The sequence below is a fragment of the Bidens hawaiensis genome, unplaced genomic scaffold, assembly GCF_021521415.1.
Source record: "Bidens hawaiensis isolate Kalapana, Puna unplaced genomic scaffold, B.hawaiensis_p1.1 tig00060844_1, whole genome shotgun sequence".
NCBI lineage: Eukaryota > Viridiplantae > Streptophyta > Magnoliopsida > Asterales > Asteraceae > Bidens > Bidens hawaiensis.
In genome coordinates this window covers 27,941-98,046 of record NW_027500944.1, presented here as the reverse complement: position 1 = coordinate 98,046, position 70,106 = coordinate 27,941, and the positions used below count along the sequence as shown (strand labels likewise).

Genomic DNA, 70,106 nt, shown 5'->3' with positions numbered 1-70,106 from the left:
ATGCAATTAACTCCATGATTAAGTCTATTTATTCCAATTAATAACCACCTTGTCAAATGCATGTCTTTCTTTTTAAGTTTCTGTTTCATTTAAATCTATTTATTCAAATTAATGCAACTAACTCCATGATTAAGTCTATTTATTCCAGTTAATAACCACCTTACCAGTGATTTAATGTACTCTTGAGGAAAGAAGAAGAGCCGGTGAATGGTGATCAAACCGAATGTTCTTTAAGTTTTATTTATTTATTTATTAAGAAATGACATGAAAAATTATATAAAAATATAGATATCTCTGAAAATTATTTATAAAAAACACTCTAAAAGAAAAAAAATGTTCTTTAGAACAATTAATAACATTTAAAAAAAAAATTAAATAAAGCTGTTTACAAAGAGATTTTCAGAAACTTAACGTTATACAGTTTAAAGCTGATATGTATTTGTAAACTTAGTTTTCAATTAATATTACAAAATCTTTTACTAATACGTGTTTTTTATTTTTTTTCATGTCTAATGGTTCATTTATGTTATATTATTTCTTATTCATTGCATTGTTTATTTATAAAATATTTTTTTTATGTTATAGACATAGTTTAACATCTGAGGGTAAAAAACTTATGTCAAATATTTATGTTAACTGAATGCGTAGTTTATATTTTATATAGTGTTTGTTGAAATGTTTTCCACCCGTGTGTAACACGGGTTATTATCCTAGTTAAATAATAATATAGTATGTATACTTATAAGAAATAAAAAAAAAAGCATATTCTGCAGTTTTCATATTTCCAATTCTCTCTCTTGTTTTCACACTATTTCAACAGTGTCGCCGGACCATTGCCGCAGGTCGATACCTCCTTGTAAATCCGTGACGATGTTAACCTACGATGGGCACGGACCAGCAGCGAACAGTGGGCATGGACTGTTTGTTGACGCATAATATACTAAAAGCGAACTCCCAAACGCGGCACTCTGGCAGCCGGACGGTGGGCACCGGCCCACCGTAGTGATTGCCTGGATCCGTGGGGTGGAGACGGGGAACCATCCTTTGAAATAAAGGGTAAGACTTCCTTTCATTAAACGAGCCATATTAAGGCCAATTGTCCAGACCTTATCAAGCCAAGGCGCAATGTAAATTCCAATTAAGACAAACACCTATAAATTATCACAACTCATACACCTTTTTACTCAAATCTTATGCAAGACCAAAGAAATAAAATTGTCATTCAAAAGTTATATATAAACCCTTTTGATGAAGATATTGGATTGTATTGAAATTAAGTGACAATTTAAGGGCGGAAATTGTACTTTCCATCAATACGTGTTGAAAGTGTGTGCGTGTGTGAAGCACGCGCCAAGGAGGTGAAAGTGGTATTGATATATGATTCTAGAATGAATAATGTCAAACAGAAAACCGAATTGTTTTGTTTAATTAGGCTGAGGGGTGTGGGGGGCGCGAGAGGGGGCGTGAGTGGGGGCGCCATCCAATAATATTGTGACGGTGTGGCAGAGAGAGAAACTTGATAAGATGGGTATTGGTAGTGGTGATAGCGCCCCGGGGCATGGTGTGGAGGGGCGCGAGAGGGGGCTGCGAGCGGTTTATTTTTTTATTTTTTTATAAATGTATTAAAAAAACGTATTATTAAAAAAACAAGTAATTATTTAAACAAACACACATTAATTAAAAAAACACATTAATATATAAAAAAAATTAAAGTACTAAAAAATTAAAAAAACACATTAATTAAAAAAAATTAAAAAAACACATTAACATTATTCTTATTCTTCGGCTTCGTCTTCTTCGATCAACCTCTTCCGGATACGTTCCTTTTGTTTTTCCATCAGCATTTGGTCGACCGGATTTAGGTGGCTGAAGTCTCTTGCAAGGAAGTCCAAATCTCTCATTCTTTTTTTTTTCCTTTTTGTCAACAGAGACCACCTCCAGGGTTTTGTTGAATTTATTGAGGGATTCAACAAGATCGTTGATGTTTACGGCTTCCCCCTCAGCCGGTTTTTTCCCCCTGGCGTCCCTTCCCAATGGCCGCCTCCTCGGCGGTGAAGACGTTTCCTCCCCCGCAACGTTTAGGTCGAATCCAACCCGGCAATCCGACCCGTCCGTTGTGCTGTACGCTCCAGACGAACTAGTTTTAGTCCGTTTCGGCCCTACTTCCGCATCAAGGTCCGGCGCCACCAGCTCAACCCACTTGGCACACCTTCTCAACCTCTCCCACAACTTTACACCGTCCCACGTCTTCACCGCCCCATACCTCCGCAGGCACTCCTGCTTCCACTCTTCGACAGTGAAATTATAGACCGCCAAATCGTCACTGCCACTTGGTCTCATACGACCGGCGTTCCTGTTGAACAGATTAGTAAACAAGCCGACAAATTTTCTAATTTCGGTCCACCGACCCGAAATCATATCGGGATTCCGCTCTGTACTCCCAACGAGCGAATAGAACGTCTCCCTAACCTTTGTCCAAAAGACCTTGCTCTTTTGGTAGTCGGCTGCAAAATTATGTAAATAAATTTGTAAGCCATTTAACTTTTTTATTTAACTTTTTATTTACAATCATTTTTAAAAACGTTAAAACAATTACCGCAACGCCGATCCTCAGAAATGGCTATCCAAGCCCGACACAGGGCTTCCTTCTCATCCGATGACCACGGAGTGATTTTCCGTTTCGCCCTTCCGGTCGAAGCCGAACCCGACCCGTCCGTTGCAAGTTGTTTTTTCCGGTGGACGCGTCTTCTTTGTCCCGCAGCTTCACCTTCTGGTTCCGGTTCTTGTGTCTCCGGAACTACAAAGTTAGGAGACGGTTGCATGTTGGATGGTTGAAAGCCGGATGATTGTTGCGACCCCGAATAAAACATCGGTTGTTTCCGGTGCCGACCATAAATCGTCGTAAGGGTAATCTGAATCTAGGTTTGGGTACCAATTTCCAGACATGTTTTTAAAAAAAGGTTTCGAATGATAGGGTGATTTTGGGTTTTGGGTTGTGGTGTGTGATATTCGTTTTGGTTGTAGTATGTGAGAATGGTTGTGTTGATATGTATTGTGATATATGTATTGTGATATATATAGATGATTTTGTTAAAAAAAAAAAAATATTTTTATTCATTATTAAAGGCCTTCCAACGGCTCTTTCCCATTTCCCACAGCCACTCTACGCTGCGCGAGCCTCCTGGCGCCTGCCTCGTTTTCCGCTCTCGCGCCCCTCTCGCGCCCCTCTCGCGCCCCGGTGGTGTGGCTCTCGGCGCCCCGGGGCGCTATCGAAGTCCCTCACGCGCCCTGACTAGCGCTCCGCACCCCCTCAGCCTTAGTGTACAAAGGCATGCCATGGTGATCGTTGGATCATTAGATAAAGCCCAAGAGTAATGACTTTTTATAAAATTTGGTCAACTTTACATGTATGACTTTTGATTGCCACTTAATCTCATCACAAATCAGGTCAAAATATTGAATACAATTTTATAAACATACATTATTAAGTTTTTGACTATTTATTTGTTTTTAGATTGATCTATGGTTACTCTTTGAATATGTTTAGGTTTCAAACTATGGTAGTGCTTGGTAAGTTGTATTTTTTATGCAATCTAAGTACTAGGTTTTTTAAGCAAACAATGACTTTGTTTTAAACGAACAAACAAGAGACAAAAATAAAAGGAGATTAATGGTGTTAGGCTTGGCTGCTGAGTGTATTTAGTTGTTTCTTAACCAGGTAATAGGAGTTCAGGTCCCGTGTAAAGAAATGCATATAGTGGGTAGGCGTATATGAGATTTAACCACCGTTACTGTCTATGTTGTAACACACGACAATTTCTACTAGTTCTTAAAAAAACCTTATTTCATACTATCTTAGCCTTTTAGGTGGAGCGTGCAGTGCGGGAACAAGGAGAGGAGAGTGAGGTGGAGGGTATTTTAGGTGTCGAGGCGTTTAGGCAGTTGCTGAAGGCAATTGTGTGACAAGCGGTGAGCCGGTGAAGGCGGGATGACTGTGACATCTGCCCTGATCCGACCCGACCCAGGTACCCGTTTCTCTTATCCGATCTCTTTCTTTTATGATTTAATATTTATTTATACTTATATTTTACTTTTAATAATAATATATATATATATTTTCCTTCCCGCCTCTCTCTCTCTTTCTTTCCGCCGTCCCATCCCTCTTCTCTCTTTCCGCCTTCTGTTCCCTCTTGTCGCTGTCCCGCCCTTAAGCCTTGTTTCCTCTTTTTCTTCTAACTCTTTGCTTGTCCTTTGGTTCTTCCCGCCTAAGGATGTCTGCAGCTCCACGCGCCAGACTCCTTACATAGGAAGCCTGCGTGAAGACATCTTGTTCCTGCGATGCGTGAAGAGAACTCTTCTCGCAGCGCGCTAAGAATGCATGTTCTTCCCGCAATGCGCTAAGAATGTATGTTCTTCCCGCGATGCGCTTAGAATTCTAGTTCACGCAGCACGCTAAGGATGTGATTCTTCCCGCAGTGCGCTAAGAATTGTTGTGCCAGCCTTCGCGCTCGCGCACTCAGCCTTCCCGCGCTTAACCTTTGTATCTTCTGTTTAAATCTAGCCGTTTGCTTTTGTGTTGTCTTATCTTTTGAGCCGTTGACCTGACCCATCTAATGTCTGAATAGTTACTTTCGGCGCAGCATGCGCACCAACCCCATTGGTTGACAGATAAAGTGACTGACATTATCTTTTGAGATCTGCTTTTGCCATGCTTGACCAGTACCTTTATCTGACCTGCCCATGCCTTTTTACTGTTCGCTGTCAGCTTTATCTTGCCCCTGCAGCTGCCATATCTTTTGATATCTTTTGCTTTTGGAATCTTTTGCTTTTTGAGATCTTTTCCCCTTTTCCTAGGGATTGTGTTCCCTAGGGTTTCTCTATAAATAATAACATTATTTTTCCTAACACTACACACACAAAACACTTAATCTCTCCTGTTCTCTTGCTCCTTGCTCTCTCTGCCGTCTTCCTCTCTGCCTCCGTCTTCCTCCCTGTTCTGCCCTGCTTTTCCGGTAATATATATATATTATATAATAATTTACTTATTAATTATGCTAACTTATTATCAAGACTTAAAACAGATCATTAAAACAATAATCTTATTTATAGGTTAACTTGTGCTTGTTTAAAGTTGGTTCTTGCTTTATCTTACACCGCATCGTTTATCAAGTGAGTTATCTCGTATCTAATCCCTTTTTATTTTAAATGCTTTGGGATGTTCATGTGTTCATACAAAACTTGAGTCTTAAACTGTTTATGAACTTTAGTCGCGCAGTATCCCATGTGTTGAGGACGTAGACTTGGCTGTTTATTTGTATGTGTGGATCATTAACCGTATTGACGGTCTATTCCGCAGTTTTCATGGTACCATTAGATGAACACGGGAGAACTATCGTTTATGATTTTCTCTTTTGTTTACACATGCACAGTTAGTCTTGTTTGTGAGCTCAATTGTGAGCACTGGCAGTCTTGTCTCTTAGAGTTGGTCCCGATCAGATTACACCCTTGTTGAAAACCAGACATACACATGTTGCGCGCAGATTTATTGTTATCTATGTATTGTACTAAACTTGATTTCTCACCAACACGCAAGTGTTTGACGTTTATTTTAACACATGTTCAGGTTTGCAGTAGCTGTTTTGGAGCTTGTGGACACATAGGACGTTTTTACTTTTGGACCTAGATTAAAATGTATCAAGACAAGTTAATGTTGTTTGAATGTTATAATTTAAAATATATTGATTTATGTTTGATTTATGTTCTATATTTTCCCCGCTGCGCGTGCGCGATAAAATGTGTATTAATAAATATTGACACCAATAGTGTCGCGAGTAATGAAGCAATATGTGGCGCCCCGATGTATAATCCGCCTTTGGTCGGGGTGTTACAGATTGGTATCAGAGCTCGTTGACTTTAGGATAGGTGGTTAGACGTAACGGCCTAGAATACCTAAGAGTCCCTTCTCGCGCATGAGAGAAATCTCATGTTTGCGCGCTTATTGTTAATTACTCGTTATTTATGAATATGCTCGCACTTGCGCAGTATATGATTTTATGTTTTATTCCGCGATATTTCGATTTTTGTGAATTTCGATTTTTATTGATTTTACTTACATATTCGTTTGTTGGGATTGAAAATCCGAAAAGTCATGGTGATACATGAATAGTTGATTTTCAATTTCCATTTACGATTATGTTCTGAGGTTGGAGACTTGAAAAGTCATGGTGATACATGAATTGTCAACCTCCAATACTCATTTTCTTGTATATTTTATATTGAAGATTGGAAAGTCATGGTGATACATGAATCGTCAATCTCCAATACTCGTTTACTCGTATATTTTAAATTGGGAATTCGGAAAGTCATGGTGATACATGAATTGTCGATTTTTGATTCGAATTTGTTACCTTTATTAAGTCTGCATTTTGGGTCATTTATTTTACTTTAACTTTTGATAGCATCTAACTCCGTGAAACCAAGCTTTATAAAGTTATACTTTGCGATAAAACCAAGATATTAACTAAAATTAAAACTTTTATAGAATGCCTCCGCTATCTCGCCGATTTCAGAGAAGAGAAGCCTCGCGCATGCGTAGACAGCAACGTTCCCAGGAAATGGCCGCCGCAATAGCCCAAGCTTTGAGCCAAAACAATACCAATACCTCGAGTTATAACATTAAGTCCTTTAACGCGGGTAACCCTCCAAAGTTCACAGGTCTTGAAGGAGCCACCGTGATGCTCCAGTGGCTCGAGAAGATAGAAAACACTTTCCTTCACACCCAATGCCCCTCAGAAAGACGAACCCTATATGCTTCCAGTGTCCTGGAATCCAGAGCGCTTACATGGTGGAATGGAGTAGCCCATGCGCGTGGCGCAGAAGCTGCTTCTAGCATGACATGGGAGGAATTCAAGGAAATTCTTACGCGAGAATTCTGCCCTCCCAACGAAATTAAGCGCCTGGAGGAAGAATTCTGGAACTTGAAGCAATACAGCGGTGAAGCGCGCGAGTACGCGACGCGCTTCCACGAGCTAAGCTTACTGGTCCCTCACCTTGTTACCCCTTCACGCCGAGCAATCGAGAAATTCCTTGGGGGTCTCCCCATGGAAATTCAAGATTCTGTATGGGCCAGAAACCCAGTTACCCTCTCTGACGCCATTGAGTTGGCCGCTGTGCTCAGCGACAACCATGTCAGAGCAGGAACCCTGTTCCTGCGGGGATCTGAGAAGACCAAACCCACCAAAACTGCCCCTGAACCCGCAGAAACCAAACCTGAACCCTCAAACCGAAACAACCTCAAGCGCAGGCGCAAGGCCTATGCGCTTACCAACCCGCCCATTGTCCAGCAATCCGCATACCAACCCCCAGTTTACGCGCCTAACCCTCTGTCAGCTTACCCAACTCCCCCTGTAGTTCACAACTATGCCCTAACCAATCCAGCACTCCCTGCCCCGCCTCCTAAGAAACCTTACACAGGAAACCATCCCTTTTGCCCAACCTGTAGATTTCACCACCCAACCCAAACCCCGTGTCGACTTTGTAACCGATGTGGCCGTACTGGTCACACTGCTGAAAACTGTAGAGTCCTTCCCGCAAATCCAATTTCGCCAACACCACCAGTCTACCCGCAGAACCCACAATCAATCTACCAAAACCCACGACCCAGATCGTGCTTTAACTGCGGTGATCCCAGTCATTTCCGGAACGCGTGCCCGAGACTGCAAGTGCAAATCACACAAGCGAATCCGGTGAACCAGATTTCGAACCAAGTGACGCGTGGACGAGCTTTTAACATAACCGCGCACCAAGCGCAAGCGAATAATGACGTAGTTAATGGTACATTTTGCTTAACGGATTTTATGCTTCTGTACTTTTTGATACTGGCGCCGATCGAAGCTTTATCTCTCGCGCCTTCGAGCAGAAGCTTGCGCGACCGCGCAACGATTTAAAAGAAGATTTTTCAGTTGAATTGGCTAACGGTGAAACTGTTTTAATTAACTCGGTGATTAAAGATTGTACGCTTAATCTTAACGAAAACGATTTTCTGATCGACCTCATCCCTATGCCTCTTGGAAGCTTTGATGTTATTATTGGTATGGACTGGCTCTCGCATAATCGCGCCGAAGTTATTTGCGCCAAGAAGTTGATTCGCATTCCTCGAGAAAATGGTGACCTTCACATCTACGGCGAAAAACCCTCCAGTGGTCTTAAACTTATGTCTTGCGCCGAAGCCCAAAGACTCTTGCGGAAGAAGTGTATTGCATTTCTAGCCCATGTGGTTAAACCCGATGAAGGAAAGAAGCTTCGCGATATCCCTGTTGTGCGTGATTTCCCTGAAGTTTTTCCTGATGATCTTCCTGGTATCCCTCCCGCTCGTGAAGTCGAGTTTCGTATTGATCTTGTCCCTGGCGCTTCCCCCGTGGCTAAATCTCCTTATCGTCTTGCACCCGCTGAGATGCAAGAATTGGCAAGCCAACTTCAAGAGTTGACTGCTAAAGGATTCATTCGCCCTAGCTCTTCGCCCTGGGGTGCTCCGGTGTTGTTCGTTAAAAAGAAAGATGGATCGTTTCGCATGTGTATTGATTACCGCGAGTTGAACAAACTCACCATTAAAAACCGGTATCCCTTACCGCGTATTGACGACCTCTTTGATCAACTCCAAGGTGCCTCTTGTTTCTCGAAGATTGATCTCCGCTCTGGCTATCACCAGTTGCGCATCCGCGATGAAGATGTTCCGAAGACTGCTTTTCGAACTCGTTATGGCCATTTTGAATTCTTGGTCATGTCCTTCGGTCTAACCAACGCACCCGCCGTTTTCATGGATCTAATGAATCGGGTGTGTAGGCCTTTCTTGGATAAATTCGTGATCGTGTTTATCGATGATGTTCTGGTGTATTCTAAGACCAAGGCCGAGCATGAGCAACATCTTCGGTTAGTGTTGCAGAAGCTTCGAACCGAGCAGCTCTATGCTAAGCTTTCCAAGTGTGAATTCTGGTCTGATGAAGTACAGTTTCTTGGTCATGTTGTAAACAAGATGGGTATTCATGTCGACCCATCCAAGATTGAAGCAATCAAGAACTGGATTACGCCATCCTCTCCTTCTGAGATCCGTTCCTTTCTAGGCTTAGCTGGTTATTACCGGCGCTTTATTTCGAACTTTTCAAAGATCGCTTTGCCTTTAACAGCTCTTACGCACAAAGGTAAACCGTATATTTGGGGCTCGAAGCAAGAAGAAGCCTTTCTAACGCTCAAGCGTGTGTTGTGTGAAGCTCCTGTTCTTGCGCTACCCGAGGGTAATGATGATTTTGTCGTGTATTGCGATGCATCCAACCAAGGTCTCGGTTGTGTTCTTATGCAACGAGGCAAGGTTATCGCTTACGCATCGAGGCAACTCAAGGTTCACGAGAAGAATTATACAACTCACGACCTCGAACTTGGTGCAGTTGTTTTTGCCTTGAAGATCTGGAGACACTACCTTTATGGTACTAAGTGTATCCTCTACACTGACCATAAAAGCCTTCAGCATATCTTTGATCAAAAGGAACTTAACATGAGACAACGCCGATGGAGCGAACTCATCAGCGATTACGATTGTGAGATCCGGTATCATCCTGGTAAGGCTAATGTGGTAGCCGATGCGCTCAGCCGAAAACCCTGCCAGCTTAACTGTATTTTGCCGCGCACGCATCTTCACTTCGCGCCGATTCAAAGCAACCTTGAATCGCGTATTCGTGACGCGCAGCGCGCATCCATCAGTAATGGTAGCCTTCGCGCCGAGTTAGCGTGTGGCGCGGAAGCACTCTTTGTCCCTAATCTGAGTGGAATTCTCTGCTATCTCAATCGCATCTGGATTCCCTTTGATGAGAATCTTCGCGCTGATATCCTGAGTGAAGCGCACAAATCTCGGTATTCTATTCATCCTGGCGCTGATAAGATGTACAAGGATTTGCGCATTACTTATTGGTGGCCCGGTATGAAAAAGGATATTGCTGTGTTCGTAGCTAAATGTCTGACTTGTTCTAAAGTGAAAGCTGAACACCAACGCCCATCTGGTTTGCTCGAACAACCTGAAATTCCTACGTGGAAATGGGAATGTGTAGCGATGGACTTTATTACCAAGTTACCTTTGACAGCAAGCAAACATGATAGCATTTGGGTAATAGTGGATCGTTTGACTAAGTCTGCTCACTTTCTGCCCATTCGTGAAAACTACCGTGTTGAGCAACTCGCGCAGCTTTATGTCAAGGAAATTGTCTGCCGCCATGGTACTCCTTTGAGCATCATATCCGATCGCGATGGCCGTTTTATATCTCGCTTTTGGAAATCTCTCCAATCTGCGCTAGGAACTCGCTTGGACATGAGTACGGCATATCATCCTCAGACTGACGGTCAGTCTGAGCGAACTATTCAAACCCTTGAGGATATGCTCCGATCTTGTGTTCTTGATTTTGGAGGTAATTGGGGTTCGCACCTGCCTTTGATCGAGTTCTCTTATAATAACAGCTATCATTCCAGTATTGGTATGGCCCCATTTGAAGCACTTTACGGTCGTAAGTGCCGCTCCCCGATCTGTTGGAGCGAAGTGGGTGAAACTCAAATCACAGGACCCGAACTTGTTCAAGAGACAACCGATAAAATCGCCAAGATCCGTGATCATCTGCTGACTGCCCGAAGCCGACAGAAGAGTTACGCAGATCGTAGGCGAAAGCCTCTCGAATTTCAAGTTGGTGATCTTGTTCTCCTCAAGGTGTCGCCTTGGAAAGGTGTTGTCCGCTTTGGGAAGAAGGGTAAGCTTGCTCCTCGTTATGTTGGTCCATTCAAGATTCTCGCGCGTGTGGGAAAAGTTGCCTACAGACTTGACCTGCCGCCCGGCGCTCAGTAATGTGCATCCAACGTTCCATGTATCCCATCTCAAGAAGTGTTTAGCTGACGAGAACCTTCACATTCCACTTGATGAAGTTCAAATTGATGAATCTATGCATTTCGTTGAGAAGCCTGTTGAGATTATGGATCGCGAGGTTAAGCAAACCAAGCGCAGTCGTATCCCTATCGTGAAAGTTCGCTGGGAGTCCAAGCGCGGAGCCGAGTTTACATGGGAAAGGGAAGATCAAATGAAGATCAAGTACCCGCACCTGTTCTCTGCGCAACCTACTTCGAGATAAATTTCGGGACGAAATTTCTTAAAGTAGGGGAGACTGTGACATCTGCCCTGATCCGACCCGACCCAGGTACCCGTTTCTCTTATCCGATCTCTTTCTTTTATGATTTAATATTTATTTATACTTATATTTTACTTTTAATAATAATATATATATATTTTCCTTCCCGCCTCTCTCTCTCTTTCTTTCCGCCGTCCCATCCCTCTTCTCTCTTTCCGCCTTCTGTTCCCTCTTGTCGCTGTCCCGCCCTTAAGCCTTGTTTCCTCTTTTTCTTCTAACTCTTTGCTTGTCCTTTGGTTCTTCCCGCCTAAGGATGTCTGCAGCTCCACGCGCCAGACTCCTTACATAGGAAGCCTGCGTGAAGACATCTTGTTCCTGCGATGCGTGAAGAGAACTCTTCTCGCAGCGCGCTAAGAATGCATGTTCTTCCCGCAATGCGCTAAGAATGTATGTTCTTCCCGCGATGCGCTTAGAATTCTAGTTCACGCAGCACGCTAAGGATGTGATTCTTCCCGCAGTGCGCTAAGAATTGTTGTGCCAGCCTTCGCGCTCGCGCACTCAGCCTTCCCGCGCTTAACCTTTGTATCTTCTGTTTAAATCTAGCCGTTTGCTTTTGTGTTGTCTTATCTTTTGAGCCGTTGACCTGACCCATCTAATGTCTGAATAGTTACTTTCGGCGCAGCATGCGCACCAACCCCATTGGTTGACAGATAAAGTGACTGACATTATCTTTTGAGATCTGCTTTTGCCATGCTTGACCAGTACCTTTATCTGACCTGCCCATGCCTTTTTACTGTTCGCTGTCAGCTTTATCTTGCCCCTGCAGCTGCCATATCTTTTGATATCTTTTGCTTTTGGAATCTTTTGCTTTTTGAGATCTTTTCCCCTTTTCCTAGGGATTGTGTTCCCTAGGGTTTCTCTATAAATAATAACATTATTTTTCCTAACACTACACACACAAAACACTTAATCTCTCCTGTTCTCTTGCTCCTTGCTCTCTCTGCCGTCTTCCTCTCTGCCTCCGTCTTCCTCCCTGTTCTGCCCTGCTTTTCCGGTAATATATATATATTATATAATAATTTACTTATTAATTATGCTAACTTATTATCAAGACTTAAAACAGATCATTAAAACAATAATCTTATTTATAGGTTAACTTGTGCTTGTTTAAAGTTGGTTCTTGCTTTATCTTACACCGCATCGTTTATCAAGTGAGTTATCTCGTATCTAATCCCTTTTTATTTTAAATGCTTTGGGATGTTCATGTGTTCATACAAAACTTGAGTCTTAAACTGTTTATGAACTTTAGTCGCGCAGTATCCCATGTGTTGAGGACGTAGACTTGGCTGTTTATTTGTATGTGTGGATCATTAACCGTATTGACGGTCTATTCCGCAGTTTTCATGGTACCATTAGATGAACACGGGAGAACTATCGTTTATGATTTTCTCTTTTGTTTACACATGCACAGTTAGTCTTGTTTGTGAGCTCAATTGTGAGCACTGGCAGTCTTGTCTCTTAGAGTTGGTCCCGATCAGATTACACCCTTGTTGAAAACCAGACATACACATGTTGCGCGCAGATTTATTGTTATCTATGTATTGTACTAAACTTGATTTCTCACCAACACGCAAGTGTTTGACGTTTATTTTAACACATGTTCAGGTTTGCAGTAGCTGTTTTGGAGCTTATGGACACATAGGACGTTTTTACTTTTGGACCTAGATTAAAATGTATCAAGACAAGTTAATGTTGTTTGAATGTTATAATTTAAAATATATTGATTTATGTTTGATTTATGTTCTATATTTTCCCCGCTGCGCGTGCGCGATAAAATGTGTATTAATAAATATTGACACCAATAGTGTCGCGAGTAATGAAGCAATATGTGGCGCCCCGATGTATAATCCGCCTTTGGTCGGGGTGTTACAATGACGCCTCAGACCCTTATAATCTAAGCATGTAAGACTTAGGATCATCTTCAAACTAAGATAGAGAATGGTAAAATTTCTAATATATACAAATTCAAAAACTAAAATATACAAAACAATCTACCTATTCTAATAAAGTAAAATAAATGTGGACACTTGTCATGTTTTGATTAATTCTCATAATTTTTTCCCTCCAAAACTAATATGTAATAAATCAATAATTATTCACTTTCCTTTTACACTGTATTTATATAATATCTATATATTTTTTAATATAAATATTAACATATTATTTTACTACATATTTCAAAATACTTGGTGAATTTCAAAAATCAACAACAAATCATGTTTCTCAAATAAAAATTGTTTCGGGTTTTTTATGAAACTTAAATAGGGTCAAAAGTTGGTAAATAGATTATTTGGTACAAATTAACTACATTTAGGTCAAAATTTGTTATAGGTCAAAAATAAAAATTTTGAGTATTTTTAAAAGTTTGAGATTTCAAAATAGATTTATCGTCAAATTTGTTATAAGTTCAAAGTGTGACTTTGAAATGTCAAAAGTATGAAAGTTAGAATTTTAAATATGATTCGGGTTTAAAATTTATTTTTAAGGGCATTTTTTAAAATAATCAAAAGGTTCAGGATTTGGTAAACTGACTATTTTTCCCTCAACTATTAAAATGTAATAAAAGACTGCGAACACTTTCGACATACCACCCCCACGCCTATTAATGCTTCTAACTTTTATCAATTTTGAAATATTTATGTTAACATTAATTTTTCCTTCAATGGTGATCAGAACGTTGTATGGGAAGCATGTCATGGAAAACTATGCTCAAATGAAACAAAATATTCACAAAATTGGATGGGTTAACATGTTATTTTTTATGTTGTCATTATGACAAAGTCGAGAAGCCCTCTGAAACTTATCAAAATCTTTTTTATGGTGTAGCTCAGAAAAACATAGCTCTTGAAGAACATCCATTAACATCCATTGTTACAATTTAATGTTCTACTTTCCTTTAATGAGTGGTAAATTGATAAATATATCAATAAATGTGACGCTCCTTTTGTATTTAGACTGAGTAGTTAGAACTACTATCGTATGAGAAGCTTTATTTCCGGAATTGTTTCATAACCAAAAGTCTTTCAATTATACATATATGGCACCAAGAATGAATTTTTCAATAGAAAGAAATATTCTCGGGTACGTTTTTGCACGAGCATTTTTTTATTAAGTTCATTTAAAAAAATAATTTTGTGATATAAATAAAATCAATTTATGTACATATTGTATAGATACAAGCATAGATGTAATACATTTTTTTTCATATACGCTATGTAATTATTTGTTTTACTTATAATTTTATAATTTGAATTATCCCGTGTGTGACACGGGCTGTAAAACTAGTATAGATATATTTAATAAAAACATATGTACATGTAAATTTTTTTTATCATTTAAAACGTCCATATAAAATATATACGACATTTTTATAAAATCACCATAATAACAAACGTTTTTTAATCATTAATGCAATATGATATTGCTATAATACAAAATAAAAATAAGGAATTAACGATTTCCTACACATTGTATTATAGGTCATAGTTATTATATTTTTCAATTGAGTTTTCTATATATTGCGTTATTGGTTATGGACATTGTGTGTTTTCAACTGGGTTTCTATACATTATACTATAGATTCCTGTCCATTTTTGTTTTTAAGCTGCAATGTTGTGTTAAGGTATGAAACATGCAGTTATAGGTTCAAACCTTATAGAGTAGAGATAGTACAAAAAAACTGGTTTGGGATCGGATCTATGCAAACGAACCGAACTGGTTTGAAAATAAAATTGGTTTCATCCAAACCGGTTCCCGAACCGACCCAAATCGCCGGTTTTGGGACCGGTTCCCCTTATGATCTACCAAACAGGTTTTAAAACTGGATCGGTTTGGGTCTAAACCGGTTAAAACGGGTTTTATACTGGTTCTAAACCGAACCTAGCTGGAACAGGCCGGCCTCTCTTGTTCCTAAACCGGTTTGGTTTGGAAAAGCCCGGTTTTATACACCGCTATGGCGCTACTATAGAGTGAAAAATTTTAGTTAAAAAAAAAAACAGTTTATGGATAGTAAAATTACTTGGGCCATAAGAATTGGACCTAGGTTGTTCAATACAGTATGGGGCTGTTACAAGCCCAAAGGCCGAAACTATACCACGGTCCACGTTTACTATCACAATTCACAAGTGCCAATTGATTAGACCGATAACAAACTTGGGGTATAAATTAGTCGAAGCTCGTCTAAGCGTAAATTCAACTCGTTTAACTTGTAGACGTAGAGCTCAGGCTTTGCTAGTTTCAAACTCTACTTTTATAACCAAAGCTCTGCTCCAAAGTAATTTTTCAAACTTGAGATCACGCCAGACAACTCACCTAGTATCTAGAAATCTTTTAGTTTAGAACATTAGAAGATTACAAATTTTAATATAAGGCTGTACACCTAAATATAATAATAATAAATGAATATTTTTTTTAAGTATTGTCAGTTTCATCTCTTATACTGTAGACAATCTATGTTTTTAACTCATTTAAATTCTCACTACTTTTATTTTGCTAATAACTTGTGCTCGTTAACTAAAAAAACTACGTACGTGGTTTTGACTATCTTTTTTCTCAAAATTTTGAAAATAATATTATTGAAAACAGGGTTTTATTTGAAATAATGTAACTTTTTTAGTATTACAAACTGTACGGAGTGTTGTTACTGTGCCTGACGGTAGCGTGACAACCCGAATCCATATAGCCCGAACAACATAGGTAACACTTTCTGTATTTGTCGGGACCGACATCCATATTCGTTTTTATGGTTTTCGAGTGTTATACTATAAACAATATACGCGTTTATTTTTATCGTTTTCGATTAATGTAAAAGTTTAAAAAATAATCCAAACCCGTCTCATACCCTAATAGAACAAACATTACCCGCCTGGAATGTATCGGGTTCGAGTTTCATTACTATCGCTACATAGCTTACATGCTTGCTTTTGTTTTTGTTTTTTTTTTTATTAAATTCCAATAGCGCTTTAACTTATGGGCCCTGCCTCTTAATTCTTACATCACCAAATCCAGTTGAGTTATAAGTCTAGCCCAATTTAAAATGATGAATTCGGGGTCCTTTTCATTCAGTCCAATTAACTTTTTTTCTTAAGTCCAAACCAAAGAACACCTTTTTTTATACGTAAATTCTTTAGTTATATTTTTTCAAGTCCCTATGGGTAATTGCTTAACAGAAACCCAAGGGTTTTGTGCCGGGTTTGGGACATGCTTTATAATCGGAGATGGGGTTGGGATTGCCTAAATCCAACTCATTGTCATCCTTAAAAGTTGGAGAACTTAAAAAAAGAAAAGTAAAAAAAATAGTTTACGAATTACGATCCACAATGTCACCTGAAAAACCTTGTATATCTTTTGTCATGATTGTTTAAGATAACTAAATCATAATAGTCTTAACAATAATGAGAAAACTAATAATGCTTATTTTATTTTCCTAGAAGAATAACTTTAAAGGTTGAAATTGGTGATAAAAAGAAAGAAACTTTAGGAAAAAAGCAATGGCCTTTGAACAAGCATGGGGAAATAGGGAATCCATTGACCTTGATTTGATTTGATTGGATGGGGATGCTAAATATTCTCATGCATGGAAAGTTGTACATTATATATGTCTAGTTGCAATGAAATCACCAAAAGATAAAGAATATATAAATAAAAGGAAAATTCTTAAAATAACCTTTTAATGGTAAGAGATTATAAATATGTCCCTTTACAATCGTTTTTTAAGATTTGTCACTTTTCTAACGCAGTAACAACGTGTTGGTAGTTCCGCCAACAAGTTACTTAAAACATAGTCAACGATTTAATGTATCAGGCCTCAAAAAACATGATCAAAGATGTGTTAAGTGTTAATTTATGGTCGTCGTGTGTTAAGTATTAATACTTAACACATCGTCCACCATAAATTAACACTTAACGCATCGTCAACCATAAATTAACACCTAACATATCATCAACCATGCGTATTCCACCCACGTGCGTCGTTATCTATTTGGTTTACTACTCATCGACGTTATTCCCTAACACATCGCCCGACGATGAGATACGTAAGGGATAAAAACTGAAAACTTTAATTAGAAGGGACAAACTTAAAATTTCTTTCAATAAAGGAGTTATTTTAGGAATTTTCTCATAAATAAATGAATAAATAAATAAACACGCACCAAACATGAATCAAATGCTATTTTCAATTCGTATTTGGCTATGGAAATATATAGTCAGGTTATTCTACAAATGTGAGAAGGATAATAAGGATTTATAGCCACAGAAAAAAACCTATAAAAAATAATTAAAAAAACATAACTCAAAATTCAATAAAAAAATGAAAAATGTAAAATGTAAAAATACGAAAATGTTTCCGCCGTCTCCTCATTTCTAAAAAAAAATTCGAAGACACATTTTTTAGGAAAAAAATATCACTGTATCTTTTTATTTATCATTATATTTTTTAATTTATTTTCGTCATTGATTGTGTCTTTTTTCCTTGACATTGTGTATTTTTTTTCTTAATATTGTGTTATATTACTCAATATAGTTATATTTTGTTTGACGTTGTATTATATTTTGCGACTGTTATGTCTTTTTTATTTATCATTATGCTGTTTGTTGATTTTCAGCATTGTGTCTTTTCATCGTTTTTTTTTTGTTTCTTGGAATGACAGTGACTGGAGAACCACTTTTTGGATTTTAAAATTTTTTATTTTTTTCTATATTTTGAGTTATGATTTATTATTGACAGAATTACAAATTTTGTCCTTTAAAAAAAGCCAAAAACCGGTTCGTGTCCTTTTCTAAGTTTCCTTGCAGGCGGTGTACTTTAAACTTTTTTTTTCTACACGTTATGTCCTTTACGCTAACTGGGTTAGAAAAACTCAGTTAAATGCCCTCACGTGAGACGCATGTGAGGGCATTTTTGTCTTTTCACCACCTGCAACTCCTTCCTTCTCTTCCTCTTCCTCCCTCGACGCTTAACCCCCTCAGGCTCCATTTCCCCCAACCGATTCAGATCCAAATTCAATCAAAACCTAATCCAATCAACAATGACATCACTTATACATTTTCACAGATCCCAAACATAAATCAATGGTTCATAAACAACAAGAAACACTCAAAATCCAACCTTTAACAAAAATCAAAAACACCCAGATTGCAAACGACCCAGAACAAACGACCCAGAAACAATAAAGATCCAAGCTTTAACAAAAATCAAGAACACCCGTAAAGATCCAAGCTTTAACAAACAAAAATCAATAACACCCAGATGAAATTGACCCACAAAGATTAAATCGAATGGTAACCTAAAACGATGCATAAATCGATCGATGTAGAAATTGAATCGTACCTTGTGAAGAACAGTTAGCCGCCGGTAATAGATCTACGGCGGTTGTATGGCGGTGGTGATGATGGAATGGGAGGTACAGGCGGAGCGTTTTTCCGGTGGGCTCTCCGGCTGCCGGAAAACGGCGCCGACTCGGAAGCTGAGATCGAGGCGGCGGACGTTGAAGCGGCGTTGAGGGAGGTTGGTGTGGTACTGGCGGTGGAGGCGGCTGTTGGAGGTTGGTGGTGGGAGGAGGCGGCGGGAGAGGAAGAGGAGAGAGCCGAAGGCTAGGGTTCCGGCGGCAATGAGGAGGAGGGAGGAGGAAGATGAGATGGCCGGAGATAGGTATGCAACATATTATTATTATTATTTACTGTTTTGTACGGCCGACGGTGGTGGCTGTTATGGTGGCCGGAATTTATGGCTTAGAGAGAAAGAAGAGAGAAAGAAAAGAAAATATATATAATATATTCCCCTGTTAAAATTACAATTATGCCCATCACATGTCTGGCACATGTCATACTTAACTGACTTTTTCTAACCCAGTTAGCGTAAAGGACAAAACTTGTAGGAAAAAAAAGTTTAAAGGACACCGCCTGCAAGGAAAGGACACGAACCGTAATTTGGCTTTTTTTAAAGGACAAAATTTGTAATTGGGTCTTTATTATTATTATTATTATTTGAATTTTTAGGATTTTTTTAGATGACTATGAATCATTCTCACACTTCTCATTTCTGTTTCCCTTCGCATTTTAACTTTACTCTGGAGACATATTACTTGTCAAATAGGGATCCTCTAAATCCGTCAGTAGAAAAATATTAACTACAACAAAACTCATTCCATCTTCAGACCCATGGTGGATTGATGGGTGAGATTAATTATTACAATACACATGAGTTGGTTAACAGGTCATATTTAGTTCAGATAAAAACGAGTGATATTAAAAAGAGTTACTAGTTTAATAAGGGTAAAAGCATGTTCCGTGCAAAATGGAGTTCACTATAAAACGAGCCGTTTTAGAGTTGAAAATTGCATTAAAGTAAGTCCACCTGTTATATTTTGCTTTAATTGTACCTGATTATCAAACTTGACCCAATCAATTATACAAGATCAGAACTAACTGAACCTGATAAAACATTAGACCCGAACCTGATTGAATATAATCAATTCAGGTATATGGTTGGAAAGTACCCTGATCGGGTTCACCCGAAAACCCCACAACCTATATTTTTCTAGGCTGGCTCGACTTTAATGTCACACCCCGACCATGACGGAAACGTCGGGGCGCAACCGATTGTTCATCGCACACGACACTATTAAGTGACAATATTTAATCAACTCATTTAAATTCATAAAAACACAAAGAGTCACATAACTTGTTCATACAATAACCAAATTTAAATCATAGTAAATAATATAATGTTCGTTTTGCTAATATCCTAATAGCCTCGATAACGTTTTTTCTTCAAGTCCTCGAGTCAACCTAAAGTCAAACATGTAACATTGCAAAAATAGATTTTATCAACACAAAGGTTGGTGAGCCATTTCATAGTTTTTGAACAATAGATATATAATATGAAATTCCACAACTTGTATACAAAACAATAAATAATAGCAACAATTTAGATAAATGAAATCGTTAATAAGAATACATTAACGACACCTTTCTATAAGGGGATGCCAAATATACTCGGATTTTGTAAGAAATCGTTAATAAGAATACATTAACGACACCTTTCTATAAGGGGATGCCAGATATACTCGGATTTAAGAATCAACCATCCAAAAACGGTAAACACATTAGCACTCAAGCATATAATCACCAAATCGAGCATTTATTTAAATAAAGTATACAATAAAGTTTGTGGTTTAAGACTCAAGTATAAACCATTTGGATTTGAATAAGTTTGCAATGTCACCCCCAAAATATAAAAGAGTGAAAATGGGGGATGAAAGTACTCACATTCAAGTAATAAACTTGAAAGATTTGATGATTTGGAGATTAACCGGAACGATGAGTTTAACGAACGAAGCCTAAAGGAGAAGAAGTCTTGTATTTGAAAAGTTGTCTTGGAAGTCTTTAAACGAAAATAAATAATAAGAAATGTAAACAATTTAAAGTTTAAGGTTTAAAATGTAAATATTTAAGAAATTATAATAATAGTCCTTTAAAAATGTAAGTTTGCTCAAAACAGGGTTAAAGTATTTAGCCCTTAATTTTACTCAACCTATGTTAAGTAATAAGGTGGGTAAAAATGCAAGAAAGCAAGTCCCTTTATAATATAGATACTAAAACGGGTTTTAACGAGTGTTCGGGTGGTCGGTTCAGGTCTTGGTGACTTGACCAAACCCAAAGTCAACTTTCCCAAAATAATAAATGTACGAGATAACTCAATAAATCTTAAAGAGACTTAACCAGGTATGTAGTTCTATTGTTTTAGAACTAACAACGTCCGTTAAGCGAGTGTTTGATTTAATCGGTCCAAACTTTGTTATAAGATCAAGTTGGATTCAACATTCCGAGTACTTTGTGAAAATAATTAAAGTCAGTTTATAAAGTATTTTTAAAGAAATATATAAGCTTTAATGGTTAAAAACATACTTGTGTGTCTTAAGCGAGTAAACTTGGTTTAGTTCGGTTTGGTTCGGTTTTTATCTTGGAATAAGGCCAAGAATGGTTACCACATGTCCAAACATCATAGAACTTGTAAAATAATTTATAAATAATAATACAAAAGTTTTACATACAAAAAGTCAACAACAAAGTCTTTAAACGAAAGTTCGGTTTCCGGTTCGGATCTTGTTTCGGGATAAGACCGAGGTTAGATTCTACAAACCCATAACCATGGAACTAATTAAAATGATTTTAGAAACTCAAATCTTACATAAAACATGTTTATACAACTATTTAAACAAACTAGTAAACAAGAGTTCGGCTTCCGGTTTGGAGCTATTTACGGAATAACCGAGGCTAGTCTCTACAAACTCATAACCATGGAACTCAAAACGTAAAATAGAACTAAGATGAGCAGAAGTTACACAAGTATAACAAGTTTGATAGTTAGATGCGGAAAATATATATAATCAAGGACTACTACGAGTCCTCCATGTAGCTTTGTCTTATGGGCTGGACACTTAACCGACCGAGACCGGAGAAATGCCCACCGAAGGTACAAAGGGTGCTATTATATATATGTTGTATAACAATCTTCAAGTATAAATAAGTGTTAACAAGTTGATTATAATGTAAGACTATGGTCAGTTTGACTTTGCCAAAAAAATATGAAGAACACCTTTTAATGCTTGAGAATTGGAAGTGAAAGAGATGAATGAGCAAGGATTAATGAAGGAAATAGGGGTGTATATATAGGGTGGGTTGAAAGGGTCAAACATGGGGTGTGATATCAAGGTTTGCATGCAAGAGGGGTCAAGACAAGTTACAAAACAACAAAAAACAAAACAAAACAAAAATGGGGCTGCTGCTGATCTGCTGCTGGTTAGCACGTCGGTTCGCGTCCGGAAGTTCGTTTTTGATGTATCTTGAGCGTTTTAAGTCCGTTTTCGAATCCGTAAAAGGGGTTTTTCAAATTAGACAAGCGGGAATGTTTTAGTAACATAAAATCCAATATTTTATATATTTGAAATGTTCGGGATATAAATCGGGTCGGTTTACAACATAAAAACAAATACAAAATAAATACCATTTGACCCGAAATCGAGGGATGTCACATTTAACATATCGGCTTAGTTTACTTCCTTCAACCAATTTGGACTGCTATTTTTTAAACATCGATCAAGATTTCAAACATTCTACAAATCAATTAACATAAATTTCGGTTACTACTCCAATTCAACAAAACTGCTCCAATATTGTCAATGTCATTGCGTGAATGGAAACACGATTTAAGCTAACCAACTCTAATATGAATACCCCGAAACCTGATTCACTGATCATGTATTGGATCAGTATTCATATTTATTTTCACCAAGCCAAAACCTAAAGAACGGGTATGACAGGTAACATGCTAAATTGTTCTACATTAGGATTGGACTTCGCGTCGGCTGCTTATCAGCTTATGAACATAATATCATATTCTTAAAGAGAATCCTAAATTTGAAATATGGGATTTGATTGTTTTCAAGGGCCGTTTGACATTTAATTATACTAATACCTCGTAGACATTTTTAGATATAAGGATAATATTGAATACTTCTTTATGAATGCCAAGTGTGAATTTATTTATTCTTAATTAATAGATCAAGTTTGGTTAAATATAATATCAGTATTCGTTCCATCGTACATTATAGCGAGACAACTTGGACACACTATTGTAATATTAGAAACGTTGTTGTATATCAGTTAGACGCGTCAATATATCATGGTTGGTCAGTTTGTTTGTCACATAGTGCATCCATTTTTTTAAAATCGTAATTTCTTTAAATCATATAAAAACATAAAAAATTCAATCCTAAGATATATAACATTTTTTCAAATAATAACTTGTACAAATGTTAATTCTTTCACGACGACAACACAAACGTATATAGGGAGGTGTATTATAAAAACCTGCTTGGTTTAAGAAATCTATATGAAAATCCATAAAATGTTCGAATTTTTTATTTTTTTTTAAAATTTATCACCAAGGCCAATTCCAATTATTATATTATCTTATCTTATCTTACAATACTAATAAAAGAAAATGTTGAAGCTTAGGTGTCAAGCCCACATTTCATCTAATTCCTAACATCTCGTCTCATTTATTCTAGCTATTCATGGGTCATGGGTTAAAACCATTTTGTCAAATGAGTTATAACATAGTGTGGATTATATTCATTATTGAATCAAGTGTCATTTCCATACCCAAGATTTGACTTACTACACAACTTTAGTACCTTTTTTTAAATTTCTTGCAAATCAACACCTAGTGTTTCCAAAATACTGCTATTTTAGTACTTTTCGTCAACTCTGTTTGTTTTTTCCATTAAGTCTACATTAAATTAATTCACAAGTATTTTGAGAATCACAACTGAAATAACAGACCTTATTTATCTTTATCATTTGACAAAACCCGTATAATACACGGGTTCAAAAACTAGTATATAATAATTACAAACTTTGGTGCCGCTAAGTGCCGATTGGGCCACTTGGCGGCACCGTATTGGTCCTTGATTTTTTTTTTAAATTCTGGTACCGTGACAGATATAATGAAAACCGAACGAATTCGCGTAGATTCACTTAATTTTGTTTTAATTTCGGTACCATGACCCGTGTGACGGAAAATAGCCAAATTTGCGTAGATTCACCACCTCAACTTCCGGGATCAGCAACGCTCGAATATTCCCAACGCCCGAGTGTTACCAACTGGCGCCACCCAATTGATCCAGCTCAAATTTTATACGTTTTTGTTTTATTTTTGGTTTTTAGTTCCGGTATTATAACACACTTAATCAAAACCGACCAAATATGCGTCGACTTACCGCCTCAACGCCCAGAATCGACAAAGTTTGGGTTAATCATCGCCCGATTTTACCAACCTGCCCGGCGCAGCGCGCCGGGTATAACACTAGTTTAACGTAAGCAAGATGTTAGAGTTATCTCGCTAAAAGGAGACCCTATCGGCACCGTATAGGTCCTTGATTTTTTTTAAAATTTATGGTACCGTGACAGACATAATGGAAACCGAACGAATTCGCGTAGATTCACTTAATTTTGTTTTAATTTCGGTACCATGACCTGTGTGACGGAAAATAGCCAAATTTGCGTAGATTCACCACCTCAACTTCCGGGATCGGCAACGCTCGAATATTCCCAACGCCCGAGTGTTACCAACTGGCGCCACTCAGTTGATCCACCTCAAATTTTATACGTTTTTGTTTTATTTTTGGTTTTTAGTTCCAGTATTATAACACACTTAATCAAAACCGACCGAATATGCGTCGACTTACCGCCTCAACGCCCAGAATCGACAAAGTTTGGGTTAATCATCGTCCGATTTTACCAACTGCCCGACGCAGCGCGCCAGGTATAACACTAGTTTAACGTAAGCAAGATGTTAGAATTATCCCGTTAAAAGGAGACCCTATCCAAAATTAAACAATATTTTGTGCAAGTCTAAACAACATTTATGAAAGTTTATCAGAAGAAATGAATGGAATAGATAACAAAAAGGTATAGCATTTGCATTTATTTAGTTTATCGTCCTTTTAGACGTTGTTAACTATTATTAAATTTTACTCTGAGCTCGTCTGGGTTTTCGTCTCACCATGTATTACGACAGAGAGTTCTGTTTTGTGGTGGCACAACGACTGCCAAATGGCAGTCGGTGGTTTGGTTTCCCGGGAGAACGTTCAAGTCAAACTCTGAAGACAGTGTGGGCCCGGTTAAAACAACATAGTCTGGTCGAAGTGAGATGTCGGGACTCTGCTAATTTGAAGAGAGTACGATAGGCTAAATATAAGAAAATCGCCTAATAACACTCCAAATTTCTTCATGCGATTTTGACGAAGATTACAACTTTTATAGTTGATTTTCTAGCTTTAAAATATTCATTTAAATCCTTAAACTACTGAAATTGGTTTTATCACATTTCAAACAAACAAAATCCCACCAATAAGTCCTTACATTGATATAGACACAATAATTCTTTATTTATTAACATCATCTGAAACTACCATCAATATTCGAGCAAGATTTTCTGAAACAGAATGTCAAAATTTTGACGTTTAACCCTGACTTACACAAAAACACCATTAAAAGAAAAAACTCACCACTATTGAAAAAAAAAAAAAAACCCTTAAATCAGGTGAATATAAGACCTCTAGAATTCTTAAATTTAATATAAATATATAATATTAATATAAAGATTGATTAACACACACGCTTAGTAATTTACATCCATATCACCAATCCTTTAACCTTTCGAAAGTAACATAAAATGAAACAATGAAAGTGATGTATGGAATAAAAAACATGAAGTGAAAAGACCCCTACACGCAAATGCCATCACACCCATACACGTGTACGGTGATCTTCCTCTTATTGTTCTATAAATAGCACCCATTGATCACACATGATAATCACTTGCTTTCATTAATTCAACCAAACCACCTTTGTATTTACGAAACTAAAACCAAACCTTTGAAACATGTCGAGCAAGTGCAACTGTGGCTCAAACTGCTCGTGCGGCAGTGGCTGTAACTGCAACACGTAATTTATTTTCTTTTTTATATTTAAAAAAACTTTTTATTCGGTTTTTATTTCTTGTAAACAATTTAATTTATATTTTCTGATCGAACCGGGTTTTTTTGACAGAGGTGACATCGAGAAGCCGACCACCACCACGATCATCGTTGATGGAGTTGCACCTGAGATGACGTATGTGTTTTCGTTATTTTATATGTGAATATATATAAAAGTTATTTGTGTTTGAAAAGTTGATACCACTATTATTTCATTAAGATATAATGGTATATTGGTTTTTATTAACGTTAACTATATTCTTTTTGTTGTTGTTGTTGTTGGTCTTAACTAACGAATTTGCTGCTGACGGTCTCAAATTTTAACGTGTTTGTTCCTTAACGGTCCACAGCTAACGAAATCTTAACACTGTTAGCTGTAGGTCGCTGGAAAATCGTTTTTGTGGGAAAAGTCACACTTTTTCCCAGAAAACACTACCCGAACACCGTCACCACCACCAATTGACTCACCACCAACCAACCACCACCACTTGAGCACCACCAACCGATTCCGACGTTGGATCTAGGGTTCTGGCGACCTCAATAATTGGGGCTTTTACTAGAAAAAAATTCATGAAGGTTCGATACTAAGTTACAAAAATGCTTGGAACAAAATGTTGAGTTTTCTGGAAAAAAAATGTGAGTTTTCGGCCAAAACTTTTTTTCGGTGACCTACAACTAACGGTGTTGGGAACAAATTCGTTAAAAGTTGGGGCCGTCAGCAGCCAATTCGTTAGTTGGAACCGACAGCGACCAAAAGACGATAGTTGGGATTAATAAAAACTAATATACCTAATTTAATTAAAAAGGTTAAATAAGTAACGCGTTTTTGTCTTTTACTTTTACATTCCTTACTAAGTTTCAATTAATTATGAAATTGTTATTGTGATAATTTAAGTTTTGTAAAAAAATATATAGCTAGTATTTAATTAAACGAATTTTCGTCGTTTACTTTTATATTCCTTATAAGTTTAAGTTGACTATAAAACTGTCATCAACTCCTCATCGTGCTAATTTAATATTTAAATTAGTTTGATCAAAGAACAAATTGATTCCTATACATTTGTTGTGATTCAACCGTTTTTATATATAATTTATATGCAGATTTGCTGAGGGGACGGAGACCGGAGTCGCTGCCGAGGGCGGACACGGGTGCAGCTGTGGATCAAGCTGCAAGTGCAATCCTTGCAACTGTTAAGCTGAGACGGAACCATGACCCAAACAAGAAGTTGTGTTTTGTTTTCATGTATGTGATAAATAAAAGAAGCCTATCTATATTTGTTATGTGCTATTTGGATTTGTAATGGTTTCAATGGCTTCTTAATGTGTCTGTAAAAGTCAACGCTATTTGAATTGACTTGTTTGGGTATTTATAAAATGTTTGGATGTATATTTGTGAGAAATGGTTAATGAAGTTGTATGATGTATCCAAAAACTTAGTTTATTGTTATGGTATGTTGCCGTGTTGGTTTGTTTTAAAGTTTTTGTTCTAATTGCATAAATCTTGAAGTCGTGGTACGTAAGAAACTAAGCTGTTTATAAGAGTAATTAGGCACAAGTCTAACTAGAAGTGACGAAGTGTCATGTTGAAATAATAAAATAATTAAATCTGAAGGAATGCCGTGTCTGGTAGAAATAATAAAGTAAATAAAGTTGAAAGTGATCAATATATTTACTTGTATCAAATAAATCAACACCAACTCATACGCATTATAAACTAGTGGATAAACAGCTGAATTAAAGATTAATAAAGAAACCAATATTCATAAACATGACTTGATGTGTCCACACCAACGGATCATCTATACTAGCTACAAATGACCTTTGTAACTATTAAGGAGTATCGTTCATAAAGATCACACATTATGTTGCGAGGTCAACACTCACATGTGAGATGTGTAGATCATAAAATATACACTCGGATAGTCAGCAATGCAACAACTTCGTTTCATTATTAAAATTCGACACCGTGTTATCAATTTAATATATGTGATAAAACTACAAAATAGAAATGCCAAACATATATATTTATCTGTGACAAAGACATCGGAATCTTATCAAAGCGACCCGAATCTAGAATTTGCCGTCCAAAAATACGTTTTGGAACTATACAAATCATGTGGATATAAAGGTCATTTACATATCTATGTTGGTAATTTCGGAGTTCAGGTGATAATTAGTCAGTGAACTTAAGTGACAATTCGGTGAGTGAACTTAAGGTAATTTCAGAGTTCAAATAGTCGAGCAAAATAGCAGAATTCCTCCTTTACGTTTACTTGAGTGTTTGTTTGTTTGTTCTTTAGCATTATAAATAAATGCCAGAAAATAATTGTCATCAGCAAAATCTCATATCGATTTAGTTAGGCCTTGAGCCGACCTTGCCAACAAACACGAACTTGATCCATTTGATTTTGTTACCGCTAACTTGCTGCTAGCCTTTTTGTGTCTCAAAACAAACTTGTTCCCGAACAAATTCAAACGAACTTGGTGGCCTTGAACGCTATTTGTTGCAAAAACTATGGGTTCAGCGGTTAGTTATTGTGTTTGCTATAGGTGATTAATTATGTCAGCACCTTATGAAATGTAATTGTATTTTGTTCTCTTATGTTAATGGGAGTTGGCTTTACTGGTAAAAAAAATGGGTGTGAAAAAAACCGGTTTTGATCCTGACCCTTCAGTTCCCACCCGAAACCGGACCCAACCCTAACCGACCCATATGTATGGACCGGGCTTTGGGTTTTTCCTTTGATCCGTACCCGGACCGGAACAAACCCGGACCTGTCAGAACCGGTTTCACCGATACTTGGTCAAAACCCGACCCTCCCTGAAACCTGATAAAAACCCAGAAAACCGGTCAAATACCCGACCATACCCGCAACCAGTTACTACTAGGGGTGTCCACGGTCCGGTTTTCGCGGTTTTTAGGTCGAACCATGAACCAAACCGTTAATAACGGTTTGCGATTTTGTAAACCGAAACCAAACCGTAGAACTTTTAAACCGAACCAAACCGAACCGTTAGTAACGGTTTGGTTCCGGTTTGGTTTCACGGTTTAGGATTGTTAGGTTTTTATACAAGATATCAAAGATAAAGATTGATATAGTTATAGTAAAGTTGTAAATAATTTGCAGATTTTGATAAGTTTATACACAACTTGTCCACATTCAAGTTCAAAGACAAGCTGTTAGTATAATTTTGGAGCTTAGCCCATTAATTCTTAACTGTTAGTTTAATTTTATAACACTTAACAACTATGATTTAATTATGAATAGCAATATACCTGTGTACATACATATATAATATAAAATATTTACATAAGTAAATCACACGGTCTGGTCTGGTTTTATACGGTTGATTTTCGACATAAACCGTAAACCAAACCGTTCATTACGGTTTGAAAATTGTAAAATCGACCGACCAAAAGTTAGGATTAAAAACCAACCATGAAACCAAACCGCTAACCGGTTTGGGTGGTTTCACGATTTCAAACTGAACCGTGAACACCCTTAGTTACTACCCAACCCGGTTTTGACTTTTGTTGACCATACCCAGAACCGGTTCCTATCTGGTTTCAGTTCTTGAAAATGCTCGGTTTGCGCACCTCAAATACGAATTCTAGATCAAATCAAATGTTGTCACCGCAGCATCGCGCGGGTTCCAACTAGTGTGTGTGTATGTATATACTAGTCAGGTGTTCGCACGATGTTGCGGGGAACAATACTTAAAAGGTTGTTAGCACATCAAGCCAAGGCTAGCTCAACTCGGACTTCATACCGAGCCTGGATCACATTCGTTTAATTATTTTAAATATTTATATACTTGTATACTTTTAATCACATTTTTATAAAACACATAAGAAGAAAAAAATTAAAGTTAAGTAATGTTTGGATAAACCTGAGGGGTTAAAGTTGCAAATATTACTTAAATGTTGAATTGTAACAAGTTAAAAAGATAAAATGTTAGATATGTAATCATATGAAAACATGTGATTGTAAACATTTGCCTTTTAAGAAATTTATACATTAATGCAGCAATGACTTGTATATTTTAAACTGTCTACCTGTTTTGAAAAAAAATTATATTGAAACGCCGACAAAAATATGCTTGTTTAAATAGGTATGCTTGGATGTTTGTTAACCGTATTTTTGTAAAACATATATGAAGAAAACCAAAAAGAATAAAGATAAGAGTAAAAAATGAGTAATCATGAGGGCTTAAAATTATAACTAATTCTTAAATTTACAAAATTTAAGTAAAGTTGAAGTACTATACATGTAATTATTTTTATACAAATTAAATGAACATGGGTGAAATGTGTGTAAAAGACAAACACATTCCTACTTAAACATGCACATTATGCATTATAAGTTGTAAACTCTTAACTTCTACCGTCTTAATTTAGCCCTCACTTATATATTTTATAATTAATTGTGAACAAAGATATGCATAACTTTTTCCTGTTTCACATCCCATAAAACTCTTGGTAGGTAATTCTTCTTAGTAATTTAGGAAACCATTGTCTGTATAATTTTAAAATTTATTAATATTTTATTGTATTTGGTTTTAAATTAGGAGAGCATATATTCTTCTATATATATACTTACGCCCATCATTCATTCTGCCATATTCGTGTGTTTAGCTTTGTTTGTTGGTGTTGTGTTTGTGAAATCATAATAATGTCTGGTTACAATGTCTGTGATGACTCAATCGCTCAAATCTTTGTAAGACTACCACCCAAATCCATCATCCGGTTTCTATCACTCTCCAAATACTGGCATGCTCGTCTTCTTAGCCCCAAATTCCTCCACGATCACCGCCTTCAATTTTCTAAAAACCCTCCAAAAGTACTCATCAGACATCGTCGATATCAAGACTATAGAGCCATCTATACATTGCACTCGCGAGACCAGTTGCCGTTCGACCCAGATTCTAAATTCGTTGGCATACCCGGAGTTGAGTTCTCAGATCAAGGATACGCGGTGATGGCTTCGTGTATTGGCTCTTGTAACGGAATTATAAGTCTATGGAACCTTTCAATCACGCGCAAACTAGTCGTTCCATGTCGTCCTCCTTCAAAAACAAACTTTTCCAAGGTAGCATTAGGATTTGGTTTTGACCCGATCACTTATGATTACAACATTTTGGCTATATGTCACAACAAATACTCATTAGAAGAAAATCGTACACTTATTTACTCCTTGAAAACGGACTTGTGGGGTACGATCCCTTCCCCGCCTAATCAGCTTTCTCGTACTGATGTAGAGCCGAAGGCATGCTTTTTCAATGGAATATTGCATTGGGAGGGTCATGGTTATTCAACATCAACGCACGAAGGCTGTACTCGTTTTATACTGACATTCAATTTGAGCAGTCGTGTTTTCGGCTACATTTGGTTGCCTGAATCTTGGATGATCGAACAGGTAACCACCGTAAATGGGTGTCTAGCGGTGGTTCATCCGGAAAATAACAACATTATCAAAGATGATTATAGTTTGATTCGGGTGATGAAAGACTATGGTAACATTGAATCTTGGGTCTCCACTTTTTAAACTGAAAAGATTTGCAATTATTGGGACGACGGTTTTCCAACCCGTTATTAATGGTGATATTCTGGCATACAATGTTCATGAAGGGTCAAAAGTTTATAATGCTCGAACAAATTTTACAAAATCTTTGCAGTTTGGACCTGGTTTTAGCATACTTGACATGAATCCATGTGTTGAAAGCCTCGAACTTGCTGACAAAGAACGCGCAACAACTTGTGGGAAAACCGTATTCTCTTGGAAGGAAAAAGAAATAACTTCATCACGAAGCATATTCTGCTTTAAGATATAGGTTTTACTTATTTTCTAGTCTTTTGAAAGTCATATTTTAATGTAAGATGATGATTTGAACTTTATTAATTGCATGTTAATTTAATCCAATGTGCGTATTATGGTTGCTAAGTGAAATAAACAAGAATTATATTATTGCTACAAACAAAGATTCATTTAGAGACCAGAGTTATACATGACCTTGAAATCTGTTAAATTTTTGAGATAATAAATAAAAAATTACAGGTAATGGTACCTAAATAGCATGAAAAGTTGACTTGGCAAAACCGCATTCTGACACGGGTCATCATCAGGATACATAATAGCCTAATGAGGGATGATTCGGCTATGCTTGTGGCCGGCATCTGCTAGGCAAAATTGACGCCCGATTCTAAGCGCTTAGGTAGGTTGGTTGTTGGGTTGCCAGAACAACCAAAACGGTTTGGATTGGTGATTGGAACGTCTTTGTTTTTAATAACTCATAACCGCTTTCTTTAAAATATTTATGCATATTCCAAAGATACACAACGGCTCGGTTTACATGGTTGATTCCAAACCAAGAACTGAACCGTCAAACCCAATATTTCAATCTGTGAACCAAACAATATAAAACTCGGGTGTTGACCCGAACATTGCCCTTTTATACCGAAAGTTTTTAACTTTCAACTGTTGACTTATTAATACTTTAAATTTACATTTTTACAATAGATTATAAAACTTTAAGTATGCCAAATACATTTTAAATATAACATATATTTATCAATTTCACAACCAATTTAGTTTATTACATAAACACAACTTAAAAACAAAATAAAAAAGTATATGTGTTAAACCAGTGCACCCATCGATTCGACCTGAACACAACGCGGTTTAGCCAAATGGGGCCACGGGTTCGATACGAAATTGACTCGAAGCCGTGTATACCAAGCCCGTAAATTTTGTTCTAGGTTCGTTGTGGTGTCAAAAGTTCACGCTCCTACTCTTCGGTACCTAAAAGTATAACCGAGAGGCAGTAACCTTGCTCTTTCAACAAGCTGTCCCCCATCAGCAGCTAATCCAGCTACATCCTGCATCAGAAAGTAACTAACAATTTCAATTATGGTCAAATATTTTAGTCAAACTTGGTTAATTGTGGTCAAAATTGAATACAAAGTCAAGTATTTTAGTCAAACTTAGGTAATTATGGCCAAACTTCGTTATGATCTAAGGATACTCCATTGAGGCACTGAGCCATATGGATTCATATGGCATATGAAAAATGGTCATACGGAGCCGTATAACGTGTAATACTGACACGACAAACGGCCAAAATGTTTATACGAGTTGTAAGAGTTAATGTCCGTTCAAGTTATACTGAACAAAAAAGACGATGTGAATGTTTATCATTTGTCATACAGTCCGTATGATGATGTCATATTGTGGGCCATAGTCCATTTATATTTATGCACCGGTTTACATTTAAATATAAGTTATTATATTGATTTAAAATAATAAAATATTCAGTGGTAGATAATTCTTCTTTCTAGTAATTTAGTAAACAATCATCTATTTAATTTTAAACTTTATTAATATATTAAGTTACTTAGTTTTAAATTAGGAGATGAAAACTTTACTAGTTGTAATCCTACGCCGTTAAATATTTGTGTGTTCTTTATCTATGTATGCTTGTTTGCGTTCTGTGAATTAGTTTTAGGTTCTTTTTGTTTTTTATTAAAAGGTCTGCAAGGTGTTTATGTTTGTGGACGCGCAGACATAAGAAAGACTGTTTGTTTTTATATAAAAAAAAAATCTGAAATGTGTATTAATAGTCTTAAAAAATAAGCTATTGTTTAATTTCTTTACACTTCTTAACATCCTACCAATACCCAATGTCCAACACCACCACCACCACCACCGTCCACCACCACCACCCATCGTTCGCCATCACCACCACCCACCGTCTACCACCACCGTCCGCCGCCGCCACCCGTCGTCTGTCACCACCACCCACCGCCGCCACCACCACCACCACCAACACCGTCCATCACCACCACCAACCACTGTTGGCCGCAACCACCATCCACTACCAGACAACTCTCAAGCGATTCCATTCCTAACTATCAGAAAGTTCGAAAAGAGGCATTCCCACCACCCACCACCGTCCGCCACCACCACCAACCGTCCGCCGTCGCCGCCACCGTCCACCACCCACCACCACCCTCCATCACCACCACCTCCACCCTCCATCGACCATAACCATCGTCCAGCTTATAAAACAAATTTCCAGCTTATGCAGACGATATCCGGTTTATAATACAAACAGTATTATATTTTCAGACTATAGACCTTCAGACCGCATCTTCAGTTGCAGACATGAAATCAGACTGCAGACAGTTTTTGTCCTAAAAAACAAACAACACCTTAGTTTCAGCACATAATGTCTATAATATCTGTGATGATTGTTGGTTGAAATATTTGAAAGGCTCCCACCCAAATTCATCATCCGGTTCCGATCACTCTCCCAATATTGACATTCTCGTCTTCGTAGCCCCGAATTCCTCAACAATCACCGCCTTCGATGCTCTAAAAACCCTCCAAAAGTCATCATCAGACACGTCACTGGTCGTGAATATTACAAGCGTAGAGAAATCTATACGTTGCACTCACCAGACCAGTTGCCATTTTTCGACCCAGGTTCTGGGCTCGCCTGCATACCCGGAGTATGTTGAGTTCTCCTATGTGCGCATGGCTTATGTTATTGGTTCTTATAATGGAATTTTGTGTCTGTCTGTATGATAATGATAAGAAAATGATAAGTCTAGGGAACTTTTCAATCAGGAGCAAACTAATCGTTTCACGTCGTCCTCCTTCAAAAACAAACTTTTCCAAGGTAGCATTAGGATTTGGTTTTGACCCGATCACTCTAGATTACAACATTGTGGCTATATGCTACAACAAATGCCCATCAGATGAAAATCGTACACTTACTCCTTGAAAACGGCCTCGTGGGATGCGATCCCTTCCCCGCCTAATCGGCTTTCTCATACTTATGTAATACCGAAGGCATGCTTTTTCAATGGAATATTGCGTTGGGTGGGTCATGATTATTCAACACTAAGACACGAAGGCTGTACTCGTTATATTATGACATTCAATTTGAGCAGTCGTGTTTTTGGCTACATTTTGTTGCCTATTTCTTGGAGAGTCGAGCAGGTAACCACCATATAAATAGTTGTCTAGCAGTGGTTCATCTGGAAAATAACAGCGTTGGGAAGAAGGTTATACTTGGATTCGGGTAAGAGTATGGTAACATTGATCTTGGTCTTCACTTTTTAAACTGAAAAATGATGTATTTATTGGGATGACAGTTTTCTAACCCATCATTAATGGTGATATATTGACATACATCGAAGTGGAATGTTCAAAAGTTTATAATTAAAATACACAAGCAAAAGTTACAAGACATTTGGAATTTGGAACTGATTGTTGCAAACTTGAGATGAATACGTATGTTGAAAGCCTCGAATTGGTTGACAAAGAACGCGCGACAACATGTGGGAAAACCGTATTCTTTTGGACCAAAGAGGATGATCACAAATGAACAGGTTTATCGGGAATGTATTCTTGATGTCGGGTCGATGAACACGGTTTCATGATTGAGTCCAGACGCAAGCTATGGATAATGGTGTTTCAATTTGAATTTCAAAAGTCTTGCACAATCCTTTTTTATTACTTAAGTTTGCATATTTTGTGGTGTTTATCTTTTGTTTTGAATTTCGCATTATCCTTTTTTGAAACATTATATATACTTTGTTATTTGCGTTAGCGAGATCAATTTTTGGTTGAATATTAAATCGAAGAACATTGTTTTTTGAAACTATGGTACAGTTTATCAATCTTTGATTAACTAAAGTGTCATGAGCCATTTGAATGCTTTCATTCCTGCATCAATTATGCTTTCCGCGTTGTTTTTTTTCCTTATAGTATGTTTTTTCGTCTTATAAAAGTGCTACTTGAATATTATAAAAGTGCGCATTATGGTTGCTAAGACCATCCACTGTGGGCGTCTTAGGGGGCGGAAGAAGGGCGACGTGGGGAATGGAGGTGGGGCCTGCATCTTCTCTCTCTCTCATACACACACATGCATATATATATATATATATATATATATATATATATATATATATAACAGGGTGACAAACCACAGTAGGGCGTTATGAAGAGGGATTTTGAAGCCCCATTGATGTGGATGGGCTATATTTCCAGTTTGCCACTCCATAGAGAACAACCTAAGTGAAGAAGCTGAAATATACAAGAACTATACTTATATTACTATAGGTGTCCATCAGATACATGGATTGTTTTATCTTTAGTGCTTTTTGTGTAACAACTTTGTTAGGAACCATCAACTGATAACTACAAAAGAACAATAAACAGTCGGACAAAATAGACAGTCGTGCAGGTTGGGACGTTGGGCAGTATGTCATAATCCTATAGTTAATGTATTGAAAAAAGTTATGAAAAAAATTATTATGCTGAATCTTAGCTCTTATCTTTCTGATTTATTCTGACTACTATCACTTTATAAACGGGGCCTGGAGAATTAAACCTTAACGTGTCAGGGTAGTACACCTGGAGCAAGAAGGTTTGTCGTACAATTTCGGTGATTACGAAAAGGAGTATATCCCTCTCCCTTAGTGTCTTTCCACTTCCATCGTTTAGGAACAAACACTTTGCCTAATTCTTTTGAATCCCGGCCCACTAGTTAGGGCCTGGTAACCGGTTTCTAACCCAACCCAGCGATAACACAAATAAACCAGTTTCTCCTACCCAGCAGTTTGGATATCGGCATCCCCTCCCGGGGCCCGATCCGGTTCGTAACCTGACCTGATAACAATAAAACCAGTTTTGAAATGACCAAACCGACGTCTTGTATATCCAAACCCAGTCTGACCCGACCTAGACCGATTTGTACGGGTTCAAATATTTTGAGCAAAAACCTATTTATTGTTAAATATAACACAATGGAGCCGACGACAACCAAGAAGAACTGATCTATGTGCAGAAAACAAAACAAAACAAATTATTCTTTCTTTTGACTTGTTGATGCTGTACGCACTGCAAGGAACGGAGGACAAAAGTCCAATTTGGTTAAGCTGCACTATTTCAAATTGCACACACAATGATTTTTCTTTTGTTTTTGACAAACAAAAACCTTCGACACTTTTTATTAACAAAAGACCAACTCAAAAACTTAAATAATATATCAAATACCAAAGGCTTAACAGAATCTCTCACAAGTTCATAACGTAAAGAACAGTTTTAGAAAACTCTTAGCAATTGGGGAAACTTTAAACCGAAAATGCAATCAACTGTCAAAATTAAGGTACCGGGAATATCTGAAAGCAAATGGTAATGAGTCAAAACCAACTAGCAACCTTGATCAATCGAACTCAATACAAAACTTCAGAAACGGGATTGGTCTAGTCTGTAAGGTTTCTTGACAACCATTATGCTACTTTCAACACCTCCCGGTTTTCTTTGATATCATGGTTCCATACCCCAAAAACGATAAACACAAATACATTTATAAAACTTCGCAAGTGCGTATACATCACTTGGCAATTATACTGTTTACTTAAAAACTTAAAACCCTAAAGCAAAATCACCTGAAAGAAAACTTCCATAGCCAAAACAGAAACTAAAAGCTCGGTTTATCATCTATTCGTCTTGAGTAGCAGCCCCTTGGTTAAGTTCAGCAAATCTCATCCCGACCCGCATCGAATGCTTCAAAAACTTCTCAGCACATCTCCTCACACATGATTCCTCCTGTTTATCCAAAGTTTTACGCCTGAATGTATCCACACAGTCTGTGAAGCATCTTTCAACAAGCGTGTTGTACATCCTTAGACTGCAACCGAGAATTAAACATTAATTTTCAGCAAGTCAAAGTTATCACAAACTTTCACAACATAATCAAAAGTAACGGTGTTCATAACTTCATATCATTCATCAACATCTGAAACTACACCTAAGTCAAAGCGTAGAAGCATTACAATAAGATTAAAAGATTGAAACGCTTTACGTATAAAATTGCAAATATAAAAAAAAAATTCTCAAATCTGCATAAAAGTGAAAACAAGTCCGACGATTACAATTCTTTATCGACTCGGTTTTAATATGTGCAAGAAACCAGAAAAACCTGTCCGAAACCTAAAAACGAAAAAAACAAACCGAATCAAAAACCGAAGTATTGATTTATGCTTTCTATTAAACTGAACTTACGGTTCGGTTATGATTTTACATGTAATAAAAACCAAAAAAAATGAAACAAATGTTTAGAATTTTCATTTTTTATTTCAAATAATTTATAAAAATTTAACAAAAATTGCAAATATGAGAAAATAAAATATCTCAAAATCTGCATAAAAGTGAAAACAATTATCAATTGAGTTTTAATGAGTGCAAGAAACCAGAAAAGCCTGTCCGAAACCTAAAAACAGAAAAAAAAAACAAACCGAATCAAAAACCGACGTATTGATTTATGTTTTTCTATTAAACTGAACTTACGATTCGGTTATGATTTCACATGTAATAAAAACTGAAAAAAATGAAACAAATGTATAGAATTTTCATTTTTTATTTCAAATAATTTATAAAAATTTAACAAAAATTGCAAATATGCGAAAAAAAATATCTCAAATCTGCATAAAAGTGAAAACAATTCCGAAGATTAAAATTCTTTATCGAATTGTGTTTTTAATGTGTGCAAGAAACCAGATGCCAGAAACCTAAAAACGGAAAAAAACAAACCGAATCAAAAACCAACGTATTGATTTATATTTTTCTATAAAACTGAACTTACGGTTCGGTTATGATTTTACATGAAATAAAAACCAAAAAAAAATGAAACAAACGTATCGAATTTTCATTTTTTATTTCAAATACTTTATAAAAATTTAACAAATATGTAACTCTAAAATTTTAGCCCAAATGTATAATGATCAAATATTTACCAATTAACAAAATACCTTACACCCAAATTTATGATCACAGAGTTTTCAACCTCAAACGGCAAAACCAAAATACAATCGAAACAAAACCAAAAACCGAAAAATTAAAGTTTCGGTTTTTGTATTAGTTTTAGCCTAAACCGAAAAAAAAAAAAAAAAAACCGAACCGCACACACCAATAAGCTTCACAGATCATAACCGAAATCAATAATAATAATAATAATAATTTCATATCATTTCATCCACATCAAAAACAATACCTATATCAACACATATAACAATCACAATACAATTAAAACCCCAAAACAAATTTTGTATTAAACCACAAACACAAGTCTTCAAAATATTAAACGATTTTAATACACGCGAGCAAATAAATAAACACAAACACAATTAACAAATAATATTATTATTAACCAATAAGTTGTACAGAAATGATCGATTAGTATAGGCTACAGGATATAAACATATTAAATAATATTATTAACCAATAACCTGTCACGAATCTGAAGCTGGTCGATCATTGTGGACATGCGAGCTTGATCTTCCGGTGGAAGAGTACCCAAATCACCGAGCATGCTTTTGTCCATTTTCGACTGCGATTAGATCCACTGTTCAGCTGAAAGAAACTAGGGTTTTGCTTATTGGTTAATTGATTGATTCTACGTAGTAGGTGAGATAATGTCTGGGCTTGAAACGGGCTTTGGGCTTTTTCTTGTTTTGTAAACAATAACATGAGACTATGGATAGAGGTGCGCATCCAAACCGCAATCGGTTTCATTTTCGCCTAAGAAGCGGTTACCGAAAACCGGTTTTAGGGTTTTAAGTTATTTTCCTTTAAACTGGTTTTTTCTCAGTTAAATCGGTTTGGTTATACACGAAACTGGTTATACGGGCTATGGTTTTGTGCTTGAAAACTAGTTGTAATCGGCCCGATTAACCGGTCTAATTGGCTAATTGATTGTTGACCAATAATTGAGTATTAAGTTAACGAGTTTTCGAATAACAGGTTTGTGCATGAGAAGCATTTAAGAAGTTTGGTGCCGCTAAGTGTCGACTGGGCCACCTGGCGGCACCTAATTGGTTCTTTGCACTGAGGTTTTTGTTTTGTTTTGTTTTTTTTGATTCCGTAACGTAATGAATATAACGGACTGATCGAATACGCGTAGACTTACAATCTCAACGTTCAGGACCGACAACACTCGGGTTAACGCCTTAATTTACCTATCGACACCACCCTGTTGGTTCGCCTCCAATTTTTTTTCCCCGTTTCTTAGCTCTGATACGGTAATGAAAGTAACCGAAAACGGCACCCAAACTCGTGTCGAGTTACCATCTCAATGCCCAGGATCGACAACACTTGGCGTTTACCACCGTGCGAGTTTACCGACTATATAAATGTCGAATAATTCATTTTTTTAAAATGTTAATTTGACGAATTTAGTTTTTGGGTTTTAATGTTTAGGTTTTACCTGCGATGTCTATACCGTAACGAGTGTAACCGATAATGTCTGAATTCAGGTCGAATTAACGTAACCGAAACCGATGACATTGCGTTGGTTTACCGCCTCAACGCCCGGGACCGACAATGCTTGGGTTTATCACCACCAGGTTTATATATAGTTTGTAACCGGGAGTTTAAAAGAAAAAACAACAACCATATTATAGAGAATATCAAGTGTTTCAATTAGATCACTCATCATATTTATTTCAAATCGGGTCACTAAATCTTCAAATCCAGTCTCACTGATTTTTTTTGTACGTCAAGAAAGAAATGAAGGATAATCATAACATTAATAACATTAATAGGCATGGTTAGTGACAAAGTTATTTTTTTTAAATTCTTATTTTTTTTCTCAATTAATTTTTAGTACGGTTTTTAGATGTGTGTCTCACGAATTTGTTTTATAAATTATTTAAATTTTTTATTTTTTTGGTTGGCTTGTATATTTTTGAAATTCTTTTATTTAGTTTTCTTTTCTATTTGATATGGCATTGGGTTTAGTTCTTGTAATGCTACAAACCCTACGATACTGATCGAATTTGTGTCGACTCGTAGCCGCAAAGAGTGAGTTTTACCAACAAATACACGTCGTTTTAAGATATGTTTTTTTGTTTGATAAGTTATACGACTGCCAATATTATTCTAATTTCCTAATTTATATTCTGGGTTGTATCGTTACCTCATACCAACTAAATTCATGTCGCTGCTTTGCCGCAACAAGACAAGTTTTGTTACTTAGTTATTATTATAAAGGCATTGGCAATGAAAATATGTTTTTATAGGAGTTAAGCTAAACGTACTATTTCCTTACTTGTCATACCCCTCCTCTTTATTTTCAATTCCTTTTAACAATATTATTTGATATATTACTCTACTCTAACATCTTTTCATCTTATGTCCTCCCTTTAAAATATTATAAATTAAAAACTATAAAACTATTTTATTATTATTTTGTGTGTGTTTATGATTCTTGATCACAATAATAGCATTTATTATTATCACTGTCAATGTATTATTATATTGTGTGTATGTGACTAATGCTAATATTGATACTATCATAAACAAAATAAAATATTAATATAATGAAAATAAATTAATAATAGCAATTTAATAGTTTTGATTTTGATATATGAGTGGAGAATATTAATTAGAAAGAAAAAATAAGAGGGACTAATATGTATTTATACAATGTTAAGAGAAAATAGTTTGATAAGTTCAAAGAGGATACATTTAATAAAAATAGCATGAAAAGGGATATATAGGAAAAGAAACAATAGATTCAAGAAATGCCGCTTGCATTGGTGATAAGCAAAGCAGTAAGCACCACTCTAGAACTCATATGTCTCTTGTTTTAGTCATGTGGTTTGGCTCATTTACAAGAAATCTTTTTTGACATTTCAACTCATAACATGAGTATTTTGTAACCATTTCAGCCTCAAACATATTTTACTGTTATGTCTGGAGTTTTTTTAAGGTCATTTTACGCTCTTAAAACGCAACTACAATATGCGGGATTTTCTTCTTTGATTTCGTGTTTTCTTTGTTTGTAGACATTATTTCTGGCTTAATTGGCAACAAGTACAACTTTTGAACTCTTTATTTTGGCACTACAAGGTTTTTGGCTTATGGTGACCACTTTTTTAAGGTCTATAGCGACAACATGTTGTCTCTATAGGCCTTTTTGACCTACAGAAACGACATTTCGTTGCTACAACCTTTGTCTCTACAGGCTCGTTGCAATATGTGCCTAAAGTTGTCGCCAGAAGTGTTGTCGCTATATGTTACTATCTAGCGACAACTTGTCGTCTCTACAAGTTCTTACAAAAATTTATTAAAAATAAATCAGAAACATTTATTTTATTTTATTAATATTTACTAAATTTTAAAAATATGTATATGTATTAAATTATTTATGTTATAGCAACGACTTGTCATCGTTATAAGTAAAAGCTTGTAGAGACAACATGTTGTCTCCATAGCTACAAGCTTGTGGAGACAACATGTCGTTGCTATAGATAAAAGTATGTGAAAACAATATGTCGTCGCTACAGATAAAATCTTGTGGAAACAATAAGTCGTCGCTATAAGTCCACCTTTTTTTATGTTTTATTTTTTCTAAAAATTTATTTCCAGCTATTTAAACCTTAAAACTCCAATAATCAAACAAAAACATGCTGAAACATTTCGAACCAAATTAGAAACCAAAATATCACAATGTTAATAGTGTATTACAAACCAAAATATCACATGTTAATAGTACATTACAAACCAAACTATCCCGAATTAGTCGAACTACAAACCAATAAAAAGTAAACAAGGCAGTTAAACTATCTTTATCACCACTACTATCACCAACACAATCATCACGATGCTTACCACCTCGATATTTTCTCTCAAAGTCTTTACGAATTTGTTCAAGTTGTTGCTTCATTCGTTGTTGAAACTGTCGCTCCATGTCTTGTTGTATTCTCCTATGGCACGTTTCATGACCTCAATATAATCAATTGGTGATGAGTCATCGGACTCGCCTTGCATTTTCTGTGCCTCATTTTGGATCTTTTCCTACATTAAAAAACACAATTAACGTATGCTAAATTATTTACAAAATTTCAACAGCATAGCCGTTGTAAAATCGATAACCAACATGATAAAACTATAAATAATCAACGATAACAATTCCCAAATTTCAAGATATCGACTCTAAAGCAACAATACTATAAATGAATACTAACTTCTAGTCTATTGAGATGAGTTTACGTCATTTTAACCAATTTAAAAGTTGCATATTTTGAGTCGTTTAATGTGGAACTAGAATCTAATCTAAAAGGTGAATGAGTCAAATGACCCGAACCAACTTTAATATACTTAATATATCAATCTTTTACTTTAAATTAGTCAGATGACCCGAGCCCAACACAATATATCCAATTTTTAGTTTAAATTAGTCAAAATAGCCCGAACTCACTTTAAAAGATTTAAATTTCCAACTTTTAGTGTTTTAAAGTGAGATCGGGTCAATTTCACCCACATAAATAAGAGCATACCAAATTATGTTTGATGAAAGTTATTTACTTACAAAGTCCGATCGTGCCTCATCATTTACCCATCCCGTGGTTTCCTTGCGATGTGACATGTCAACGCTTTCAATACAATTCCCGTGCCCATGCAACAGTAACCACCAAAAGAATGCATATGTAAGCTGTCAAAAATTAGAACTACTAGCTTGCAACTGTAACTCAAGCTTGAAGTCGGTTTGATTCATACTGTTTTGTATATCTCAAACTCGGTTTAATTAGTGCTCTATTTCTAAACCTCAAGTTCTCTTTTATGGTTTAAAAGACTATTCTTTTTTAATAATTTATGAAACTGCAAATCAAAAAGCGGAACAAGTTTATTTAGGATGGTCAAACACCACTTCCTTAGTAAAAATCATTCATGACCCGAGGTGAGGTGTTCTATTGTCTTAAATGTAATTCATAAACCATCATGAAAACTACATGTGCTAGATGCCCCGCCCAATAGAAGCAAATTGAACGGAATCTACAGGCGGGAAGCGAAAGGTAATTACCTGAGACACCGATCTTGTGAGATACATAGGGGTCGGAAGGAAGTAAAGGTAATTACCTGAGACACAGATCTTGTGAGATACATAAAGCAGGCCTAATCTGACCCAAGACACAAAAAAAACCATTAAACGGGTGAAAATTTGATATACTTTATCGTCACCTTTTATTCCCTACATCTCATACGCATATATAATTTCTTTATGAAACATAACATACTATATAAAAGTAAAAGATTATATATCCACCCGCATGACCCGTTATCATTTGGTTAGTCACGTATATACTTTGATCGATTATGACACTAATACACTTTGCTGAAAATCACAATTTTATTAACGGAATACGCATAAACTCATATCAAACCATTTCAGAAAATTCTACAAAAATTCCATAAAATAACTTATGATGTTAACTATCTTCTTACTAAAAACCGTGTCAAAATAAAATGATTAAGATCCCGAAACGGCACTCTCAAGTGGGCTGACCTGGGTGCTGAAAATCCTTATTTTATTAATAAACAATTCACAAAACCACCACAAACAAATTCAGAAAAATCTATAAAAATTAAATAAACTCAATTATGATATTAAGTAACATCTGACCAAAATTCATACAAAAATAAATTGATTAAGGCCCCGAAACAACACCCGCAAGTAGGCTAGCCTGGGTGCAGACAGCAAGTATAAATCAGTTTACAAACTTGTCCCACACCCCTACTATTAAGGGTGTAAATCCCCACAATCAAATAACTCAGATAAAACTCCTAAGGCTATGTTCGTATCACATTACCATAACCCGCATTATATTCAAATATGATTTAAAGTTGCGTTTATACTATGCATTCATGCTAGCTTGAAAATAGTAAATATGGGCAGGGGTGTAAACGAACCGAACGAACACGAACAAGGCCTTGTTCATGTTCGTTCATTAAGAAAATAATGTGTTCACAAACACTTACCGAACGAGATTTTTTGTTCGTGCTAGTTCATTAAGGAAATTAATGTGTTCACGAACGGTTCACGAACATAAACGAAGACAATTAAAATCGGCAGAGCCTAGAGATTGAGACCGACGTATTCATCAATGTGAATAATGAAAGCCTGTAAACGAATCGAATGAACACGAACAAGGACATGTTCGTGTCCATTCATTTTACTTTAAAAGAACACAGGCACTTAATCGAACAAATATTTATGTTTACTCGTTTATTTAAAAATTGACATTTGTGTTCGTTGTTTAAAATCTAAACGAACATAACTGAACAAAGATAAACGAACATGTATGAACAAATGTAAATGAACACAAATATAAAGGAACTTAAATGAAAACAAATTAAGAAATATAAAACCTTTAAGTAGATGACCCATCCAGATAATATTTAATTATTTTCTATTAATACATAAACAAACATAAATAAATATACATAAACGAACATAAACGAACATTCATGAAAATAAATGAACGAACTGAACATGTGTTCATGTTCGTTCTTTTAATTAAACGAACACAAATTTTTTGTTCATGTTCGTTCGTTTATTAAATAAACGAACATAAACGAACTTCCCGCTTAACAGTTCACGAATAGTTCACCGAACGTTCGGTTCGTTTACAGGCCTAAATATGGGGAATATATAGAACTCTTGCTTGCTCATAATTTCTAATCCTAGCCTCAATCCACGCCACATGTAACCAATTTAAAATAATCATTTAAACGGCATGTTGTCGCTATAGGGTCTAACTAGTCAAAAATCTTTTTGTGTTTTTTTATTATTTGTTATTCTATAATTTAAAAAAAAATGAAAAAACAAATAATTTAACTTGTAGCGACAACATAGTCGTTGCTATAGGGTTTGACTGGTCAAAAATCTTTTTAATGTTTATTATTTGTTATTCTATAATTTAAATAAATAAATAATTTGACTTGTACCGACGACATAGTTTTCGCTAAAGGGTTTGACTGGTCAAAAATCCTATTTTTTATAATTAAAAAAAATCAAAAGCATATAATTTAACTCGTAGCGATGATTTGTCGTCGCTACAAAGTTTAACTAGTAAAAAATAAGTTTTATTTTACGATTATCTATTATTCTATAATTTAAAAAATTCAAAAAGGAAATAATTTAACTTGTAGCGACTACATGTCGTCGCTATAGGGCTGGACTGGTTAAAAACTACGATATCTTTATACCAACGCTATATCGTTGCTACATGTTAATATATAGCGATAACATTTGTGGTCGTTATAGTGTTGTCTCTACAGGGTCAAATTCTTGTAGTGATGGGTTTGATATTAAAACCCCTTTGTGAACTTTTTTGTCTATACTTCATATCGGTTCCAGGTTCCCCACAGTAAATTATGCATTCAAATGTTTGTAATTTGGAATTTGTAGCCTAGTTAATATCATTGTTGTATAAAGATAATTGCTCCTAAATTGTAGCCTGCACTTTGTATTTATTCTTGTCAATGGTTTGAATAACACTATCTTTAGAGATTATCATGAAGCAACATTTTATTATGAGTTACACACATACAGATGGTGTCATCACGGTTAGTGAGTTGTGGATACAACGTCTAATCACATATCTGCTTGAGTTCGATGGTGAAGAAGTAATTAATCCGTCAATTCTTTCTTAAACTCAATTTTTTTTTAGGTTTTTTTGATTTTGTAAAGACTTGTTTTGTGTCTGTACAGGAATAACAACATGAAAACATTAGGAGTTGTAGTTGCATCTATTATCTTGAAGGTGGATATGCATTTACCTGCTAGAAATCATAATACCCTTCCAGATATTGGAGTCCGTTGAGTAAATATAAATAAAAAAGGTGAACTGTAACTTAAATCACTACATATTCTCTTTCATCTATTCGTAACATCATAAACTACTCCTTACATTATAAAAACCTTCTCATAAAAAAATGGGGGATAAGACGTGAATGCTATTATACCTCCTTCCTTTTGATTCTACATACTTGACATACTAGTTTTTTTTTAATAAAGTTCTACAATTTTTGTAACCGAACGTCTAGTCGCTATATTAGTTGCAAAATAATTGCCCGTTGCAAATCAGTCGCAAATAAAGTTATTGGCGTAGATTTATGCCACCACATATTAAGTCGCAACTACATTTGGTGACCGAAGGTGCAGTCGTGAATACTTAGTTATCTTGTAGCCAAAAGCTTAAAGAAATTAATTAGACATACGAGGCAAATAAAGTTTCATAATTTAAACTCATTCAACAGTATCCCAACTTTTCAGCTTAATCCGTAAGGCTATGCATCCATATCGAGTTATGGCTCATGACCAGGTTCTGAATCAGCCAAACTGGGTTCCTGGTAAAGATCTATGTCATTAAATAAACTAAAAACAAATTGAAGAATAACGACGTATATGCGAATTATGCTGCTATAAGACCAGCCAAGTGCTGAAAGTAAAATGATCACCATTTGAACCGGAATATATAAACAATTTAGATTAATAGCACACAAGTTTCATTAATAATTTGTAGACAGATACATCATTGTTATATATAAGCACTAGATTTTATCCCCGTATTACGAGAGTTGTTTTACATTATTCGTTTTTAATATTTATATATGTATATTTGGATTTTAATTTTATTTATTGTAATAAAGTTAATAATTAATATACTTGAGTTTTGATGATGAAATGGTTTCACAAATAAATGATATGTTATAATCTGGTTTAAAAGCTATCTGGGTTTGGTGATACCCATTACCTGTTTATTTTCTTTATTATAAAATTGTTTCTGACTATAAATAATATCTTTTTTTAAATAAAATAGGATATTAATTTTTAGTATATTCCTATTTTATAAGATTTTCATATCAAATATTTGATGAGATTATTTTTTAATATAATGAGATGTTATAACCCGTTTAAGAGCTATCTGGGTTTGGTGAGACTTTTACCCGTTAATTCAGATCAAATGCGTGAGAAGCCTTCATTTACAAATAAAGTAATCTGATAGCTTGAGAGAATGGTTGTTTTACATTTTTTGTTTTATAATATTTATTTTTTGGATTTTAATTTTCTTTATTGTAAAAAAGTTAATAATATACTTAGGTTTGATGATGAAAGGGTTTCATAAATAAATGATATGTTATAACCCTTTAAAAGCTATCTGGATTTGGTGACTCATGACCCGCTTATGTTTTTTACTATAAAATTGTTTATTAATTACAAATAATATATTTTTCTTTTTAAATTGGATATTAAATTTTAGTATATTCCTATTTTGTAGAATTTCATATCAAATAATTGGTAAGATTAAGTTTTAATTTAATGAGATGTTATAACCCGTTTAAGAGCTATCTGATTTTGGTAAGACTCGTACCCATGAATTCGGGTTAAGTCAATGAGAGGCCTGCATTTAAAAATTAAGAAATCTGATGGCTTCCATTAAAAGAGGGAGCGACCACATCGCGACACATAGGATTTTTGGGTTTTCGTTTATATATATTATAGATAGATAGATATGTATATAAAATTACAAAGAAATGCATATCTCCTATTATAATAAATAAAAATGATTGTTCAACCACATATCCGTTAATTGGTCTAATATTTTGCAAGTGTCACACCTATCTTTTTATCTTTAATTCATAATTATTTTATTAAAATAAATCATTTAAAACCTTCTATAACTTATCTCTTTATCACATCAAAGTACCAAAATTGTAACATGTTTTTTCTCATAATATTTAATTTTAACAAAAAGAAATATTTCTTAATAATATTCTTTTACAATATTTGTTTTAAAATTTTAATATGACACTCTATTGTTTCTTACAATTTAATAACTTATACAAAATAATAGCCTTAATAATTTCAAATTAAAAAGTGAATGTTTTAAATTTTATACTTAATCTAATTTTTAATTTAAACTATAAACTACACTTAACACTTTAATTTTAAAAACCATTCGTGATTTTTAAAATCTTTTACTTTCCGACTATAAGTATAACTTCTATTATACTCCAAAAATAATAGTAATAATAATAATAACATGCTCAAAAGTTTAGAAACTAATTTTTATATAATCTTACTATCCTATATTTTTTAATTAAAATTGGTTTATTTCACATAAAAAAACAAATGTTAACAGTAATTTTTATTGTCGGTCATGCGGTGTTACATGCTCATATTCATCAAATCTAGATAAATACCTTTCAGGAAAAATATATGTAAATATGATCAAAATATCTAACGGTTGCTGCTATCCCAAACCTATAATGGTTTCATGTTGTTTGGAATGTTTTGTTGCTTTGAAAAAATGAAGCTGTTTTTTATGTATAAGATAATGTTTTTTATGTTTTAAAATACTTATTCAGTTTTTATGAACTAGCATTGTTTTAAACGCTTAATATATGTGTTTTGCTTATATATATTTTTTTGAATGTTAAACACAAATACTAATTATATTGCTTTATAACATAATATATTTATTTAAACTTTGTGTATTGTTTATTTAAGTATTTGTATGAGTTGTATCAATCTTTTTTTTAAACACTATTCTTTTTAAAAATATAAATCCCTATATCAAATTAATATTAGTACTAAATGATTTATGTTTTTAGTAACAATCGTGTGCTATTAGTAAGAAAAATTAATTAAATAAATTTTAAGCATTATATACACAAAGAAAGTTTTTAAAGATTCATGTCGCACTTTTTAGATTAAAATTAGATATTGAGTCAATCTTCTAATATTCAATGAAGAGGATAACTACAAATTTTGGATATGAAGAAATTTTTAGAGTTTAATGAAAATTTACCATCTAATTTTCTTTGTTTTATTTATTTTATGAAAATTTTATTGTATTCAACGTTGCAATACATATTCATATTCATTCATCTAATACCAAATTAGTACAAGTATTTCACATTGTTTTGATCTTTTGTTAATATAGTTTATCCACGGGTATTTAACCTAGTAATTATATATATAAAGTGCTAATGCATACCTTAGTTTCTCCTTGTGTTCCTTATTGGCCTTACCCATCTGTCCCTCCTCATCCCGAATCGTTCAAGGAGCCAATCGCCATACCTTCCATGCGCAAAGTTCCCAATAACAATTCCAATCAACAAACCACTTCCGACTCCCATTAATATAACCATCCAATCAATTATGTCACTTGGTAGGAGAGTTTCATACTCATCGCTACTTGTTGGTGTGGCAAGTACTGTTGGTACCTTTGAATTGTTACATTCCTTGGATAACGGTTTTCCACACAAACCGCGATTGCCCAAGTAGGAATTGTTCTCAAATGTATTAAACTGTTTCCCTTGAGGTATAGATCATTCAAGGTGGTTGAATGTCACATTCAGAATAGCCAGGAAGCCAAGTTGCAACAACTGTTGAGGGATTTGTCCTGAAAGCTCATTTTTGGAAAGATCCAAAGATTCAATATACCTTAGGTTTCCCAAGGATGACAAGATATGACTTGTAAAATGGTTGTTGGAAAGATTAAGAGACTCTAGCCCATGAAGATCTTGGAGTGATTGTGGGATAGGCCCTTTAAAGTTGTTACATGAGAGATCCATGGCTGTGAATATGCTTAGAATTTTGTAGTATTCTCTCTTGACACCTTTGTTTGTTAACTTCATTGAATATGGAAACTTAAAATGATTTATGGTATCATGGATAGGAATCTGGGATTCCATAGCAGATGATTTACCAACATAAACAGATTTCATTGCATCCCAAGTTCCGAATGTCTTGTCATGCAGCTGACCACTAAAACTGTTTCTGGAAATGTCTATGATCCGTAACTTGAGAAACTGTGAGCTAATAGGCGAGGGACCTTGAATTTCTCCATAAAATTTATTGGACCTCAAAAATAAGCACTTGCAAATTCGGAAGCGCTCCCAACCAAAGTGGAAAATTATCTTCAAAAGAGTTGTCCGCAAGAGAGAGAAACTCTAAATCGGTACAACTAGCTAGAGATTTTGACACTTGACCTGTAAATCGATTTTCGCTCACATCAATGGTCTTCAAAAGGCTTCCATGCTTACATTTATTCATCATTGGTCCTTGGAAGTTATTTTGTTTCAGATTTAAAACCATTAACAAATTGTTAAAGTATCCTAGACATGGAGGAACGGTTCCGGTCATTGTGTTAGAAGACAAATCTAGGAGTTGAAGGGATTTCAGTTCACATATTAATGGCGGTAGTTCTCCTGTCAGATTATTGTTTGAGACACTATAAACAATTATTGTTTGTGGAGGAATTGGAAGTCGCCCTTGTAGTTGATTATTTGATAAATCAAATACTTCCAAACGGATCCATGGGAGAAAACGAGAATGCAGCTGAAATCCGGCAATAAAGTTGTATGAAAGGCCAATAAACTGTAAGGTTTCTTGGTTATTATTCAAAATCCAGTTTGGTACGAGACCTCCAATCTCATTTTCGTGAAGAAATAAGCTTTTTAATTTCGTTTGGAAGTGCAAAAAAGCAGGGAATTCCCTCAGGTTGCATGATGAGAGTCCTAGATCTGTCAATTCTGGTAGGGTGCCATTGGTGTAGTTGTTTGCGGTTACGTCTGACAAACTAATACCATCTAAACTTAACACTTCGAGTTTGTTGAGTCCGAAAAAAGAGTCTAGCCCCACTATGCCGCTAAAATTGTTGTAACCAATGTTAAGATATTCAAGACTTTTGAAATTGAAAAATGAGCTTGAAATTTGTCCTTGTAGTTGATTTCTTCCTAGGTCTAACACAGCTAGTTGGGTGAGGTTCATAAATGAAGATGGGATACGACCAGAAATAAAATTTCCATCCATTGAGACAATACCAAGTTTGGTTAGATTTGCAAGATATGGTAGCATTTCACCATGTATGTTCATAAGATCTATATCTAGTTCAATAAGCTTATTAAGTTTGTGAATCCAATCGCGCATGCGTCCTATCTCTAAACTATTATAATCAAGTGCCAAAACATTTAACTCCAAAAGACTTGCCAATGAAGGAACTAGTCCGGTTAACTCATTTTCAGAAAGAGACAAGTAAGTTAAATGCGTCAAGTTAGAGAATGAACCTGGAATACCCCCTGAAAAATGACATCTTTCAAGGGACAAGCGTTCCAGATTGTTCATGTTGCCCATGGATTCGGGTATGATCCCAGCAAAACCGGTTGAAAACAGATTTAATTTTTCAAGTAAGGAATTGTTATGAAATTCAGGCAAGGAACCGGCGAGGTCAGAATTGTTTCTCATGCTAAGGTATTTCAACTTAGGTAAGTGAAATATTGCTGATGGAAATTCATCTTGAAGCTGACAATCTCCAAGATCGATGGACCTCAATGAAGAAAAATTGGCCAAGAAACGAGGTACGGAGGAACTAATGTCAATCCCAGAAAGATGGACGATCTCTAGTCTAGTCATGTTTTGCAACAAATACTCAAGGCCAACATGACTTTGAAGCTTTAGTTGATTCCCTGATAGATCTAACCAAGAAAGTTGTATTAACCGTGAGGTTTCATTTGGGATTTGGCCAATGAATCCAGAATAAGAAAGATCGAGGCTTGTTAATTGCTTTAGATGACCAATCTCCGATGGGATTTGAGATTCAACAAAGTTGTTCATTGAGAGGTTGAGCATGTGAAGATGAACAAGCTTGAACAAGGTGCTACTAGAGTTTATAACTCCACCGATAGAGCTTCCGCTCCAGTCAATCCCGATCACATGGCCCTTTTGGCTACAAACCACACCGTCAAACAAACAACAATCAGAATCATTATTTGATGTGCTGCCTTTAATCTTTCTAAATCCAGCATCATAATTTGGTTGAAAAATAGTTTGCTTGAATTGAAACAAAGCTGAGCATTCTTCGTCATGGCTTAATAACGATGCGGTGTGTGTGAGAACGAATAATAAGTATACAAGGTAGAAGGTTTTCAAGACCATGAAAGCCATGAGGAGAGAAGGCTTTCTTTTCTCTTTTGAATTGAAGATACACACCCACCCCAGTTTGTATATAGATATATAACATTTAAGTTTCAGTCACTGTTCTATAATGACTTATTATGCTTCTATAGTTAAATGTCATAAGTCAAGTGGGCCTCCAAGGTTTTGGGTCTCTACAAAAGTTCAATGATATTTATGGAGTGTCATTATTATCAAGCATTAACCGGCCGGTAACGTTATTTTAGTTGACTGGGTTTTAAATTATTTTAAAGAATTAGAACTAAGTAGTTTTAAATAAACTTAACTATGCAAATAGTGTGAATAAAAAAAATTGTGGTGATAAAGTGTAAATTGCACATTATGTTTGTTATAGCGTAATTCTTTGAAAATTAAGACTTAGAGTAGGCAAGAAGTTCTTTCTTCCGGCACAAAATTTAAGATGTTTTGTATTAATATTAAAGGTTACATGAACATTACGACCAAAATAATGTGTTGTTGGTTTTATCATTTTTTTGAATTTTTTAAACGAAAGTTTTGAGAGAGTGTGTCATAATAAAGTTATTTAAATAAGTTGTATGCTAGTTTTTTTTCGTGTGTTATTACTATTATTATTAATATTCATATATATATATATATATTTATATTCAATTTTTAATTTTGTTTATCTTTAATTATTTATTTATATATTAACTTAATTATTTACTAGGATAGAACCAGTGTGATACACGGGTGATAAAACAAAATGCGAGGTTGTGAAACTATACCAATTAATAAAAGAGAATGCTAACATCAATTTATCCTAGTTGAGTTGTTAAGCAACAAACATTTTAAATACAAAGTGGTGAGTTCGATTCCCACCAACATATTTTCGCGCTCTTTAGAGTTTGGGTTATAATTTAAGTACAGCTAGTAATAACAAGTTTGAATTCCATTTGGTAACTTCAATTTTTTTAATGTTTGTATTAATTTTGCATTTGAGTTGGCAATTCTCTACCCATACACATCATTGTGGGCTAAAACCGGTTCGGATCATAAAACGAATTGCTTTGCTCAAATTTGGGCAATCCGGTGACAAGAAACCTGTCCGGGTCATAAATGTTAAACGAGACGATATTTAACGGCGGTTTGGTAAATCTCATGGGTGGCTTGGAGGAGATTTTAAATAATAATTTGTTTATTATTTATTAATAAGTTAGTCTTAGATTCTGTTAAACGTCTAGTACACGACTCGCGTATTCGAACTTTGAAAACAATTTATTTTAACGTAACATTACAATCGGTATCGTTTGTTATTAGTTCTTTTGTAACTGATCAGTATCTAAAACACTTGAACATAATTTAGAACCAAAATGACATTTTCTTAAAACAACACGTCTTGTCTTGACCCGAATCACTCTAACCCATTACCCTGCCTGATCCGACCCACCTGTTTCTCCAGGTATGTGATAGTTATTGGGCAAGAATATTATTGTTTGAAGACAAGCCGCCTGTAAATTAAATAAATTAAAAGAAGAAATGCTAGACATTCAAATTACATACTAATAATGTTAGTTACATATAAAGATTAAGAACCCCTAAGATCTAAAAGACAGCACAAATGCAGGACCTTAAATATATGAAAATAAATGTGAATTCATTTTACAGCTAATAAGAAATGATAAACATGGAAAAAAAAATCCTCTAGTGTAACCCACTATTGAAACTTAAAACTATTCCTTAATAACAAAAGCACATTTCATGATAATTGAAAAAACATTATAAAAAACTACGAAACATAAAACTAAAAAAAACATCACTAAACATATTTTTTTACAGGTTTTTTATTTCCACAATTCGGCCCCTTAAGATGATCGGTTTTAGCAGTCAAGATTTAAAATTTTTCCTCTCAATCGCTTCTTGGCTTAACTTTTTCTTCAACCATTCTTTTGTTGGCCGTATCTTGTAAAATCTGGAGCACTTACCCTCCAAAGAATCCGTATTTTTATAGGTCTAGCTGGCGATGTTCCTCGTTTCCTTTTATTCCTCCCGGGTTCTTCTGAGACTTCCTTGTCATGTGTAGCTTGACGATCTCTATTAAACAAACTTTTTTTGTTCTTAGACGCCAACTTTCAGCTTCGTTAGTTAAAATATGGGATAGAGCTAAGATTGAAACCGTAAAAACTCCATCGACGATGATGATGACGATGATACGACCACAACGGCAACGACAAATCCATCTTTCAATTCCTACAATTTTGTAAAATGGAAAAAAGATATCTTTGATGAAAATTGTTAGTGTGGAAATGTAAATAGCTAAAGAGTTATTTATATACGATATAATGTGTTATTAAAAAGAGAAGCTTAATATTCTTTTAATTTTATATTTTTTACCGATTTTACGCTCAAAAATTTCATTTAATTGAGTGTTGAAGTAATCAAGATTATCGCTGTCCTGTCAGTCGTAGATGAAGGTGAACGGCCAAGATTGCATATTGGGGGGAGGGTAATAAAGGAAATTCAGTTATGCTTTTTATAAATTAAACTAGGCTGTTTTGTTGGTCGGGCGCCGTTTCCGTAAGTTGCCGCGAATTCGGTTGGTATCGGCTACGTTCTTTACGGTAGCAAAACTAAACCCAAAAAATAATTCATCAAAATAACATATTTAAAACAAAGTAAAAAATGAAACATCACACCACCTTACTTTTTCGTTGCTTGATCTAATATGAAATCTATTTAAAAACAAAACAAAAGAACACCATAAAAAACGAAAATAGAAAAAAAAATCTATTTAAGAAAAAACAAAAGAAAGCCATAAAAATATGGGATTAAGAAAAAACAAAAGAAAGAGCTAAGATTGAAACAAAACAAAACAAATTTTGTTTTGTTTTGTTATTTAAAAACAAAACAAAAGAACACTATTTAAGAAAAAACAAAAGAAAGCCATAAAAAAATCTATTTAAGAAAAAACAAAAGAAAGCCATAAAACTTTTTTTGTTCTTAGACGCCAACTTTCAGCTTCGTTAGTTAAAATATGGGATAGAGCTAAGATTGAAACCGTAAAAACTCCATCGACGATGATGACGACGATGATACGACCACAACGGCAACGACAAATCCATCTTTCAATTCCTACAATTTTGTAAAATGGAAAAAAGATATCTTTGATGAAAATTGTTAGTGTGGAAATGTAAATAGCTAAAGAGTTATTTATATACGATATAATGTGTTATTAAAAAGAGAAGCTTAATATTCTTTTAATTTTATATTATTTACCGATTTTACGCTCAAAAATTTCATTTAATTGAGTGTTGAAGTAATCAAGATTATCGCTGTCCTGTCAGTCGTAGATGAAGGTGAACGGCCAAGATTGCATATTGGGGGGGAGGGTAATAAAGGAAATTCAGTTATGCTTTTTATAAATTAAACTAGGCTGTTTTGTTGGTCGGGCGCCGTTTCCGTAAGTTGCCGCGAATTCGGTTGGTATCGGCTACGTTCTTTACGGTAGCAAAACTAAACCCAAAAAATAATTCCTCAAAATAACATATTTAAAACAAAGTAAAAAATGAAACATCACACCACCTTACTTTTTCGTTGCTTGATCTAATATGAAATCTATTTAAAAACAAAACAAAAGAACACCATAAAAAACGAAAATAGAAAAAAAAAATCTATTTAAGAAAAAACAAAAGAAAGCCATAAAAAAACAAAAATACAAAAAAAAAATGGCTTACATAAGGCTTGAACTCGGGACAACCAGGTTATAACAAGACAAAACATCAAAACTAGTCCTTTATGTTTGCACGTTTTTTCAATGGTTGTCCTTTCGCAAACTTATTGGCAAAAAACATCATTTGTATTCAAAAACGCTATCACGTTTTGTCCTTTGACCCTAACTCAGTTAAGTTTTCTCGTTAAATCTGGTAATATGCATTACCCATGAGGGTAATTTTGTAAATTTACATAATTTAATAATTAAAAATAAAAGAAATAATATTCCATATATATTTAAAAAAATAAATATTCTATATATATATATATATATATATATATATATATATCACACTTCTTTCTCTCTCTCTGACCACCGCCACCACAACGTCCGGTGACGGAAAACACACACCTCTACCACCACGGCCTGATTAGATCCCAAAAACGAGTCGGAAAATCCAGCCCCAGAAACCTATTAACCATTTTCCGGTGTTATGGTCAAAACCCACAAGCAAAGATCCAACTCAGGTATGGGGATTCACCTCAATTTGGTTTTGTTGGGGAGTTTTGGTGTTTTGCGGCTGTCGATTTGATGGATCTGAAACAAGGTTTAATGTTGCCGGTGGCGGTGGCGGTGGCGATTTGATGTCGATTTGTCGATTTGGTGTTTTGATGCTGTCGATTTGATGGATTTACCTCAAGGATTGGTGCTGCCGTTGGAAGGGAAGGGGACGGCGAAGATGGCGGTGGCTGTGGAGTGGTGTGGGGTTGGCCATGGATTCGTTGGTTGGATTTATCTAAGGTTGTGATGCAGAGGCTGAGGTTGTGCGAGGGTTACGGTTTTGGGTTCGGCAACGGTGGTGGCCGGTGGTGGTGTTGGGGGTGGATGGTGGAGGTGTTGGCCGGAGGAGTGGTGAGGGTGGTGGTGTTGGGGTGGATGGTGGAGTGTTGGGTGGACGCTGTGGTGGCGGTGGTCAGAGAGAGAGAGAAAGAAGTGTGAGAGAGTGTGTGAGTTTCAGATATATATATATATATATATAGAATATTTATTTTTTTTAAATATATATGGAATATTATTTCTTTTATTTTTAATTATTAAATTATGTCAATTTACAAAATTACCCCATGTGCAATGCATATGACCAGATTTAACGAGAAAATTTAACTGAATTAGAGTCAAAGGACAAAACGTGATAGAGCTTTTGAATACAAAGGATGTTTTTTGCCATTAAGTTTGCGAAAGGACAACCATTGAAAAAACGTACAAACATAAAGGATTAGTTTTGATGTTTTGTCTTATAACAATATAACACAACCGTCACAACAGCTTTCTTTTTTGTTACTTTGATTACTTCCAAATAAATATATAGTCAAACATATTTCGAAATAATAAAAAAAAGAAACTTAGTGGTTGTCAATTGTCATTGATTGAACCTCATCAAAATCACTATAGCAGCAAGTTTACTTTTAATATAAATATATAGTATAATTAGGGCTGGACTAATGCTAGAAATTTGGGCTTTTGTTTTAGTGGGCTAACTTTACTCGTACTCAACATAGTTTAATGATTGAAATATTGATGTGTATTCTTTTAACAAATCTCGGTTTTTAGAGTGACTAAAGACATCAAATCTTTGATGTTTTTTTTTGGATAAAATATAGACCCATGCTTAAAATATTAAGTATTAACTGGCAAAGATTAGTGTAATTTTTTGTTTTAGTGGTGATTGTTTGTTGTTTTTGTATATCCTAGCTTCTTGGTAGTTTGGCTTGTTTAATGAAAGTTGTCGTGTGAGAAAAAAAATATATATCTAACATGATGTTGGGGAATTAAATTTTACATATACATGATAACAATCAATTATATGTATCCATTACTATATTACTCTATTAGCCTTGCTTGTCTCTAAGCTTGATCAATGCAGCAAGCACATCTATATACCACCAATTCTCTACTATCCAAATAACGAACGTTGTCGGTTATGAAATTTTTATAGTGGTATGCATATGTTAAAATCATGATCGACCTCTATAAATTCTCCATCCTTTACTTATGGTTACGAATAAATGTGAATTTATAACGCCAATAAGCAGGGTCGTCTTCGAGATTTCTGCCTACGACAGGTATAAAAATGGGCTTTATATAGATAAAAAAATTCATATTTTTAGGCTCAGTTAAACATAAACAGACTAATTGCTAAATTACACAGCCATTTCCAGACCCCCCACCCCCCCCCCCCCCCAAATAAAAAATAAACATGATACAACCATTGAAGCGTACATTTAGTAGGTCCGCCAGAATCAAACATTATTATTTATTTTCCTTCCTCTCCATCAATTTCTATAATTTTGGGGAAATTTTCTAAAATAGCCAATGTCGAACACGTGTTTTCAAAAATAACCATGATTTTGAAAAAAATTCCCAAAATGACCAAGAAAATCAGTCAGATCCGCCGTAAATGATTTCCGACCCGACGAATTACTGTGGCCGATCAGAAGTTGCCACGTGTTCCAGTTTTCCAGTGGATCCGACTGATTGGGAGTTTCCAGACGCATTAGTGAAGAAGTCAACGTAAAAAGAACAGTCAGGTCCAGCGGTTAAATTCCTGTTACTGTCGGATCCAATGGTTAATCTTCCGTAGAATTTCTCTAGATTGAACTCATGAGTTTGTCATTTTCTTGCGTGGATTTCTCAAATAAACAAATGTGATTAGTGGAAAATAAACAATATGGTTGCGTTCTTCTCGAAAAACTAAGCAATTTACACTATTGATTTGCTTGATTATGTGAAGAAATAAGAAAGATGGAGATGGAGGTTAGTTATGGAGGTTTTAGGGTTTGAGATGTAAAATATGAAGTTAAAAAAAATATGTCAGAAGACCAAAAACTTACGTCGGAAGACTAAAATAATAACGTCGAAGAATGGAAAAACTTCGTTTTTCGTCAGTAGACCAGACATCGAGACACGTGGTGAGATTTTAGTGGCCAATCTAATCCATCGAATTAGTTCTTGTATACGTCAGACCCGACGGGAAAATATTATTATTTTGTGAATTTTTTTCAAAGTCATGACTAAGGGGCTGTTTGGGAGCTTTTAGAATGGCTATTTGCTGATTTGCTTTTTAAAAAGCAAAAGACACTTTTGAAAAGCTCAAATTTGAAGCTTTTGGAGGAGCTTTTTTAAATATCTTTTGCTTTTCAACAAACAAATAGCAAATAAGCAAATTTTAAAAGCTCATCCAAACACCCCCTAAATTTGGAAAATGTTGATTAAAAATGACTATTTTAAAAAATTTTCATTTTCTTTTTCTGTACTTATAGTTTAGATATGTCATAACTTAAACTTATCCGCCTATACTTGTTTCTAACCTTTGGGTTACAAAGGTATACCCTAGACCGTGTCCTGTGTTTTGCACCGGATTAATCAATAAACACAAACAAAGTTTGTTTTTGTTAATAACCATGCAGTTACATAATATAAAATATAGTGACAGATGTTATACTCGATCGGTGGAAATTATTGATATCTTATTGGAATCCTTAGCATTTGTGGTGATATAGTTGATATCTTATTGGAATCCTTAGCACTAGTGGCGGAACTTGAATAGTTATATTGGAGGGGTCAAAAATTTTAAACTAGTCATAAGTTTATACATATAAAGCAATCAAATTTTCTTTCATCAAATAAGAACATAAATCCCAAAAAAATAGCATGTTCTTTCACATAAATGAATATGAGCTTTCGGATAGTAGGGACAAAAAATATAAAACATAGCATAATTACAAAGACATGGGTTATGTATTCTACTTCTGAACCGAAAACCCGGGGGGCCACAACCCCTCCCCGCCCTTAATAAGGTCCGCCCATGCTTAGCACTTGTGGTGATATAGTTCCGATCAAAACTCGCTTTACTAACTAGTTTCTTTTTAATTAGAACTAATGATATGTTTAACGATATGATAAAGATGTTGAGTGAAGTGATGAGGAAACAAATTAAGGAAACGTATAGGCCTTTGTATAGCATATTATTGACATATTAATTTAAACTTTACAGGCCACACATATTAAAAAAACCTTATTTGACACGCAAAAAACGATATCAGCAAGAGGAATCTAATTCGACACTATGATGTGTTTCATTTGTCTGGAAGACAATACATATCATATGTGTCTATGCAATGGACTGATGTGATTAGGGTGGTGGAATGCCGCAATGGGGGTTAAAGTTATTCATCAAAGGCAAACTGGAAATTTTGTGTATTGGTCGATAATAATTTCAACTTTAAAAATCACTCAAATTTCAACTATTTTTATCTCAATAGACCTCTTTTAAAAAACACTTAACGCTGTTAAGTTTTTTTCCGAGTTTCAAACCGATATTTTAGGGATTTTGATCGAAATAACGATATGATTTGACTGATGTAAAACTTATCACGAAACAATGATTCAAATGACTTGATTTTTGTTAATTGAAAATTCAAACACCCGAATTGAAACAATGTTTCGTCCTTTGGATCACCGTTTCGTGATAAGTTTTACATCAGTCGAATCATATCGTTCTTCCGATCAAAATCCATAAAACATCGGTTTGAAACTCGAAAAAAAACTTAACGGCGTTAAGTGTTTTTAACGGAGGTCTGTTGAGACAAAAATAATTGAAAGTAAGAACCGCAAGTAATGATTTTTAAACTTAGAAATTGAAATTATTATCAACCAATACACTAAAGTTGAGATTATTTATTTCCAATTTTCCTTCTTCAAAAAAGTGATGCTTTGATAATATTATGAACTTTTAAGAACTGTATAAAAAGTTGATGGAGTAACATAAAAGAGAGACAAATAATATTAAAGAGAGGCACATAATTGATAGAACAAAAACTAATGTAAGATACTTGAATGAACGTTGAAAGAATAAAAGGTTAAGTTGAGGGGCCAAAAAGCCCCAAGTCCACAAGTGTTTGTCCCCACAAACGGTTACTCAGAAAATGATCAATGCACCGTCTTTGGTTTTCCGTCCGTCAGGTGTGACGTTTTCCTTCAATAATTTACAATAGGAAAATTCTTAAAATAAACATTTATGAAAACAAAGATCTAGTTTTAGGTACAATTTGCAAATAATTTTAGAAATAAGTATTGTAAACTAGTCGTGACTAGTAGTTTGTAGAAGTCAATTAAAACCTGTCACGTGTCCTTAAACTAACCGTAACAAACGTATTCACTAATCATTTACTCGTCACGACTAAATATGTTTCATGCCTCGTAATTAACGCTCACGAGTAATTCATAAATCTTTTAGTCATGACGAGTATATTATAAGGTTAAACTAGTCGCGACGAGTTAACTACTAATAAACTACTCGTGCAGGGAATGTAAATTAGTCGTCGCGACTAAAGGACTTATGGATTACTCGTGAACGTTGATACGAGGCATGAAACTTATTTAGTCGTGACGAGTAAATGATTAGTGAACGTGCTAGTTACGGTTAGTTTAAGAACACGTGACAAGTTTTAATTGGTTCTACAAACTATTCGTCACGACTGGTTTATTATCTGTTTCTGGATTTTTTTTTTGCAAATGATACCTAAAACTAGAAATTTGTTTTCACAAATGCTTATTTTAGGAATTTTCTCATTTACAATTTTACAAATATGTGAACTTATTAAATATTTTATATAGGTATTAAAAGCTCGTATATAAGATAAAAAAATCTTACATTTACCAATATCATGTAACAATATTACTCTTAAAAATTGAAATGACAAGAAAGCTAAACCACGTGGGGTGGCATGAAAACTACGTGGAATGTTAGAAAAATCGGTTTTTATTAAGTCAAAAAAAGGTAATTAAGAGCATGTTTGGGATTGAATTTGAAAAATGTTTATTTTATTTTGAAAAGTCAGGATTTAAGTGTTTTGAAAAACGGTTTTTTAACTCTTTTAAAAATTTAAAATAAAATCTAAAATAAAAAAGATTTTTTTGATTGTCAAACATACTTTAACTGTTTGACATTTTAAAAACATCAATAAGCCAATAAGCATTTTTCAAAGTCAATCCCAAACATGCTCTAACTTTAGATGAAGAGTAGGAGTAAGAAATTTTTTTTAGATGAATAACTAGCACCCACAAAAGCAATGGTGATAATGTCATACTAGAGCATTTCTTCACCACAATTGTCTTTTATCATTATCTTTATCATTAGTCGTCACTCTATACAACATTGAACGCGTTAGCATCAAACACAAATATCTTGTTAACATCGTACTTCCCAGCACACAAATATCTTGCCAACATCGCACTTCCTAGAAGCAAAGATCAAGGTGGTGTTTGTTTTTGCTTAAAACATATGCAAGAGGCTTATGTCTGCGGGCGCGCAGACATAAGCTTCTGAAGACTGTTTGTTTTTTTTTTAAATAAGATCTGCAAACTGTTTTTATAGTCTTAAAAAATAAGCTATTGTTTAACTTCTTCACACATCTTCACACTTCTTAGCATCCTATCAACACCTAATGTGCAACACCACCACCCATCATGCGCCGCCACCACCACCACCACCCACCGTCCGCCACCACCACCACCCACCGTCCGCCACCACCACCGTCCATCACCGCCACCACCCACCGTCCATCACAGCCATCCACCACCACCACCAGCCACCCGTCGGCCACAACCATTGTCCACTACCACCACCCACCGTCCGCCACCACCGCCCACCACCACCACCTACCATCAGCCACCAACACCGTCAACCACCCACCACCATCACCGTCCATCACCACCACCACCACCCACCGTCCCCCCATCACCCACCACCACCACCACCTACCATCCGCCACCAACACCGTCCACCACCCACCATCATCACCGTCCATCACCACCACCCACCGTCCGCCACCACTACCAACTATTTTACTAGTCTACAGACGTTAAATGACTTCTATCTATGTGATATGTATGATAGGTAACTAATTTTCAGCTTATGCAGACGATACCCAGTTTATAAAACAAACAGTATTATATTTTCATATTACAAACCTTCAAACCACATCTTCAGTTGCAGACATGAAATCAGATTGTAGACAGCTTTTGTCTTTAAAAACAAACAGCACCCAAGTGTGTTACTACTATTGATATCTAGATGGTTCCCACTACAATCAGTTATATGGTTTCACGTGCCAAGTCAAAATCCTTATTTGCTTTAGCCTTTAGATGACTCCTTATTTGCTTTAGCCTTTAGATGACGGTCATCCATAGTTCCATACCTAATGAGCAATACCATTGCCACCACTAAAGAATAGATCATTGTCACTAGAAAAAGACGAACGAGAAAGAACTAATATTCGTGGGGAGAAATTGTTGCCTTTTTAAATTTCTTTTTTTGACTATAATACATGTATATCGTATACGGGTGTGGTTTGTAATTTATTAAAAATCGCATTGGTCATTGTGCCATCAAACAAAACTAGACTAGGGGTACCTATATTGACCACTTGCAAATTGAGAGGTTATTTTATATAGTCCTTAGGCTGAGGGGTGTGGGGGGCTTTAATGGGGGCTTTAGTGGGGGCTCCAACCAATAATATTATGACGTGTGGCAGAGAGAGAAATTGGATAAGGGGGTTGTTGGAGCCCTGGCCCCTGGTGTGGAGGGGCTCCAGTGAAATTTTTTTTTTTTTTTTTTATAAATATATTCAAACAACATATTATTAAAAAAACTCATAAATTATTAAAAAAACACACATTAATAAAAAAAACACATTAATATCTAAAATTCAAATTACAAAAAAAACATACTAAAAATTAAACAAACAATAATACTTAATAATAACACTAATCTAATACAAGATCATCGGGTCGCCTCGCCCACAAATGTTCAACCAACTCATGTCGAAGATTCCCGTGTATCTCACGGCTCTTGATATTTGCTATGTTATGAAGTCTTTGTTGATCACTGATTGTGGACGGTTTTGGCGGAATGTCACCTTGGTAGTTTCGGCAGATAGCTTTGCCCTCGTCTTCTAACGTCATGTTGTGTAGGATCAGACACGTGTAGACGACGTCCATTATCCTCTCCCGAGTCCAATAACGTATCGGGTTCGCCAGCACATAATATTGTTTTTTCAGAACTCCAAAAGCTCTTTCAATATCTTTTCTAGCAGACTCTTGCTTCTTTGTAAAATACTTCCGTTTATCGGCGATTGGATCTGTAAAAGCTTGAACTAACAAAGCCCATTCGTTGTAAATACCATCGACCAGATAGTACCCGTACTTGAAGAGTTCTCCATTTGCAACAAAAGATTGAGGTGGTTCAACCCCGTCGATAAGGTCGTTGATCAAATGTGACTGATCGATAACATTAAGGTCGTTATTTGACCCAGCAACACCAAAAAAAAGCATGCCAAAACCAAAGATCCTGTGACACCGCCGCCTCAAGTATAAGGGTCGGCCCTTCATGATCACCACGGTGGAACTGACCTCGCCAGGCCGTTGGACACATAGCCCATCCAACATGCGTACAATCGATGCTACCTAGCATCCCAGGAAAACCATGTTTTTCTGCGTGCACCTCATATATGCGTTGGATGTCATACATTGTAGGTTTACGCAGATATCTCCGAGAGTAAATCGATATGACTCCTACGTATATAAAATAATCTATAAACATATAATATATATTAAAAAATGTAATAAATATTTAATAAAAACTAAAATTAATGTTTTTTACCTTGGCAGAAAAAATGAAGGGATTCACGTGCAACCCTTTTCGACATCTGTAAATACTCATCCAAAGCGTCCGACGAGATGCCGTACGCTAATTGACGGATAGCAGCCGTGCATTTTTGAAGAGAGGTAAAACCGGGGAGACCCCTAGCATCCTCCCTTTGTTGAAAAAAGGGATACCGTGCCTCTAAATCACTTGCTATACGCATGAACAATTGTCTGCTCATTCGGAAACGAGTTCGAAAATCCGACTCCTCGTATACCGGTTGAGGGCTAAAATAATGCCTAATCAAAGTATCGTTAGCACCCGATCGATCACGATCACGATGTGGTGCTCTAACTCTCGGGACTCGAGGTTGATGGGCTTGATTTTGCAAGAGATCCACCACGGTTGCGGTCAAAACTCCCCCTACATGAAGAAGCAAATCATCCTCTTCGGAGGAGTCGGAATCAGACGAGTACCACGACATTTTTTTTGTGTTAGTTTTGAGAGGATTTTAGGAGGATAGGTGTATAATTGTGAAATGGAGTATGTTTTATAAAGGTATATATAAAAGTTTAAGAAAATAATTTTTTTTTAATTTAATATGAGCTCAACGGCTCTTTGATAAAACCTATGTACCTTTCTCTCTCTCTTCTCCCTCTAACCGGCTCACGCCTGCATTGTTTTTCGCGTTAGCGCCCCGTTAGCGCCCCCGCTAGCGCCTGGTGGTGTGGTGTTAGCGCCCCCGTTGAAGCCCCACACCCCTCAGTCTTATCATTTCTAAAACTATATTTTGTAATGTTCTATAAAAAGGAATTATAAATAAATTAAACCACATTAAAAATTATATCTTGAGTTCGTTTTGTACCTGCACAAAATAATAGTGTATTTAAAAGTTAAATTGATCATATATCTTATCTAAAAATATAAGGGAGATTTACATATATTATCTTGCTAAGTTTCCTTATTACATATTTATTAATCTATTAAAAATCAATTACATATTTTTTCTCTCCCTAAACCATATATGTTACATATCTCCACATTTAATTAAAATATACTAATTAAATGGCTTATTTACCATTAATGACATAACTAAATAAGTATTTACATATATCCTGTGACATTCGTCAATTTCGGGTCTTGTTTGTATTCGTTTTTGTATTTGTTTATTGTGTAAACCGACCCGATTTGTAAACCGAAGCTTATGTTATAATCAAAATGATGGATTTATGTTACAATATTGTTTCACACTTGTTGGGTCTTGAAAACATCCTATTTTTATTTTTATTTATTTATTTATTTATTATTTATTTATTTATTTATTTTTTTTATTGTTTTGTGTTTTTGTCTTGATCCATTTTGTATGAAAACTCTTGTGTCACACCCATATTTGACCACCAACATTACCCTATATATACACCACCTTTCCTCTTCATTTTCCCTTGCTACAACTCCAAAAAAAAAAAAAAAACTCTCTCAAACATCAAAGATTCAAGGTTATCTTCTTAAGTGTTCTTGAAGGATTTTGGTCTTTCATCTTAATTAGTTTATGTAGCCTTATTAATACTTGTTTATGGTTGTGCAACATATATATAATATACACCCCTTGTTTACCTTTGGTAGTTACTTCTCCGATTCCAGTCGGTGAGGTTTCGGACCCCATAAGGCAAGGCTTCATGGAGGACTTCGTGTCCTTGATATATATACATCTATATAACTTGTTCATACATATTAATCTTGCTTATTTTAGTTTGTTGGTCATGTTTACAAGTTCCATGGTTATGGGATTTTAAAAGTCTATGCTTCGGTTTAACCGTAAATAGCTCTAAACCGTAAACCGAACTTTGTTACTAGTTTTGTTTGTTTAAACATACTTAGTGTTAGATCTAAGTTTCTAAAATCATTTTTACAAATTCTATGGTTATGGGTTTGTAGAATCTTACCTCGGTCTTAACCCGAAACACGATTCGAACCGAAAACCGAACTTTTGTTTAAAGACTTTATTGTTAACTTTTGGTATTTTTTTTATTTGTACATTATTATACAAGTTCTTTAGTGTTTGGACATGTGGAAACCATCTATGAACTTGTTGTGAGATGGAAACCGAACCAAACCGATTCTTGCTCGCTTAAGACACACAAGTGTGTTTTTTTTTAGCCATCAAGACTTGTATATTTCTTAAAAATAGTTACAAATTGATTTTTAAATATTTTCTTAAGTACTTGGAAATGTTGGATCCAACTTGATCTCATAACAAAGTTTGGACCGACAAAACCGAATACTCGCTTAACGTGCGTTGTTAGTTCTAAAACAATGAAACTACATACTTGGTTAAGTCTTATTAAATTTTATTGAGTTATCTCATAACATTCAATATTTTGGAAAGTTGACTTTGGGTTTGACCAATTATCAAGACCCGAACCGACAACCCGAACACTCGATAAAAAAAACCCGTTTTAGTATCTTTATTCCAAAGGGATTTGCATTCTTGCATTTTACCCACCTTATTACTTAACATAGGTTGAGTAAATATTAAGGTTAGATACTTTAACCCGGTTTCGAGCAAACTTACATTTTTAAAGGGTTATTATTATAAATTCTTAAATAGTCACATTTTAAACCTTGAACTTTAATTATTTACATTTCTCAACATTTATTTTGTTTAAAGACCTTCAAGACAACCTTTCTAAATTCAAGACTTCTTTTCTTTTTAGGCATTGTGCGTTAAACTCGTCGTTCCGACAAATCTCCAAATTATCATCTTTCAAGTTTACTACTTGAAGGTGAGTACTTCATACCCCATTTTCCATCTTTTATTTTGGGGGTGACATTTCATACTTATTCAACAAAATGCTTTATATTTGAATATTAAACCACAAACGTAGTTGTATACTTTACCTAAATAATTGCTCGATTTGGTGTTCTATGCTTATATGCCTATGTGTTTATCGCTTTTGGTTGGTGGAACTATAAAATCCTAGACTATTTGGCATCCCCTTATAGCAAGGTGTCGTTAACGTAATGCAATTAACGATAACTATAAAATCCTAGACTATTTGGCATCCCCTTATAGCTAGGTGTCGCTAATGTGTTTAGCGATATCTATTTATCCAAATTACCACTTTTATTTATCGTTTCGTATGCAAGTTTTGTGGCTATCTTTATTATATACTAATATGATTAAACTTATGAATTGCTCACCGACCTTTGTGTTGACAAACTTTATTTTATGAAATGTTGCAGGTTTGCATCTTGGTTGATTTATGATTGTGAAGAAAACGACATCAAAGACCTTAGGATATTAGTAAAAATGAACAATATCAATTTGCCATATTTTGTGATATCTTGTTTATGGTTATTTTATGGATAATTGTTATGTGACATTTTCGATGTTGTGAAGTGAAATGAGTTTATTAAATACTGTCACTTTAATTAGTGTCATGTGCTTATGGACAATCGTTACACCTCGGCATGTTCCGCCGCCTTTGGTCGGGGTGTGACATATCCCTTCCTAAAAATGTCAATTACATATCTTCTCAAGTTCAATCCAAACTGAGCCGATGTTAAGACAAACATATCGAGCTTGTAACCACGTTTTTCAGATCCATGGTGTAGGGAAATTGTCGTCTCCGGTGAGGTCGGGTAGAGGGAGAAAACGGGATTCAGAGGGAAAAAATGGTTGTAGTCTTTTATGGCATTGATGAGATGGCCTGAAGCTTGCCGGAAGTACGTTGGAGAAGATGATTTGATGGTGTGGGTTTAACTCTATAATTTCTAGTATAACTTTGTTTTTTAATTAATTTATTAATGGTAAGAGATATGGGTAACTTGGTAATTTGATATGAAAAGGAGAAATATGTAACTGTTTGTTTAGGTGTGGTGAAATATGTAATTAAGAGTGTTAAGTAAGGGAAAATATGTAAAAATCCCAAAATATAAATATATTAACAATTAACAAATACACTATTTTAAGATTAAGATAGGGATCTACTCTTTATAAAATCAGAGCTAAGAGAATCAAATAATGCAATTTCAAATTTTGCATTGAATATAATCAAAGTAATATAAAAGAGAAATTGTGATGGTTACGTGACAACCTTATGAACTGCATTCAAAATACCACATATTATGTGGTTCTTACAGTTCTCAGCGTATTATTGGGTTTGAAATAAACGCTCTTATATTTACTCTTAATTTTTTATTCAAGAGAAAGTAGTGTTCCAAGGGATTGTTATTATTGTTTGTTAGAGGTTGTCGAAGGTGAAAAACAAAATAAACGCTCTTCTATTTACATGATCAAATTGATGTCAGTTTATTTTAATGTAAGCTTGTGTGGGGTTACTCCTCTCCGCCTTGTGGAGGGGTTGCTATTTCGTCAGTGGTGTGTTTATAAAAATGTGCAATTCAAAAAATAAAAAGAAAGAGTAAGCTGTGGTTTTCGTCTCTGTGGTTTTTCCGAAGATACGGTTTTAATCTAATAGTTTTAAATCTGTGATTTTTGTCCATGTGTTTTCATTTCACTTGCAATTAAACCCTAAACCCAACCTCACTAATCTCGTTAAGTCTGGTTGTTAAATTCATCAGCGTGTCCCTCACGTGTCATTTTTCTCCCTAAATAAACCCCAACCCTAATTCGCAAGCCCCCTCGTGTGAGAAGTTGAGGTGTATTTAGGAATAAAAAAGGACAAAAGTGCCCCTCACACGCTGATGGATTTAATGATCAGACTTAACAGGGTTAGTGAGGTCGGGTTTAATTGCAAGTGAAATGAAACCACAGGAACGAAAATCATAGATTTGAAACTATTGGATTAGAAACGCAGATTTGGACAAACTACATGGACGTAAAACGTAGTTTACTCTAAAAAAGTGTTAAACCTTTGCTATTTTTTTTTATTAAATTTAGTAACTTTTGCATGCATCTAAAACTTGCCAATATAGGTGTGACTTGTTTACTCATACATACTTCTAAGAAACAATCTCCATCAATGTCATGGGGCTTTCCGCCATTAATGCATCCACCATACCCTTTATTAATATTTATTATTAACCCCCATTCTTCTCTATCTTGGTCACAAATTTTAAAGTTTTCAACAAAATTGGAACCAATTGCTTCCATGTTTATGCAATTAGACTGTTTTTAGTGAAACCCATAT

General features: G+C 35.3%; 3 protein-coding genes, 1 long non-coding RNA gene and 1 pseudogene across 4 annotated transcripts in view; 3 read left to right on the top strand and 2 right to left on the bottom strand.

The window, feature by feature from the left end:
• Positions 1-25,624: 25,624 nt before the first annotated feature.
• On the top strand, positions 25,625-27,022 carry LOC143603125 (uncharacterized). The gene is made up of 3 exons (XR_013147992.1): positions 25,625-25,730; positions 25,836-25,898; positions 26,864-27,022. It is a non-coding gene; the product is annotated as an uncharacterized LOC143603125 (long non-coding RNA).
• A 3,413-nt stretch (positions 27,023-30,435) lies between these two features.
• Positions 30,436-31,594, top strand: LOC143603123 (F-box/kelch-repeat protein At2g43270-like). Its single transcript, XM_077080022.1, has 2 exons — positions 30,436-31,179; positions 31,271-31,594. Exons 1-2 carry the CDS (start codon positions 30,436-30,438, stop codon positions 31,592-31,594), a joined length of 1,068 nt encoding a protein of 355 aa, XP_076936137.1.
• A 5,492-nt stretch (positions 31,595-37,086) lies between these two features.
• LOC143603124 (mitochondrial import inner membrane translocase subunit Tim9) lies at positions 37,087-39,190 on the bottom strand. Its single transcript, XM_077080023.1, has 2 exons — positions 39,060-39,190; positions 37,087-37,462 (listed from the first exon to the last, which is right to left on the bottom strand). The coding sequence occupies exons 1-2, from the start codon at positions 39,152-39,154 to the stop codon at positions 37,273-37,275; spliced, it is 285 nt and encodes a 94-aa protein (XP_076936138.1). The 5' UTR covers positions 39,155-39,190; the 3' UTR covers positions 37,087-37,272.
• Positions 39,191-49,620: 10,430 nt separating this feature from the next.
• On the bottom strand, positions 49,621-52,270 carry LOC143603126 (receptor-like protein 6; annotated as a pseudogene).
• Positions 52,271-69,917: 17,647 nt separating this feature from the next.
• The window catches only part of LOC143603121 (putative serine/threonine-protein kinase PBL10), a 3,918-nt gene continuing 3,729 nt past the window's right edge, over positions 69,918-70,106 (top strand). Inside the window, exon 1 of the mRNA XM_077080021.1 lies at positions 69,918-70,106. This exon is cut by the window's right edge and continues 190 nt beyond it. The gene's annotated coding sequence lies outside the window, so the exon portion shown is untranslated.

What these genes read in the sequence shown, in the direction of transcription:
- LOC143603123 (XM_077080022.1), top strand. Translation starts at nt 30,436, where the DNA reads ATGTCTGGTTACAATGTCTGTGATGACTCAATCGCTCAAATCTTTGTA. An exon ending in AATCTTGGATGATCGAACAG is followed by an intron (nt 31,180 to 31,270) that starts GTAACCACCGTA and finishes GGGTGATGAAAG; the next exon opens with ACTATGGTAACATTGAATCT.
- LOC143603124 (XM_077080023.1), bottom strand. Translation starts at nt 39,154, where the DNA reads ATGGACAAAAGCATGCTCGGTGATTTGGGTACTCTTCCACCGGAAGAT. An exon ending in CAGCTTCAGATTCGTGACAG is followed by an intron (nt 37,463 to 39,059) that starts GTTATTGGTTAA and finishes TCTCGGTTGCAG; the next exon opens with TCTAAGGATGTACAACACGC.